This window comes from Corylus avellana, chromosome 2 (genome assembly GCF_965113065.1).
Source record: "Corylus avellana chromosome 2, dhCorAvel1.hap1.2, whole genome shotgun sequence".
NCBI lineage: Eukaryota > Viridiplantae > Streptophyta > Magnoliopsida > Fagales > Betulaceae > Corylus > Corylus avellana.
Window position 1 is genome coordinate 31382874 of NC_142491.1, and position 72089 is coordinate 31454962.

Here is a 72089-nt window from a genome sequence, read left to right on the forward strand (position 1 = left end):
AAGATACAAGAAATACCATTGGTTTTGGGCTTAAAGAACACTTTGAGAAGACCTAGCACATTTCTCATTATTTTGACCATATCATTCTGTAATAGTGGCAGTGGATAGCTAACTCAAAATACTACAAATCATTGTAAAATACAAATTTCCTAATTCGGATGTTTGTTATGCGAAACTCGCCCTGCAAGATAAGAGCGCAAATCGCCATGTTTGTAGGTGGGATCAAGCACAGCTCAGCCCACGTGTGTAGGAGGGCTCGAGCGCACCACAAGTGGGTTCGAACGCACTCATGCTAAAAAGTCCGGAAGAAGCTAAATTCCACCTTGGACAAGGTTTTCAGTCTCCCACTTGGACTAGGAGACTAACCTACGATTTTTCTGGGATTCCGAGGGCTTTTAGGGCTTGTTTGCTCCCTATAAATAGACCACAAACTTCAAGAGAAGGGTATGCTTAGTTTTAGATACAAAATATCTTCTTGGAGGCTTGGATAGTTGAAGAGAAGAGGAACATGGCAGGAGGCCATTCCAGCACTAGGATGAGCAGCTAAATCTGTAATAGGGCGTTGATGTTGCCCTTTCCAAGTAGCAATGGTTTAATTTTATTTTAATTTGAGTTTTTCTATATGCATGATGGTTGTATAATTGTGAGAATTGATCTTAATGTTTATATTCAATCATTATGAATTCTTCTCTTGTCTTAGAAACTTTTAATATTGATTGAACTCAATCCTTCATATTTTCTATGATTATATAAATGATTGTTATACAACGGTTTTAATTGACATATGATCAAGAGGGTTAGATAGGCCATGCCTAGGGAAGACGGATTGCACTACGAATTCGTTCTATTGCGAGTGGTTATTTTTATTATTGATATTTTTCGACACAAAAATATAAACATTAAGATCAATTCTCACAGTTATACAACCATCATGCATATAGAAAAACTCAATTAAAATAAAATTAAACCATTGTTACTTGGAAAGGGCTATGACACGAGTGTGTCCAGTAAGAGTCCATTAACAATTTCCCAAGCTTCAATCCAAATAAGTCCACAAGCCCAACACAATGCCAAGGCCCAAATTGAAGAAACCCTGATGCAGTCTAGAGAGTTCTAGTGAGTTCAAAAACATCATAGTAGTCCATTACTTCATCATTTTGAACACATTCCTAGGTCTAACTTGAAGTTCAGAATCTTATCTTTCTAACTAAAAAGGTTTCAAATCATTTGGACTCGCGAGCCAAAAGTTATGACGGTTTCAAGTGGAGTGGTCAGCCTTCTCGGGAATACGCATTAAGGTGGCTGTTTGTCCCCTTGTCTACTGTCCCACAAATTAATGATTGCTTTATGCCATTATTACTTGTTTAACTTCATTAGATGCTTATCCTATGCTTAGAGGGTTGTTCTAAGCTTATATAATACTTGTGTGTGCAAGTGTAGGTCAGACTAGAGTATTGTGTTTAAAAACCAGCATTTGGCTTTTGAGAGGAGAGTTCTCATTGTATCTTCGTATCTCTTTAGTGTTAGCCTTAGAGTGCTGAGTGTTCTAATTCTGTATCCCTTGTTATAATCCTTTGGGTGGTGATATTCTATATCCATTTGGTGTTATCTCTTGGGTGGTGAACTTCTAGTTGTCATTTGAGTGTGAATTTGTGTACTTGTTTTCCATCTCCATTTCTATCCGGTATTAGGCTATATCAACACCCTAATACGAGTTTAGCTGCTCTTGGTGGTGTTAGAATGGCCTCTTGCAATGTTCATCTTCTCTTCAACTCTTCAAGCCTCCAAGAAGATATTTTCTAAATTTTTGCTCTAAGTAGCAGTGTGATTTTCTTCAATAGTTAGAGGCTTATTTATAGGGAGTATGAGAACCCTAGAAGCCCTAGAAAACCTATAAAAATCGTAGGTTTGTCTCCTAGTCCAAGTAGGGGACTGGAAACCTTGTCCAAGGTGGAATTGGGCTTCTTCCTCATTCTGGAAGGCCCTTTGTGCGCTCGAGCCCCTTGGATGGTGCACTCGAGCGCACGTCCTTCTAGATGGGTACTTCCACCGTTTGGATGGTGGCTTTCATCGTGTGTGCTTGAGCCCCTTGGATGGTGTGCTCGAGCGCATGTCCGTCCGGACGAGTACTTCCACCAGACGGGAACTTGCTCCGTTTGAATGGGATTGCTTGAACTCAGGTGCATTCAAATCTGGAAGCGTTGAGCTCGATCCAAATTTGCTGCCAATGCTCACCGAAGTGTCTTAAGCCCCATAATTAGTGGAATTAATTGTGTTTTTCCTTCGAAACCTGAAAACACTAAAACAAAAGAAAATCAAACAAATAACAACGCTAAGGAATTAATATATGCGAGTTAAGGGGCTTAAATGTGCAACATTTGGCACTTATCAGGTGGTTTGAGTTAATTGGTTTGACAATACGAGTACGAGCTGCTTTCACGTCAGAATCATTCGTGTGTTGATTCAAAAAAAAATTTGTTGTCCCTTCTTACTTTTTACCTACGGTTATGGCTTGTGAGTTTCGTGTGAGGATATGTCAATACTTGAATACTCAGTTTTACTACCCCTTTGCCCTTTATGACAAAAAGGGGGAGAGTTGCTTGGAAAACTATCAATGTAGCTTTGATAACCATCTTGGTTGTTTTTGTTTGGTGATGATAGATGGTTTCAGTTATTGGCTTTGCTTATCTATTGTTATTGAATATGATGTAGTTAATACGTTTTGTGTGAAATGTTTCAGAATCAGGACATTGTGGTCTTGATATTTTGAGTATGGGTTGGGAGAATGATTTAGTGGTACCTTTTTTGGTGTTCAAGATGGGTTGCACACGGGTCGCTCTTTGTGTTTAGGTAGAAATTTTGTTTGTGTAAAGTTTTAAACCTTGTGTTTAGGGTTTTGTCATTGAATGGCCAAAGGGGGAGATTGTTTGGTTTTAGTTTGGCCTATTTCAATGATATTTCGTGTAATGTTTTGTTGTTTAAAACTTTGGGGAATAGAACTTAGGTTTTCAGAGGTTTTGGAAGTGCTTTCTGTTTTTCCGTCATGAAGCTTGTCAGAACGGGATATATAACGGGACTGAGCTAAGAACCTACTATTTCCTCCTCAGGAGTTTCATTAAGATGGAACATGCAACGAGAAGTTACTGTTTCCTTGTCAGGAGTTGTGTTAGGACAGGACATGTAATGGGAAGTTACTGTTTCCTCGTCAGGAGTTGCGTCAAGACGGGGATGTAACGGGATTGAAGCTGAAGCTATTGTTTCCTCGTCAGGAACCTCATCAGGACGGGACATGTAATGGGACTAATGTTGGACTCCCTATTTTCTCGTCAGATGGAGCGTTAGGATGGGACATGTGATGTGGGTGAGATGTTTGTTCTTTTTGTCATAACGGCACCCCTTTCCCGTTAAGATGTGAATTTTTCAGATCTATTATGTTGCTCATCCCGTCTTAACGAGAGATGAGTCCGTTAGGATATGAAGAGTAAAATGCCTCTCCAATAAAAGGATTTTGCTATCAATGTTCATTGTAGACTTTTTGGGAATGTTTTTCTCTGTGTAGTCTCAAAGTTTCTCTTCGAGCGCTATGTCTCGGGACTGTTTGTTCAAGAGAGGACGTGATAAAGCTTTGGGCTGTCCTTTTCTCTTGATTTGGTGTGTTGCCTTGTTCGTTCATCTGCACAAGATCGTTGGTTTGTTTGCTTGAAGAAAGAAGTCTACCGATGGGTTGGTGAGGAAATGCACTTCGTGAAGATGGTCATGATGGAGACAAGCTGGAAAGCTTGTTGTTCTTACTAAGTCTAGGGATTCTTAGGGTTGTGAGTATCAACTAGTTTGTAACTCTGAATCTTTATTGAATGATTTCTTGGGTTTGGATGCCCTGAAGTGATTTTTACTTTTGATGTGTTCAAATGGTTTTCCACTTTGTAAACAAATCTTATGTTGTGTTTGTGAAGTTTGTTTAATTTTGCTGTGCATGTTTTAGTTTATTATATGGCTTAGTTCCATGTTTTGATTATTTGGTGATTAGAGGTAGAACACGATCCAAGTTCTTTTTCACTATTAATAGGCTGATGGGTTTACTCGGACTAGAACTCCTTCTTCGGTCTTATCCAAGTCTTGTAGCTTGATTTGAATTAAGAGTAGCGGTTGTATGCGAACTCTAACACTATCCTCATCATGTTGGATAATCATGAAAGGAGTCCTTAACTCAATGGAAGTCAACCATTGAGTAATGGGAGTTAGTCCTACAATTGGGTTCTTGTATAGGAATAAGACCGAGCCTGAGCAGTCTAGAGATTTGACAGCCTCGGGTGATCGGTCCTTGAGTGACCTGGCCCGGGAGGTGTCTTCTTCTTCGTACTGTCGATTCTAGTGGGCCGGACCTTCATTAATTATGGATTATTCTTATGAGTACTTGTAACATCTCACCCCAATGACACACAATATTGTCCGCTTTTGGCTCCCCCAAACCAGACTTCCCATTTGGTCACCCATCCTGGTACTACTCCAGCAGAAGCACGCTTAACTGCAGAGTTCTGATGGGATTATAACCATCACGACTTTAAAACGCGTTGTTTTCATTAAGGGTGTAATATACATTTAAGCACATCCTCATTTCCATACCCAGGCGATGTGGGAAGTCACAATCACCCCCTCTTAGGACCCAGCGTCCTCACTGGGCACCCTCATGGGATTAGCCCATTCTTGGCGTCCGCCCCAGCGAGCGCCCGCTATTGACCTTCATGGGCTTGTGCACGCTCCCCCCATCTCAGGCTGGGCAATGGCTCTGATACCATATGTAACATCTCACCCCAATGACACACAATATTGTCCGCTTTTGGCTCCCCAAAAACCAAACTTCCCAGTTGGTCACCCATCCTGGTACTACTCCAGCAGAAGCACGCTTAACTGTAGAGTTCTGATGGGATTATAACCATCACGGCTTTAAAACGCGTTGTTGTCATTAATGGTGTAATATACATTTAAGCACATCCTCATCTCCATACTCAGGCAATGTGGGACGTCACAGTACTTGGCACATGGCTTCATCATCGAGCTATAGGCCTTTGACTCACCGGGGCTAGAACGGGAAGTTTATTTTCCCAACAGCAGGTAATTATGAATGTTAAAGATATTTTATTTAAGTTTTTAATAGGCTGTAGCACTAATATCCATGTGCTGCTTCGGTGTTAGATACATTGTAGTGCTCTGTTTTTTTGGCTTAATGTTCCATATGACAACTGTTCTATTGTATCCTCTACTCACCTAAATGGTTCAAATGCGTATGTACTTTTAATTCCTGTCTAATGGTTGCATTCTAATGGTTAGACTTTTCATGCAGATAAATTCATGTATCACATTCACTACAAGAAATTAGGTCTTTAGGGGCGACTTTGGTCCTAAAGTGGACGTTGTTGCCAACAGCGTCGACTTTTCGACCCTAAAGGTGTCGACGCTAATAGTCCGACCCTAATGATCAAATGTTTGATTATCAGGGTTCATTTAAAAGTCGACCCTAATGATCACTTTTAGCATCCACTTTATCGACCCTAAAAGTCACAATGTTTTGACCCTAAAGATGATGTACACGGAAGCGAAAGTCGACCCTAATAGGCAAGCATTAGCGTCCACTTTTAGTTAACCATTAGGGTCCATTTTGTCGACCCTAATGGTCCTTAAAAAAAAAAATAAATAATAACTATCAGCGTCCAAACCAAATTGGACGCTGATAGTTAACCATTAGCGTCCACAAAGTAGACCCTAATGGTCCTCAAAAATTAAAAAAAAAAAAAAAAAAAAAATTAACTATCAGCTTCCAAACCAAAGTGGACGCTGATAGTTAACCATTAGCGTCCACAAAGTGGACCCTAATGGTCCTCAAAAATTAAATAAATAAATAAATAAATAAAATAAAAAAATAAAAAATTAACTATTAGCGTCCAAACCAAAGTGGACGCTAATAGTTAACCATTAGCGTCCACAAAGTGGACCCTAATGGTCCTAAAAAATTTTAAAAAAAAAAATAATCTGCGATCGATCGAACAATCGTGTGCGATCGATCGCAGTACCAGTAGGTTTTCGACATTTTGTGATTGATCGCAGTTGGAGTGCGATCGGTCGCAAAATATAAAAAACCTACTTGAAAACCCTCTGGTACTGCAATCGATCGCACTCCAACTGCGATTGATCGCAGAACCAGGGAACACTGGTATGAGTAACATATATCGGCTAACTCCTAACCACAATACTTCTAACATATATCAATAATAGTCCCACTAATACATGTTAATTATGAGCAAAAGGAGAGGAGCAACATAGCCAGTTGTGTATGTCAAAAGCAAGCTGCCTCCTATAACTGGATCCTGTTATTTATTGAATGTGTCCTAAACAATTTATCTATTAATCATGACAAGAGTAAAAATATTGTACTCTGTTTTGAGTGAAACTAAAGATAAATGTGGCTAAAAAAATTCAAAACATCAATGTACATATAGTCCGTTTAGAGCTTTCTTTCTTTCTTTTTTTTCCTTCTAACATGCTTGTTCACATGAAAGCCTCCTCTTTTATTGAACTCTTTGAATTGATTGACAAATTGTTAAGGTTGGTTGTCTGAAATAGGAAGATTTATCTTCCACAGATTAAGCAACCAAGGAATAACTAACTAGAACAATCGGTTGATGAAATATCTGCAAGGGCATCATGAAAACAAAACTCCAACCAACAATATTATCAAATGTTTGAATGAGCATATTAAATGGATTGCAGGATGGCTTAGATATGTGATCTTGAAGGGTCATGGCACATAGCTCTTGTGTTAGATAGAAGTACTATATATCCTCATAAGGTAAAGAAAGGTAATGTTCTCAGCTTCTCGCCTCCACCTAGTTTTATTACTTTCCTTTTCCAATCCATGTATATAAGTAATACATTATATTTAGAATGTTTTAGCAGAGTTATTTGTAAGAATTCCTTTAGAAGCACTAAAGGAATCCACACTTGACGTAATAGGACCCCAGCTCAAACTTTTATAATTGGCTGGACTAGTAATGTTATTTATGTAACAAATGTCACTCGAAAAGCAAGTGCTGGATAAAGCAGTGGAGCTGGTCTCGTCTTAGATACAGAGAGGACAAAATAAATACACAATGTTACTTACTTCCTGAACCAGTAGCATTGCTATTGACCAAAAACAGAAATGTTCAACCTAGTGTTCTACATATCACAGAAACCATCTCAACTAGAGTAAATCAATAAAGTCCTAGGTGTCACAATATGCATAACCGCAATGATGAAAATTCTGTGAGGTAACAATGAACAAACCGCAGAGTCTTTAACAGAGCCATCTTCATCTATAACTTGCTGTATCAACTTAACTAATGATCAATTTATAACCAATCCCATTATCTGCATGCAACGTCCAGAAGAAGTAAGGGCATGCAAGAATTCAAAAAATATGGAGCAGTAGGTTCTCAGATTCAATCTTAATGCTTTACTTACCTCTTCTGTGAGAGGCATGAAACGTCCGTACCAATCTGCATCTTCCTTAATTGCAGCTTTTAGATTAAGCTGCAAAGTCTCGACTAGCTGTAGCAAAGCTGCAACAGCCATTGCCTCATTCCCATTGACCGCCAAACTTCTCTGGGCTTGTTGGATAGCAGATTTCACCTTCAAGGATAACATAACAAACACTTACAGTGCAAGGCCATGAATAATTTCAAAGTGCAAACATTCAAATAAGTTTTTTAAGAGCAAGACAATGAATCTTCCATGTACAAATGTTGAAGAGTCAATTCCTAGAAGATAAGCAACACACTCAACAACATCCAAAACCATGTGACAGTTTCACAACAAATTACAATGAACCCAATTCTAGATAAGAGCAAATAAGACCGTGCACATGGTGATTAAAGCCTGAAACTACATATATGACTGAATGCCGCAATGAAATCCGTGGGTTCCCAACGCCAAATTAGAATCACCCAATTCAGATTTGAGATACTCAACATAAATCTCCAAACACAAATCAAAGTCAACTACAAAATCTAACCCAACAAAAATGAGAAATAATAAAAATCAAGGTCACACCACTCTTCTCAGCAACCGAAATCCACCTCAAGCAAATTCAATATTATCAAAAACTAATCCAAATCTTCTACAACAACAAGAACACCAGCCACAAAAATTGCAAAAATTTAAAGTTTAAAGAGGTTACCTCGAGGATTTTTCTCCCCTTCTTTTTCTTTTTCTTCTCTGGCTTCCCCGAACGATCCACCCTCTCTCTTTCTTTCTCTCTCCCTCTCTCTCTCTCTCTCTCCCTCTTTCAGCTTCTCAGCAAAGCCTTATGTGAAAGCTTTCATCGGTCAAAGTTTGGGAGAGCAGCGGTAGAGAGATTGAGAGTGAGAGTGATGAGGGAGGTGAGTGAGAGGGGTGTTAGGGAGGATTCTGGTGTTTTGAAGGTTTGGGGAAAAAAAGACGCGGTTTATGAAATTTTTTATCCGAAAATTTCAGATACCCCGCCACTGGATGGCGCTTATTTTTCGCACTCAATAGGGGCGACTAATGAGCCTCAAATTTATTTTTTTTTTTAAAAAAAGAAAAATTATACTTATAATTTTTTAATTTTTATTTATTTTTGTTTTTCTTTATTTTCTCCTGTAATATGTTTTTATTATTATAATATTAACTAATAATTTCCGTTTAATAAATTTTTATAATAAAGATCATTAAGTTGATATTTATCTTATAATTAATTATAAGATCAATACAAAATCCAAATATAATATAACTAATGCACTAAGATCATTAAGTTGATATTTATCATGATAAGATCAATTGTTCGATTGAACCTTCAATTGTATTCAGTTTGATCGATTAATTGATCTTATCATGATAAATCTAACTAATTCATTAGGATCAATCGGATGTTTGATCGATCAATTGATTCTATTACGATCAATCGAACTAATTCACTAGGATCGATTGGATTTTCGATCAGATGTTTGATCTTATCACGATCAATCAAACTAATTCACTAGGATTGATTGGATGTTTGATCGATCGGATTTTCGATCGAACATTTGATTGATCATTTGATTCTATCACGATCAATCGAACTAATTCACTTTGATCGATTGGATTTTCGATCAGATTTTTGATCAGATGTTTGATCCTATCACAATCAATCGAACTAATTCACTATGATCGATCAAATGTTTGATCGATCATTTGATCTTATCACGATCAATCGAACTAATTCACTAGGATCGATCGGATGTTCGATCAAACATTTGATCTTATCACGACCAATCGAACTAATTCATTAGGATCGATCGGATGTTTGATCGATCATTTGATCCTATCACGATCAATCGAATTAATTTAATTTCAATTTCAATTGTTTCAATCATTTGATCTTATCACGATCAATCGAACTAATTCATTATGATTGATCGGATATTCGATCAATCCTTCAATTTCAATTGTTTCAAGTTTGATCGATCATTTGATTCTATCATGATCGATCGAACAAATGCACTAGGACCAAACGGATGTTTGAACGAACCTTTAATTTGTTTGAAGTTTGATCAATCATTTGATCAATCATTTGATCCTATCACGATCGATCGAATATCTAATAATTTATATAAAATAAATAATGACATATTATCGGAGATAAATTTTTGGGAAATAACATTTTATAACTAATACACTAATATAATATAAAATGCTTAGAGTTGAACTGAATGTTCAATCGAACTAATTTTTCATTTTTTATTAGTGTTTAATTTTATAAAAGTTTTAATTTCAAATTAAGAGAAAATTTATAATTTTATAAAAGTTTATTTTTATTTTTTAGAAAATTTATAATTTATAATTTTATAATTTTATAAATTTTATAAAATTTATAATTTATAATTTATAATTTCATTTTTTTTAGACCATTAATTTTATTTTATTTTTATTTTTCTACATACTCTTTAGCGTCCACAAAGTCGACCTTAATACTTAACTGAAAGTCGCCCCTAATACTTAAGTATTAGTGTCCACTTTTAGTGGACGCTATTGCCCACCAATTTTATTTATTTTTATTTTTATTTTTATTTTTCTACCTACTCTTTAGGGTCGACAAAGTCGACCCTAATAATTGGTCTTTAGCGTCCACTTTAATGGACGCTATTGGTCATCAATTTTATTTTTTTATTTTATTTTTTAATTTTTCTATGTACTCTGAAAGTCGACCCTAATGATGAGTCTTTAGCGTCCACTTTTAGTGGACGCTATTGGTGATTAATTTTATTTTTTTTTTAGTTTTTTTACCTACTCTTTAGGGTTGACTTTGTCGACCCTAATACTTAACTATTAGGGTCGACTTTCAAAGTCGACCCTAATGATGAGTCTTTAGCGTCTACTTTTAGTGGACGCTATTGCCCATCAATTTTAATTTTTAATTTTTTTTTTTTAATTTTGTTTACCTACTCTTTAGGGGCGATAAAGTCGCCCCTAATAGTTAAGCATGAAAGTCGACCCTAATGATGCATCTTCAGCGTCCACTTTTAGTGGACGCTATTGCCCATCAATTTTAATTTTTAATTTTTTTTTTAATTTTTTTTACCTACTCTTTGTCGCCCCTAATAGTTAAGCATTGAAAGTCGACCCTAATGATGCGTCTTCAGCGTCCACTTTTAGTGGACGCTATTGCTCATCAATTTTAATTTTTAATTTTTTTTTATTTTTTATTTTTTCTACGTACCCTTTAGGGTCGACTCTCAAAGTTGACCCTATTGATCTTTTATTTGATTTTTTTTCTTTTATTTTTTATTTTTTATTTTTTTTTTAGCTTTTAGTGTCCACTTAAGTGGACGCTATTGGTGTACTATCAGGGTCGACTAATGTGGACACTAAAAGTTTTTTTTTGGCCCCTTAATTTTTTCGCGCCCCTTTAATAATTCCCGCGTGTATATTAGGGTTGACTTATTAGCGTCCATTATAAAGTGGACGCTAATAGTCAACCTTTCGACCTATTAATTATTAGCGTCCACTTTTATGTGGACGCTAATAATTAACTATTAGGGACAACTTTTAAAAGTCGCCCCTAATAGTTGAGTATTAGGGGCGACTATAAAGTCGCTTCTAATAAGTCGCCCTTGATGAGTTAGTTTCTTGTAGTGATTCTTGAAGGCTTTGTAATCTTGAAAGAGAAACTAGATTGCAGGGAACAACATTAGAGCTAAGTTAGAAAACTGCACGAGAACTGAGAAAATGATTAATGGTAGACGTGTGAGGGACTTGGAGATATATTTGTGTACTCTTCAATATCTCTTGTTCTTATGCTTTTCCTTATGCCTGGTTAAAGAACTGGACTAGAACTATGGAAAAATAATGGTCTAATTGTTGGGAAGCTTGTAAATATTTCGAACTCATCTTTCATGAGTTTAGTACTTTGTTAAAATATTATATGGCGTTTGGTTTGTTTTTTATTTTTAATTTTTTTAATTTTTTGTTTTGTTCTTGTTTATGCAGATTAATAAGTCATTTAGATAATAAATAGCAAAAAATTAAAGCAGTAAATGGCCAAAAAAAAAAAAAAAATCATTTGGCACGTTTTTTGTTTTTTTTTTTTTTATTTATTTTTAAAAAAAAAAACAATTTTTATCATTTAGAACTAAGTCGTAGCTAAAGTGTTTAATAGCATTAGTGACAATATTGCTCACTGATGAACAAATTATAAGTGAAGACAAGCCATTTCATGAGAGGTATTTTTAAAGACCACTTCTAACACTTCGAAAATCGTCGCTAATGGTCATTGTCAACGAGAATCGTCGCTAAAGACAATTTTTCTTTTAGTGAATAAAGTTATTTGTATTGTAAGAACAATCAATTAATATAAACAAGATGCAGTCATTTCTTGTGTCTCTCTGTTTCCCTCTCTTAGTTTTGCTCTCCTTTCACATATTTAATTTTATTATAAAATTCCACTCTGATTTTTCAAGATGCGGAGTCTTGGAGTGCAATATATAGAGCCAATGCCTCGAGTACGATTAAACCCTCTCCTGTAGCGTTTAGTCTAGCCTAATCTTTGAATTTGTGACATTCCTTTGCAACCTAAATGAACTCCTCATCAACATTGTCTATATATACGTGGTAGACCATTGATATTGCACACTGTTAAAGGAATTTCCTTCAACCTAATTTATAAAAGTGACATGTGTTCATTTTTTTAATAGCATGTAAGGTACGCGAGTTTTTAATAAAATTTATTCTAATTTTGTCTCTACTATTAAAAAGCATGTGTTTTTCACATGTTCAAGAAACACATGTCACTTTTATAGATTAGATTGAAAGAAATTCCTCCAACCCAGTTTGAAAGAAAACTCTGTCCAATTAATAATTACTTCATCTAACTACTTAGCTCTCATTTCATTTAATTAAAAAAAAAAAAAAGTACATAAACTTCCCACCACAGGTAAAATTTTCTCAATTTTTTTCCCTAAAACTATTTGTATTATCATTATCATGTTATTAGTAAGAAATTAACCTTTCAACCTCTGATCTTAGGTGCAATGGCATACTTGCAGAAGCTATGCTTGTAGAAATTAAAACTCATACTTCATCAGTAATTAAAATTGACTACATACGGTTGCATGAAACCCAACCAACAAGAGAATTCTAGTACAACATTAATACATAATTTCGTCTGGAAAACATTTTTTTTTTGTCAAACGCAAAGCCACAGAAAGAAAGAGAACATCCACAAATGAAAAAGGAACAAATTGAATAAACACGTTAGAGAGAATCTGCCTTGTAGTTACGTGGTGGTACCTTATTGAAGATAGCCCGTATAAGATCAAAATAGAACGGAAACTGCACCATAGTATAAAACGTTATTGGCAGGCACGCCACTGCATACACCGGAATCGCTGCATGTTTCAGCTTATCCCTTAGCATAAGGTAATGTCCCGCACAAAACGAGATCAACATTGCAGCTATGGAAACGAGCAATGACGTTGAGCCTACCAAGAACTTTATCGACGTTGAGCCTACCAAGAACTTTATCGACGTTGAGCCCATATCTTGATTTTGGCATCGTGATTTTAAGATGGCAACCTGGAACGTGACCAAGGCCATGATAGAGAAGCAGAGCGCAACGAGTGATGAGATGGCGAAAAGGTTGAATGCGGGCTCGTTTACTAGCATTGGAGTGCCATTATCCTGGTTGACTCCTCCAGGGACTGTGACAGATGTGGCGAAGGCCACTGTGGCAATGAGTCCAGCGATGACAGAACATGATTCAGAGGTTTTGCTTAGCAACGCATCTCTGTTTTCGACTGCCCCCATGTGGGTTTCTGTGAATAAGTCTTCTGGGGTCTTGCCCTGCCTGTTGTAGCGGCGGAAGAAACTGAGGGGCATGGAGTCCTTGACGAACTACATGAAGCCAAGAATCTAGCATAAATTAAGTACCGCATAGTACTAGACAACGTTTCTCAAGTTTTATCATATATACTAACACCGAAGATAACTTTGTTAAAAAAATAAGCTATTGGTAGATGACACTTTGCCCGCACAAACTATTACCTTTATATTATTTACTACAAAATTTAGTTTAGTGTAACTCCAACCCTGTTTTAACCTTTGGTATTAGTTTGTTCCGTTTGTCCAAATTAATCGCTAAGTTGGACAAAAAAGATCATGAAATGACTAGTATTGAATCGAATGGATTAATTGAAGCTATGATGAATAATGTATAATTTATGTAGCATAGTGATATTAGGAAGTGTACTCTAAAGTTTAAATTGATTTGCATGATATTTTAGTTGTAATAAAATAAAGTTGTGTATTCACTAATTTATTAATGAGTATTGAGAATATATAATTGTTTACATGTATACCATTTATTGCATATTATTCTATCATGTACTTGTACAGTTCTTAAGTCACTTAAATATGACTTTGGTGTGAGTCATGAGATTATCTCACAAAATATTACTACTATATTATTGTTTGTAGTCATAGATGGAACCAGACATTCCATTGGATAAGACTATAACACATCAACCAGGATGACCTATGTTGATAATGTTAAGTAAAGACTTCAGGTTGATGTGTTTAAGCCTATATAATGTGCTGAATGAGCCATGTGAGTCATCATTCTTTTATTAACGCTATCACATAATGATATACACTCATGTCTACTTATAACAGTTACTTTAAATCGTAAGAGGATCGTGAAGGCAGATGTAAAGTGTAAATCACTATGATGCATATGACATGTTATGTCGATTGGTTTTGTGCTCCATCATTTATAACATTTGGCGAAATAGGAATGAACTCCAGCATGATGGGCATCCAAAAACGGAGGAGCAGCTTTTGAAGATCATTGTTTGGGAAGTCCTTTCTAGAATTTGGGGAGGGGTAATTTTCAGAAGAGTAGAGAAAACATTCTTCTTTGTCAAATGTGGAATATTTCTGCTGATTTGCTGGTGTAGGTCTGCTGTGTTGTTGGTATGCTGTATAGAGAGAAGTCTCTATTTAGTTTGCTGAGGTTTGCTTGTTTGGTTTTGTTGTAAAGTTGCTGAGCAACTTGAGGTCCAATGGAGTTTTCTCCTTCAGGTGAAAACTGTGTAATTTCTTTTGTGACATGAAACTTGTTATTCATAAAAATAATAATAATAATTATTATACAAAAAGATTGCTTTCAAGTGGAATAATGAAGATATATTTTACTGTTTAAATTTTATTTTGTTGTATCTAATAGTGTTTATAATATCAAGCAAACTATTTCATAGAAATATCTATTCCATTTTTAGGTTCATTCATGGGTTCCAAACATTGCCCAAGGATTTGAATAATGATAATCCTCTCTTCTCCAGAGACTCGCCTAGGTTTTTTTGAAGGTAGAGTTTTTTCTTGAACTCGACGGGTGGAGAGTGAACAAAGATCTTTTAGTGCTACCAGTGCGATTGCGGTGTGGTGGGAAACATGGCGGAGGAGTTAACGAATCAGTGGGGGAAATTTATGTTGAGAGAGGAAGAGAACCCGGGTATTGTGATCAAGGAACATTCTTTTGCTCCGCTGGTTCAACGGGGACAGGCATGTATGGTGGGGAGGCTTTTGACGGAATGAACCATTAGCAAGGAAATTCTGAAGACACGAATAATTAGAGCATGGAAACCGACGGGACGGGTTTCGTTCAAAACTTTAGGCTTGAATCTTTTTCTTATCGAATTTGAGAATTGGTGGGATAAGGATCGAATCTTGAAGGGTCGTCCATGGACGTTCAATGGGAATCTGCTATCCTTGGTAGACTTTGATGGGCTTACATAGGTAGCAGATCTGGAGTTTGCGAAAGCAGCCTTCTGGGTGAGGATGTATCACTTACCTCTTGCATGCATGTGGAAGGAAGTATGGCTACATGTGGGGTCTACGGTGGGGGAGGAGGAAGATGTTGATGTATTGGATGATGGAGTGGGTTGGGGGGAATTCTTGCGGGTTAAAATACGAATTGACCTCTCAAAATCATATCCAGAGGACCGAGGACGGGTAATCAAGATAAAGGAGAAAGATATCAGGGTTGCTTTCCAGTATGAAAAACTTCCAAGGTTCTGATTCACATGTGGAGTAGTTATGCATGATAGTGGGAGGTGCGGGGATAATTCTGGACGGAAGTCACAGAAGGCGGAGGAGTCAGTGGAGTACGGGCCATGGCTTCGGGCAGCGTCGCCAAAATGGAGATTTGGACAAGTGGATGGTCCAGAGGTGCGAAACAAGAAAATACGCGGGCAGGCAACAACTATGATCAACCGGAGGGCAACCGTTCATGGCGGGAGTTGGACCGGTTCGACGAAGGAGGAAAATGGAGAAACTGTGGCTGTCCGCAGGGACAGATGGGGGCTAGGGCATAAGGAGAGGATAGACTTTTCATACCAGGATCTTTTTCTCCCAATATGGCAATGGACGTTGAAGGCAAGAGAGATGTGGGGGATTTCGGAATCAATGCATGTGCATCAGATGGGGAGACGTTGACTAAACCTATTCATGACGTGCTGAAATCAAGGGATTTTCTCTCAAAAAAAAAAAAAAAAAAAGAAATCAAGGGATTTGCCGACAAGAAAAAAGACAAGGGCAAATAAGGATGGTAATATTTTTGAAACAGCTGTAAATGGCCAAAGATCCAGTGTCTATGTGGGCCAATGGGATTTATTGAAGGAGAAAATGGTGTGGGTATTATGGGAAAAGAGAAGGTAATTCCTTTTACAGCGGGCTCGATAAGCGACTCCACGTCACCCTCCTTGAGTGAGGTGGAAGGAGATTCATCAGCCTTTTTGACAACTAAGAGGAGGTACAGTGGCAACAAAGGGGGAAAAACACAAACAGATACGCAGGGGCCTCTAAGGATTCTGACGCAGGAACAAAACATGGGGGTTGGATCACCCGTACCGGTTTGGAAGAGGAGGAACAGGTCTGAAATTCATGGGGAGGAGGAGAGCATAAAGGAGAAGTCAGTGCTGAGAAAAAGGAAGGTGAATGCAACGGAAGGGGTGGGGGTGGCAGTAATGGAAAGAAGGGACGGAGTGCGCAGTCTGACAGTGACATTGCAACAAACAATAAGGCAGCGGCTGCAATGCAACACCACCGGGAGCAATGAGTGTACTAAGTTGGAACTGTCGGAGGTTCGGGAACCCCGAGACAGTTTGTGTCCTTTGCCAATTGGTGATGGAAAAGAAACCATTTTGGTTTTTCTTATGAAACAAAAATGATTTCTAAAAAAAATGAGTTTTTACTAATAAAGTTGAAGTTTGATCACATGTTTGTAGTGGATAGCATTGGTCAAAGTGGTGGGCTAGCGTTCCTTTGGCTAGACGATTTCCAAGTGGACATCCAAAATTTTAGCCAGCGACATAAATTGCACCATTACCAGAAAAGAAGACGAGGGAGTGTGGAAACTAACGGGGTTCTACGGATATCCCGAAACTGCTAAAAGGCGAGAATCTTGGGCTTTGCTTCATCATCTGGCCACTCTCTCACGGGAATGGTGGTTGTGTATGGGAGATTTTAACAAGGTAATGGAACATGATGAAAAATGGGGTGGTGCAAGGAGAGCTAGATTCTTGATAGAAGATTTCAAAGGCGCTCTAGAAGATTGTCTACTTAGTGACTTGGGAGTGTGTGGACCAAAATTCACTTGGCATAATGGGCGGCATGGACAGAGCAGTGACCAATAAACAGTGGTGTGAATTTTTTCCTTATGCGGGGGTCTCAGTCCTGGCAAACAGAGCATCAGACAACAATCCTCTAATTATGATGTTCAGTGTTAGGGAGGGGGGCGCAAGGCATGTGCAGCGTCCTTTTCGGTATGAAGCCCGGTGGGCTAAATTGGAAGGCTTTAGAGAAGTGGTGAAAAAGGGATGGTGGGTGAAGCATCGTGATAAGGACCCGTGGATAGCTGTAAAGGAGAACTTGCAGTCATGCAGAGGTGTCATCAAACGATGGGTGCGCAAGAAGACCAATAATTCAGAGGCTCTCATTCAATGCAAGGCAAAAAAATTTGAAGAACTACAATGAGCACAGGGGATTCCGAATCTTGATGAGGAGAGGGTGCTAAAATCAAATTTACATAATTTATTGAAGCAAGAAGATTTGAAATGGCGCCAAAGAGCCAAAGTGGAGTGGTTGTGGAATGGGGATCGGAACACAATTTTTCCATGCATGTGCTAGTCAACGCAATCGGAGAAATCACATCAGGCTTATTGTGGGTGGTAATGGTCGTTCCTGCCCTCAACCGGGGGGAAATAGAACAGGCTTTTATGAATTATTTTTAGACCGTCCTCACCACCTCTAATCCGACAGACATAGAGGAGTGTATTTATGGTATCGAAGGAAAGTAATCCGAACTATGAATAATAATCTTCTTGCTGGATTTACGAGTTTGGAGGTGAACACTGCTTTGGATCAGATGGACCCTATGAAGATTCCTGGCTTGGATGGATTCTCAGTAGAGTTTTATCAGCAAAACTAGGAGACGGTGGGTCCCGAGGTATGTAGTGCTGTTTTAAAATTCTTGAATAGTGCACATATGGAGGGGTCTGTTAATTCTACTAATATTGTGCTGATTCCCAAAATAAAAAATCTTGGGAGTGTTTCTGATTTCAAACCAATAAGTTTATGTAATGTGTTTTACAAGTTGATTTCAAAAGTTTTGGCAAATCACCTTAAAGTTGTCCTCCCTCATATCATTTTGTGCAACCAATGTCCCTTTATTCCCGGACGGCTAATCACCGACAACATTTTAGTTGCATATGAGACCTTGCACACAATGCACATTCACATGTAGAATAAGGTGGGTTTTATGGGAGTCAAACTTGATATGAGCAAGGCATATGACCGGGTCGAATGAATTTTTCTAGAGGTTGTAATGACAAAGATGGGTTTTGATCCTAAGTGGGTAACACTGATTATGGAATGTGTAAAATCTGTAATGTATGCAGTGGTGGTCAATGAGAACCCGGTGGGGCATATTATTCCATCGCGAGGCCTTCGACAAGGAGACCCACTCTCTCCATATTTGTTTTTTGTGTGTGCAGAAGCTTTTAGTGCAATGCTGCGAAGGGCCAAAAGTAAAGGGGTCATTACGGGTGTTCCGACATCCAAAAAAAAGCTAAGAGTTAACCAAATTTTCTTCGCAGATGACAACCTGTTACTCTGTAAAGCAAATTTGGTGGAATAGAGAAGGCTTACACGGATTCTGGACAAGTATGAAGGGGCGTCAGAACAAAAAACTCAACAAGGAGAAAACCTCACTTTTCTTCAGTAGGAATACAAGTGAAGAGAGAAAGAGGGAGACTACACAGTTGTCGGGCTTACAAGCTACACAACGTTATGAAAAATATTTGGGGCTTCCACCCTTATTGGCAAGTCTAGGGTTCAGGCTTTCAATGGAATCAAGGACCGGGTTTGGAACTGCATCCATAATTGGAAGGTGAAGTTCTTATCCCAAGCGAGCAAGGAGACTCTTCTAAAATCCATGGCCCAAGCCATCCCAACTATTGCATGACTGTCTTCAAATTACCGGGGCATTTGGTAAAGAAATCAATGGGATGATGCAAAAGTTTTGGTAGGGGCATAAGGCGAATCACTCCAAAATTCATTGGATGAGTTGGGAACGGAAGGGCAACCAAAAGACAATGGAGGTATGGGTTTTCGAGACTTGATGATTTTCAACAAGGCTCTTTTATCCAAACAAATCTGGAGAATTCTCAAAAATCTGGATTCCTTGGTTGCTAGAATTCTAAAGGCCAAGTACTACCCTTACGGATCCATTATGGATGCAAATGTGGGGAGGAGGCTGTCATATGCGTGGCGAAGCATCATCTCGGTCAAATCAGTTATTGAGCATGGGACCATTTGGAGGATTGGAGATGGAGAGGATGTTCGGGTGGAAGGATCGTTGGCTTCCATACCCAACAACCTATTCGGTACAATCACCAATAAACAAACTTTCAGCTGAAGCAATGGTAAGGGATCTAATTGACCAAGATACTAAGGCTTGGAATGCCTCGATAGTGAAAGAAATATTTTGGGAGGAGGCGAAAATCATTCTCAACATTCCTCTGAGCCCGCTTCAACCTTGGGATAGAAGGATTTGTCGATGCACGACAAATGGAGAATTCTTCGTTAGAAGTGTGTACCACATGGAGACGGAACTATCGGCTTTGTCTAGCAGTGGTGGTTCGGGGCATGACCAAAAGGCAACAATATGGAAAACCTGCTGGAAGCTTCGAGTACCAAACGTTGTTAAAATGTTTTTATGGAAGGCCTTTAATAATCTGTTGCCGACCAAGAAAAACCTGTTCAAAAAAAGGGGTGACAAAGGTTAGTATATGTCCTATATGTGGTATGGAAGAGGAGACCGTATCCCATATTCTTTGGGAATGTGGGTCTGCATGGGATGTGTGGGGTGAGAACTCACGTAAATTGCAGAAAGCGGCCTTTCGTGGAAGGGAGTTCATCCGTATTTTTGAAGAAATGGCAGCCAATAGCGATATTAAGGAGCTGGAAATTTTTTCAGTAATTGCAAGACGTATATGGCTAAGGAGGAATCTGGTGGTTCATGAAGACTCTTTTCTACATCCTAAACAGGTGGTAAGAGAGTCTGTTACGTCCCTGGAGGAATATTGGAATGCGAATGATAGGGTAACTGAAGCTACTGATCAGCAAGCAACGTTGACCACAATCCCTTGGCAATTACCTCCAACGATGATGTTGAAGATTAATTGGGATGCGGCTATGGGCAAAAAATGTGGGAGAATCGGCCTGGGTGTCATAGCTAGGGACTGCTGGGGTAGGGTTCTCATAGCGCGGAGTATGACTAAAATGTTAGACGTACACCCGGCAACAGCAGCAGCTCTAGCAGCTGTGAAGGAGTTGGGAGCAAATGGGCTAATAATAGAAGGGGATGCAAAGAAGGTGGTTCAGGCAGTGAATTCTCACCTTCCATGCAATAGCAGTTACAGGCACTTAATGGAAGACATCCAGGCGGGAATGGAGGCTTTTAGCAACTCGAGTTTCAACTTCATTCCTAGGTATGGTAATTTTGCAGCACATGGGTTAGCAAAGGCGGAGCCAGGATTTTGATTGAGGGGGTCAAGTTTTTTTCAATAAAAAAATTTAAGGTTGAACAAAAATTAATTAATAATATTAAAAAATATAATTAACGAAATAAATAAACAATTCAACAAAATTTAGTTATTGTTTAAAACATATAAATGTAGCTTACATTTATTTTGTCACACCTGGATTAAAACGACGCCTTGTTTTTCCCAAAATTGTGTTTGTGAAAAATCATGATTAATAGGTTGATAATCTTCTTTTTGTAAATATGCATTTTGTCTTTTATCATTATGATGTAATCATTCAATTTTTTTCTTAACTATGGATCTTTGGTTAAATTTTCCAAATCTAATGGACACTTTAGAATTTGATTAGAATTTAATTGAATCATTGTTATTCTTCATAATTTTAGATCATTAACTATAATTATATATTTCATATAATTAAAATATATAACAAAAACTATATAGTATTCATAACTAATTAATTTAATATATATATATATAGAGATCAGTAACCGGAATAAAAGAAATAAATAAATAAGATCATACCTCATACCACTTGAATTCCCATTGCAATTTCGCCATTGCACTGCCAATATTATATTTTCCAAGCTTTGCCGCCAGATGCAAGGCACTGTTTCCTTCGTTGTCCACCACCCGAAACGCGGTGTCTTTTAAGATATTTCTTTTTAGCAAGAATTGATATACATGTGATTGCCTGTTTTCCACTGCTAACAACACTATATTCTTATTCTCAGCATCCCTGTCGTGTATGGCAACTGGAAAACGTTCCAGGATTTTATCCACAATTTCAATGATACCGTTTTTAGTAGCAATTAAGATGGGAGTCTCCCGCTTTTCCATTCCATGGTATTTTCCCGTCTCTGCCAATGACACAATGTGAAAAGGGCTTTGATTAAATTGTTTGCAACATTCATTTCCTAAAGTGGCAACTTACATGAACTGATTGATTAAAGCAAACAATTAAATTTGTTTTTCCTTTACCCATCAAAAAATCATATTGCTTCCTGTTCTGCACCGTTAGCAGCATCATATTCTTATTGTCCGGATTCATATCTCGTATTCCAATAGGAAAATATTCCATAATGCTCTTTGCAATTTTGGTGGCTCCATCTTTAGATCTAATTAATATGGTAGTCTCGTTCTTTGCTCCTGGTCAAAAATTAAGGTAAAACTTGTATAAATAATTTTAATGATAATAAAAGCTGTCAGGTTTAGTTGTGTTAATCTTAAGAGGTTAGTCAAATGTTTTATCTAACTCGTGATCTGTAATGGAGTCAAGAGTTCCATCTCCAATTACGAGTCATCAAATCAAATATGTTGGAAAAATATAAGCAGAAGAATAAAAAAATCAGTACTTCTCTTGTACTGTAACTAGGTCTAACTGATGTTGTTTGTGTATTTTCTTCCCCCAGCAGTGTAACACACTCTTAGAGTAATACCCACAATATCCATAGTCCCAAAGAACTCAAAACAAATATTGGTAGAGAAAGAGAGTAACACTTGAAATGTTGGGGGATTGTGCCTTAAATTTTAAATGATTTTGTATCAATGTTATATATTGACATTCAAAGTTTGTAATAAATTTAAGTTGTTATTCACAAATTAAATTATTTGAGTATGGCATATAATAGAAGAAAACTTCTTTTGTCACGGATCAAGGTTATCTTACGACAGGGTTATGTCATTTGAATTGAAGAATGCTGGAACAACAAATTAGAGGCTTGTGAATACTATGTTCAAACACCATATAAGCAAAAAATGTAGAAGTCTACGTTGGTGACATGTTTGTTAAAAGTAGGAGTGGACAAAACCCGTTTATTCCCTCTGTACCCACCCACCCCGCCCAGTTTTCCCTACAAAAAAAACGGATCCGGATTACATTTTAAGATATCCATGCGTAGGGCCCGATTTCGGGTTGAATTTTTTTCAACACCCTGGATACCTGTCCCGGCCCGGCTCACTCTTGAACTTTTCTTCACTGAATCAAAAAAAAAAAAAAAAGTTCCCTTTCTTTTGTCACTTTCTTCTTGCAACCTAGTGCCGCTCACCTCCTCTTCTATGGTCACTCACTCACGTTTTGCGATATCTTTCAAAAACGCTAATTATTTTGCGAAATTGCAATCTCAAACGCACCCTAAATCACAATCAGGTGACCTTCAATTTCTTCTTCGCCCCATATCTTGATTCAGGTCCATCACCACCATTTCTTATCCACCTCGCCCTGTATCTAGATTTAGGTCCATCACCAACATTTCTTATTCACCACGTAAAACTCGAGATCTGGTGAGTACTGTTCAGTATTGCTAGGTCTCGGGTGTAATTTTCAATACCTGGATCATGCGGGTTCAGTATTCGAAAACCCCAATACAAGGTCCAATCCAACCCGTGCCCACCTTTAATTAAAAGCATCAAGGCACAACACTTGTTTGATCTGGAGGAAACATTTAGCATCTTGAGGAAGTATGAGATGAAGTCCAATCCGGCGAAATGCGCACTTGGATTAGTATATAGAAAGTTCATAGGATTCATGATGTTTAGAAGAAGGATCGAAGCAACTTTAGAGAAGATTGCAACACTAGTAGAGATACAACCCCCAAAAAAATGTGAAAGAGCTACAATGGGTGAAAGGAAGAGTGGTTGCCCTGAACAGTTTCATCTCCAGATTCACAGATAAGTGTTTACCTTAAAAGTGCTCTATGTTGTCAGAGGAGTGTGGCAAGGCTTTCCAAGAACTCAAAGAATATTTGAGTGGCCCTCCCATGTTGAATCCACCGTGCCTGCATAAGAACCCTATCTCGTATGGGCAGTTGACCTAACCCATATTAAAGTATTAATTAAATTATTAAATTTACCTTTTTTATCGGTTTAAGTTTTAAGTTTTGTAAGCTAATAAAAAATAACTAATATAATGTTTGAGCTTATATTTGAGAAATAGAGCATTTAAGTTAAAAAACGTTGTCTGATAAAAGCTTGTCAAAAGTGTGTTTTTGCCATTTTTGAACTTTTTGGCCAAATGTGTGTTTTTGTTGGAAGTTGTAGATAAAAAATCAAGTTGGTGAATTTTACAAGAAAATTCAAAGAAAGCATGCAAGTGGGTGGACATGTTTTCTTCTAGCATTTACTATCTTCACTTTTGGTGGCAGCCTTGTTTTTCACTTGAATAGCTTTAGTTGATTTTAATTTTCATTGCTTTAAATGTAGTATTGACAATTGTGTACTTAGGCTTGACTTTTTTGTTGAGAATTCCCTTTATAAGGGATGTATGCTATGTACGTTTGATATGAGCTAAAACCAAGAAGAAAAACTAAGAAGCTCATCCTTTCTCTTCAATAATAAAGTATTGTTTTCCAAATATTTGGTTCATCTTGCTTTACTTATTTCTTCTATTCTTTGAGAGTGTGAAAGGTATTTGTGTGAGAGGTGTGATATAGTTTTTAAACTTATCACCCATTTATGTTGATATTAATTTGTAAACCCGATACCAACAAATTGGTATCAGAGCTAGTTAATTCCTAGCATTGCAGTCATGGCCTCCAATATGGTGCAAATCCAAGTTCCTTTGTTAAAAAAAGAAAATTATGAGAAGTGGTGCATCCAATTCAAAGCATTATTTGGATCACAAGATCTCTGGGAGATTGTCAGTACTGGGTACGTTGAGCCCGCTCCAGAGCAAGAGGCCACCTACACTGCAGATCAGAAAGTCACTCTCAAAGACCATAGAAAGAAGGACAAGAAGGCGTTTTATTTTCTTTATCAAGGATTTGATGATTCAATGTTTGAGAAGGTCGATGAAGCGACAACGAGCAAAGCAGCTTGGGACACCTTGAATAAAATTTTCAAAGGTGTTGATCAAGTAAAGAGAGTTTGCCTTCAATCATTAAGGGCTAAATTTGAATTTGCCCATATGAATGAAGGAGAAAATGTCTCTGACTATTATTCTCGATTACTTGTAATCGTGAATGAATGAAGAGAAATGATGAAAAAATTGAAGATATTCATGTCATGGAAAAGATACTTCGGTCCCTCACACCTAAATTTGAGCACGTGGTGACGGAAATTGAGGAATCAAAACACTTGGAGACTATAAGTGCAGAGGAGCTGTTGGGACCTCTCCGAGTTCATGAACAAACGCATTTTGAAGAATGTAGGCTCCACATCTCTTGAGCAAGTGTTGGAGTCAATATTAAATCTTGACAAACAAAAGGGAGGTCGTGGACAATGGAATTTGAGATGTGGTGGTGCCAACTACCCTGGTCGAGGTCGAGGTCGAGGATGCGGTAATACAAATGACCATGGTCCATCTCAAGAAAGGACAAATTTCTCTAACCGGCGAAAGCAGAATGTCCAGTGTTACAACTACAGAAAATATGGACACTATGCCTCAAAATGTTTGTACAATACTGATGATCATGTCAACCTTGTTGAAGCATCAAACAATGAGAGTAAGAATTCTACTCTCTTATTGGCACAAAATGATTCCAGTGGTCAACATGATGTTTGGTACCTTGATTTTGGTGCAAGCAGTGTGGAAGAAAAGAAATTTTTGTTGAACTCAAAGGAAGAATTCCCAGAAACGTTAGCCCTGGAGATTCTTCAAAATTTGTAGTTGAAGAAAGAGGAAAAGTCCGAATCTTCCAGAAAAATGGCAAGTAAGAATTCATCTCTGATGTAAACTATGCCCCAAGTATGAAAATCAATATCCTAAGTATTGGCTAGCTTCTTGAGAAGGGATATATTATACACATGGAGAATAATTTCCTCTCTCTAAAAGATACAAGTGAAAGGCTCATTACGCGTGTTCAAATAACCAAGAACCGTATGTTCCCTTTGAACCTGAATACGAAGATTGAGAAATGCCTCACTAGACTCATTACAAATGAGTCATGGCAGTGGCATTTACGCTTTGACCATCTTCACTTTAATGGCTTGAAGCTATTATCTTCTGGTAGAATGGTACATGGTCTACAACAGATTGATTCAACAAACCATGTCTGGGAAGGATGTGTACTTGGTAAGCAGTCTCAACTCTCTTTTATAGCATGGAGGGTGAACGCACCACTACAATTGGTGCACACTGATATTTGTGGGCCATTGAAGCTCATATCATTTGGAGGTAACAAGTATTTCATTACCTTCATAGATGATTTCAGTAGAAAATCATGGGTTTATTTTCTCAAGGAGAAATCTCCAGCCTTAGTTGTTTTCAAAAACTTTAATGCGCTCACCGAGGCAGAGTGTAATAGCAAGCTTGTAGCCATTAGATCTGATCGAGGGGGTGAGTACACCTCAACTGCATTTCAATATTTTTGCAGAGAGAAAGGGATTAGACATCAACTCACTACTGCATATACCCCACAACAAAATGGGGTAGCAGAAAGGAAGAATTGCACTATCCTTGACCTGACGAAATCCATGCTAAAAGAGAAAGGATTGCCGAAGTAGTTGTGGGCGAAAGTTGTAGCATGCTCGGTGTATTTGCTATAGCATGCTCGGTGTATTTGCCGAACAAAGAGTGTAAAGAACTTGACACCTCAAGAAGCATGGAGTGGATACAAACCTAGTCTTGAACACTTCAAGAAGCATGTGAAACAGAAGACAATTGAGCTTGTGTATTGTAATACCAAGGAACAAGTGGCTGACATCTTCACTAAGCCACTGCCAATTGAACCCTTCAAAATGTTACGTGAGATGCTTGGCATGAAAGCATTTTGATTTGAGAGGGTGTGTTGGAAGTTTCAAATAAAAATGCAAGTTGGTGGATTTTACAAGAAAAGTCAAAGAAAGCATGCAAGTAGGTGGACGTGTTTTCTTCTAGCATTTACTATCTTCACTTTCAATGGCAGCCTTGTTTTTCACTTTAGTAGCTTTAGTTGATTTTCATTTTCATTTCTTTAAATGTAGTATTGACAATTGTGTACTTAGACTTGACTTTTGTGTTGAGAATTCCCTTTATGAGGGATGTATGCTATGTACATTTGATATGAGTTAGAACCAAGAAGAAAAACTAAGAAGTTCATCCTTTCTCTTCAATAATAAAGTATTGTGTTTCAAATATTTGGTTGATCTTGCTTTACTTCTTTCTTCTATTCTTTGAGAGTGTGAAAAGTATTTGTGTGAGAGGTGTAATATAGTTTTTAAACTTATCACCCATTTATTTTGGTATTAATTTGTAAACCCAATACCAACAGTTTTTGCCATTTTTAGACTTTTTGGATCCTTAAAAGCAATTTCATTTTTTTTACCAAACATATACTTTTTTCTTCAAATTGACTTTTTGAGTATGAAATACACACTCAAACAGGTCCTGAAAGCATGTTTGGGATTGTGTTTGAGAAATAGAGATTTTAAGTCACAAAGTGCTTTCTAACAAAAGCTTCATTTTTAAGCATTTGCCAAAAATGCATTGTGGCCATTTTTAGAATTAAAAAGTCAAAGAAGTACTTTTGAAATTTTTTACAAACATGCCAACTTTTGGTTTGACACAACTTTTTAAGTATTAAAAGTACTTTTTACTATTCATAACGCAATCTCAAATATGCTCTAAAAATAATAGGGTATTTACCTGCTCCACTCTTACCTTCACCCTTGATTGCCATGCTTTTGTCAATGTTACCATAATGGGGCTCCGGCTCTTCGAAGAAATTGGGGCTTTTGGTGATGTTGCCTTCAACAATAGTATAAGGCCGTGTCTCGCCCTCTATAAGCGATGTTCTGAACGCAACGGCCATGCCAGTGTTACCATAATGTTCGTACGAGGAAGAACATTGAAGAAGTTCGTTCATGATCTGAACGGACCATGTGTGCTTCGCTTTCATATTATGTATCTTTCTAATCTGGGTAGATCCTTATTAACATAATATACAAAGGAAGTACAGTAAGTGAGAAACAAATGAATGCACATTGTACACAAGTACTCGACTAGGGGTTGGTCAATTTTTTTTTTTTTTTAAAGAAAAAGGTATTTTTAATATTAATATAAAATATTTTCTATTAAATATAAAATGTTACAAGTATTGTCAATAATATTCTACGAACAATGTAAGCGTTTTAGCAGTATAATACTTAATTGGGTTTTAAAGATTGCAAATACCGAGGATTAAGGTTTTCTCCTCTCTAGCGTTTTCCTAAAAACCTAGAGGAGGAGGAGTCTTTTTCACATACGGTGGGATTGTGAAGTCAACATCGCGAGATTCAAAGCTATGTCACGTTATCTGGTAGGAAGCGTAGATGGGTGGTATGGATGAGGATCTTAGCAATCTTTGGGGAAAGTTCCCATGGTCGCAGGAGGAAAGTATTGGGGTGGAGATGCAGGAGGAAACCTTGGGGGATAATGCTAACAAAGAGAAATCATGCTTGGTAGGGAAACTCAATGCATATCATGTCATTTGAAAAGAAGCTTCAGATTTACGTTAATCCGGGGGTGGAAACCTATTAGGGCATTGTCATTTAAGGTGTTCGCTGAAAACTTGTTCCTATTGGATTTTGAACATTTGCGAGACAAAACACGAGTACGTGAAGGGTGGCCATGGGTTTTGAAGAGAGTCTCTTTTCGGTGGAAGAGTTTAATGCTCTTACCCCACCATGTCAAATGGATTTTGAATTAGCCGCTTTCTAGGTTAGGATATATAACATGCCACTGGCATATATGGGACGAGAAATGGGGTATAAATTGGGAGCCATAGTGGGGATGGTGTAAGAAGTTGACACAGACGAAGAGGGTGTGGGATGGGGGAATTCCTAATAGTCAAGATAAAAGTTAGTGTGTCGAAACCTCTTGCCAGGGGACGACTGATAAAATTGAAGGACCGATCGATATGGATTGCGTTTCACTACGAGAAGATACCAAAGTTCTGTTTTTGGTGTGGAGTTATCTGTCATGGAAGGTGGGGTTGTTTGAAAAGTGGACCACATCAGTTACAGGGGGATGATAACGACACCAAGTTTGGGCCTTGGCTGAGAGCAACCTCACCAAAACGATGGTGGGAAAAGGGATGACCCCTGGTCAGGGAAGCGGCGCAACCGGACCGGTGAAGACAAAAAATCGAGGGAAGATTCTCTTAGTGAAAATGATAGGTTTTCCATGAGTTGTGCACATACACGTGAAGAAAATCTCCATGCATCGCATAACTTCCTTATGTAGGGGGGAATTCGCACCTGACAAGTTCTACTAAAAAGATTATTACTCGATTTTCAGACATTGGATTGGAACGAGCTTGATGGCGTTGGAAAGTTAATTCAAAGATCTACAAAGTCATGTTTCATAAGATTTGACTGATTCCAATGTTTACTAGGTCAAAACGAGCTGTAAACGGAAGATTGAAAAGGAGCTCCCTAGCAATCCTGTCCGAACATCTATGTCCGGACATGGCTTTTGGATGTTTGGACATACTTGTCCAAACATGGCCTCTGGCTGTCCAAACGGGCCTCGTAGAATTACAAATCAAACTTTAGTTCATCTTACTTTTAGGTTTAGGGTTTAGGGGCCTATAATACATGTTTTATAGACCCTAGAACATATCTTTTGATTATATCTAAGTTTTTATCAATAAGAAGTCTCAGAGTTGAGTTTTTTCATTATTTTTCTTCAAACCCTAGATAGGCTCTAGCATTTTAAGAAGATTTCTTAGATCCTTGATAGACTCAAGATCTAGAAATATTTATCTATTCTTCTTGCTGTTATTCTTTCCATCTCACGATATTTATCTGGTGGCTGATGACGTAAATCATGGAGATCGTCTAAGCCCTGAGAAGATTCATGATTTTGAGAGCTATGGAAAGAGAGATCCTCAAGGAGCAGATATGGATGTAATTCCGCCCAAGTAGGATGTTGTTCCTCCTGTGGGGTCTTCGAAAATCATGGAGGATGATATATATGGGAATTCTTGTACCATCCAAGAAGGCATATTTAAGGGTTTTCTTGGTGAGTGTGGGAGGTGCCTTGTATGGGGACCACTTAAGATACACGTGGGACTTCAACCTGATGGGGAGGTGGATGTCGGTTTAGACGGATTGGGTGTGTGGTCCTAAAATAGCTGACATCACAACTTTATTAGAAAAACAGTCGCACATAGAAAACGTAGATAGCCCTAGGGGACAATTTTTGAGCTGGAAGAAATGAACTTGGGGAGGAACAGGGGAGTGTTTTATGGAGGCTCAGGCGAGTGTAAGACAGAGGAGATGGTAGGCTCAAAAAGGCAGTCCAAGCTGCGGAAAAAGGGAAAAGGACAGTAGCAGGAGCTTAGATATGCTTGAATGGTATGGCAGCCCACAATCCCGCCAATCACCATGAGCATTCTGAATTGGAACTTCTGGGGGCTTGGGAACCACTGGACAGTTCATGATCTTTGCCAGTTCGTAAAAGAAAAGATACCCAACATGATTTTCTTAATGGAAACCAACCTACCAACTCACCATTTTGACAGCATCTAGGTTAAAACTGGCTTTGGTAGTGTTTTTGTAGTAGACAATGTTGCACGTAGTTGTGGCCTAACATTGTTGTAAAATGGCAATATTATGGTTGAGATTCAAAACTACAACAGACGTCATATAAATGCAGTTGTGAGAACAGACATCAATGGTCAGTCTTGGAAGTTCACTTGTTTTTACGGGCACCCAGAGGTATAGAAACGCAATGAAGCTTGGAGTCTCCTTCGCCACCTTCGCTTATTTTCAGCAACAACTTGGTTGTGCGTGGGAGACTTCAATGAAATTTGGAGTGGTCTGAGAAATTTGGAAATGGATCAAAACCCAAGTGGCAGATGGAAGTGTTAAAACATACTCTGGTACTGCCAGCTGAATGACCTTGGTTTATGGCGACCAAAGCATACATGGTGCCACAAGAGGGATGGAGCCCAATTTGTAAAGGAAAGATTGAATAAAGTGTTGGGAATAGGATTACAAATCAAATATTTATGCAGTGGAAGGAATCGAATTCTCATGCCAAGAATCCATTATGAAGAACATGCAAAGAAAGGTTGCTATTTAAAATTAAATTTCAAGAACGAAGAACATTTACTTGGATATCAACGGCCACTCTTGGCTTTGGGCGAAAATCTTTTTGTTTTTCCAAGAACACATTCTTTCTTGTTCAAGATCACGAAGAACAATTTCTTCTTTTTCAAGAACACGAAGAACAAATTCTTCTTTCTTCAAGAACACAATAGGTCTAAAGGATGTAGAGACCTATATATCTTCTCACCAATTACTGATAATAACCAAGAGAGTGTGGGCTCTTACTTGACTCTTCAAATCTTAAATTTTTGTTCTTCGTGAGTTAACACAAAGAACTACTCATTCTTAGAGAGTTTTTGATAATTAACTATCAAGAGAACTTGATAAAATGCATTGAGTGATTTGAGAGCTCATGCTCTTCTATATTTATAAGCTTAACAGGGAAGCATAGATTTAGATTTAAGCAATGTGGGACTAGGATTTTCAAAACAATTCCAAGGGTAGCTAGAAGACTAGCATGGACGGCTCCATGTTGCCGTGAGCCTTAGCCTTGGCCGCATGGGCCAGGGAGGATTCTCCCTAAGCGTTCCGATCCTTGGGAACTGGGCCTAGGTTTTACCCCAGACCTTTCTTATTGTCTCCAATACATAGGCCCAGTGAATATTCCCTAGACTTATGTGTTCCACTTATCCTCACTGGGCCTCTAGGTTTTATCTCAAGCCTAATTACACCATATCTCTGTTGCCCATGTTTTAAATAAATAAAACACTTAGCCCAATAAATAAGAAAGCCTTATTATGGTTAAATAACATCAGCTTGGTGAGGACCTAAAGGAAAAAATATTATTGGCTTAAATATGTTAATAATCATGTCTTCCCGACATTCATTACGCAATAAGATTTTAATCATAATTAATTCCACTAAATAATTATGACTCTATTCCAATAAATATTTTTTATTAAACAATTAATCTCTTTGACTTTACTTAATGTTGACTTGTGATTCCTACATGAAATATTCCGTAGCAGAATTAAGGCTAAGTATATTGCCACTTAATTCTCTACCTTTTTATCCTTGACTCATTAATTTTACGTTATTTTCATATATGTGAAAAACACATGTATATATATTGGTATGCGAACCAAAATACTTCGGCTGAAGACTTTGAGAATAATATCCATAAAATCTAAAACAAGAGGAAGCTTCTTATCTCTTTGTTCACCGACAAAGGATTTTGGATTCCGTCTGGGAAAATGCTTTCCCACAATGTTCTATGTGATTACCAAATGCACTAAGGTTAAGTTCGACCGATGATATGTCTCACCTAGTGATACATCAAAGTAATCTACATAAAACATCTGAGTCCACAATTCCCTAAAAATTTAGAATTAAAGTCTACGTAGTCTTTTGAGGAGTTATTGTTTTTCCTTATTATACAGCATCTTTATGAAAAGACAACTCCTCGGTCTGTTTAGTTCTTTAGGATCTCAGCACACTACATATCAACCCCAAAGTCACCGTTTCACTAGATCAAGCTAGATAGCCAAGATTCAACTTGTAATAGTCTTACTCAAAATAGAATGCCCAGTTCCATTTGCTGACTACGAACTTTATACATTTAAGGATACAAGGATTATGGACTAAGATCTAGTGTGATTATCAAACCCATAACCATATTCAATGTAATCCTAGGACCTTTCACATGCATAACAAATATGATGAACTTGGTAATAAGCATGTAAAAGGCATTTTATATGATATATGCTCAAATCATTTAAGAAGGGAGATGACTTGAAGTGAAGACAACAGACTAAGGAACATTGGCTGCAATTGGGGGATGAAAAAAAAAATTCATGCCTTATTAACCAGAGGATTCGTGCAAATCGGATCACAAGCATCTTAGATGAGGATGGGGTCTTATGCACTACAAATGAGGGGATAGAAGGGTCCTTTATAAATTATTTTCAAAAGTTGTTTACTTCTACATCCCTACTAGGGATAGATGAATGCATTACGACTTTACCTAGGAAAGTTTCCAATGAGATGAATGAGCTTTTGATCCAAGAGCTTTCTTTGGAGGAAGTGAGTACCGCTCTTACTCAAATGGCGCCACTCAAATCCTCAAGGCTTGACGGGTTCCCAGCTTGCTTCTACCAGGAGAACTAGGAACTGTTGGGTAAGGAGGTATGTGCCACAGCTCTTAATTTCTTTATGTCGGGGTGGTTTAATTTTACTCATATTGCTATAATTCCAAAAACTACAAATCCCACGAGGGTTACGAAATTTTGGCTGATTAGCCTCTGTAATGTGCTTTATAAAATCTTGTCTAAGGTGTTAACCAATTTTGATGTAGACCAGATGGCTGGGGGATATTTAAGGAAGACACAAATAGATGATGGCGTGAAGACACCCCAAAAGATGGTGACGAGGTCCCAAACTTGCGCAGCAGCAGGGTCCTCTGGAATTGCGATCGAGCACCCAAGTCCTGATATTAAGACTATAGTTCCTGGAACTGCGACCGATCACCTTCTGTGATCGGGATTGATCGCATGAGAGCGCACCTTTCTCTGGTAGTGCGATCGATTGTACCTTTAGTTGGGATCGAGTGCATTTGGGCATATCTGTTCCGCAGATGGACATCAGAGATACTTATCTTAGTTTTAATCTTTTGTTTTAAACTAGGTTTCGTTGTTATTTGTTATTTTATCTTATCTTTCAATTTTTCAGTTCAGATTTGGATTATTATTGAGTTTGTTTAATAAGAATTACTCAGAGTTGAGTTTCTTCTTTGTTTTCCTTAAACTCCTTAGATAGAATCTATTGTTTTTAAGAAGATTTCTTAGATCCTTTGATAGAATCAAGACCTAGAAATACCTATCCGCTGCTTAATGTTGTTATTCACTGCAACCCACTAAGTCACGCTGCATTAGTTGGTATCAGAGCTCCAGTTTTCTTTCCATGAATGGGGAGGAGCGACCATCTGGCAGACATGAACAAGGTGCACGTGCACACCGAAGCAGCACTAAGGAGCAATCGGCGATTCGTTTGTGGCACATGGAGGAGAGATTTGGTGGTCTAACCGTACGGAAGGAGGGGCATGCATGCACCCAACACGGGGTCCTTACCTATCACTTGGTCGACATGGATGGTCCGAGCGTTAGTCGTCGTCAACCAAAACCGAGATAAGCGGGGGCAGAAGACAAATTTATTGTCGAGGGTGAACTTGTCAATCCTTATGCGGGGTGCGGAGTGTGGAAAGAATTTCCAATGGCACAAGCCCATGCTATATCATGGGATGGAGATGTCAAGCTCGACACCCAAAAAGAAAAAGTAGAAAATTCCTACAAAAAAAAGTTGTCTTGGGAGATGGCGGAGGTCAATCATCAATCAGTGTCCCGATACATTGGAGGTATGTATTGACAATTTTAGACTACATGCACCATGGTAGGCAAGGTGGCCAAGCTTGTCATCAATCCAAGGAGTGGTAGGAATGTAGTCTTGGAGGAAGCGGTTCGGAAGCTAGGGCTTGAGACCAAGAGACATCCTACTCCCTATCGGTTGGAATGGCTCACAAAAGGAAACGAGGTAACGGTTTCTAAACGTTGTCTAGTGTCTTTTTCTATTGGAGCTAAATATGTGGATCATGTGTGGTGTGATGTGGTCGACATGGATACATGTCACCTATTGTTGGGAAAGCCATGGAAATATGATAGACCTGCTATCCATGATAAAACAAAGAACGGGTACATCTTCATGTTTGGTAAAACCAAATTGACGTTGCTACATAGCCCATGGGCGAAGCCAAAACCTTCATAAGGAGATGGTCAATACTTTGTAGCCAAGCAAGAGTTGACGGACAAGGAAAACGGCATCAAGGGAGAGGTACCGAGGCTGATAAAGGAGCGGTTGGGGAGATTTAAGGGGCGGGCCAAAATCTCTTGGCTAAGAGGGAATTCATTAAGGAGATGTGTGATTCTAATCAAGTATATGTCCTAGTTGGGAAGGAGTGCACTCCCAAGGAGGAGGGGATCCTGGAAGCATCAAGGGATTGGTGGAGGAGTTTTCAGATGTGTTCCCGGAAGAATTACCCGAAGAGGTACCGCCTCTTCGCGACATTCAACACCAAATTGACTTGGTGCCCGGTTCTAATCTCCCCAACCAACCACACTACCGCATGAGTCCCAAGGAGTCCCAAGGAGCATGAAGAGCTACGCCGACAAGTAGAAGGATTGCTAACCAAGGGACATATTCGGGAAAGCTTGAGCCCATGTGCAGTTCCAGCTTTGCTTACACCTAAGAAAGATGGATCATGAAGAATGTGTGTCGATAGCCGCACCATCAATAAGATCACAGTAAGATGCAGATTTTCTATTCCTCGATTGGATGACTTACTAGATCAATTGAGTGGGGCAACGATATTTACAAAGTTGTACTTGAAAAGTGGGTACCATCAAATTTGGGTACGGGTTGTCAACGAATGGAAGACCGCGTTCAAGACACGTGAAGGACTCTACGAATGGTTTGTGATGCCGTTTGGCTTATCTAATGCCCCTAGTACTTTCATGAGGGTTATGAATCAGGCATTCCACCCATTCATTGGAAAGTTTATAGTCGTCTACTTCGACGATATCCTCATATATAGCTCTACCACTGAGGCGCACATTCAACATGTACGGGAGGTACTAAGTGTCTTGCGCAAAGAGAAATTTTACGCAGCCCTGGCAAAATGCAATTTCATGACGGAATCAGTTCTTTTCCTTGGATATGTGGTGCCTAAAGAGGGGTTGGCAGTGGATGAGTCAAAAATAGCAGCGGTTCGGGATTGGCCTATTCCCACTACACTACATGAGGTACACAGTTTTCATGGGTTAGTATCTTTTTATCGACGCTTTATTCACAACTTTAGCACCATATTAGCATCGATTACGGAGTGTATGAAGGTGAGTAAATTCTCATGGAGTGAAGCAGCCACTACCACCTTCGAGTTAATCAAGGTCAAATTGACCACCGCTCCATTACTAGTCCTTCCAGATTTCAACCTACCTTTCGAGTTGCATTGTGATGCATCAAAAGTAGGCATTAGAGCGGTACTCAGCCAAAAAGGCAAACCAGTGGCCTATTTCAGTGAGAAATTGAAGTGCACCCAACTCAATTATAGCACTTATGATATTGAGTTCTACGCATTAGTACAAGTACTGAAACATTGGAGCTCATACCTCGCCTACAACGACTTCATTTTGTACTCAGACCATGAAGCACTTAAATACCTTAACAGTCAAGATAAATTGTCATCTCAGCATGCTAAATGGGCCGCTTTTGTCCAACAATTCAATTTCACCATCGAGCACAAGTCAGGAGCATTGAACAAAGTGGCAGATGCCCTCAGTCGAAAATCATCACTATTAGTCACCATGAAATCAGAGGTACTAGGTTTTGAATTATTAAAAGATTCTTTGTCTAGTGACCCATTTTTTGGTCCTATTATTGAGGAGGTGTCATCGGGCGAGTGAAGAGACTTCAATTTATATAATGGGTTCCTATTCAAAGGTACTCAATTATGCATTCCCAAAGGTAGTCTAAGGTTAAAAATCATCCATGAGCGGCATAATGAAGATCACATGGGAAGGGATAAAACACTACAACTGGTGGCGGACCAGTTCTATTGGCCGAGTATGCGGAAAGAGGTAGACAAACTTGTGAAGAGCTGCAGAATATGTCAAGTGTCCAAGGGGTCGGCTACTAATGCCGGGTTATATATGCCCCTTCCTATTTCGGATGGGCCATGGACCAACGTGAGCATGGACTTCGTGCTAGGCTTACCGAAAACTCAAAAAGGTAATGATTCCATCTTTGTAGTTGTTGATAGATTCTCAAAAATGGTGCATTTCATTGGGTGCAAAAAGACCGCCGACGCGGTGAATGTCGCACAATTATATTTCAAAGAGGTCTACCATCTCCACGGCCTACCATTGTCTATCGCATCCGACCTCGACACAAGGTTTCTTAGCCACTTTTGGCGATGTTTATGGAGGTTATCACATACAAAGCTCGATTTCAGCAGTGCATATCATCCACAGACGGACGGGCAAACCGAGGTCGTCACCGATCATTGGGAGCCTTACTTCAAAGTTTGGTGGGGGAGCATATCAAGTCATGGGATCAGAAATTGTTCCAAGCCAAGTTCACCTACAAACGTTCCACTAACTGGAGCACCGGCCTTAGTCAATTTACCATCATTTATGGGAGTAATCCTCGTGCCCCATTGGATTTGGTACCTCTTCCAGATTTGAAGCAAACACATGCAACAGCTGAAGATTTAATAGCTCAGATACAAGCCGGTCACAAGTTCACCATCTAGAATTTACTAAAATCTACCACAAAGTATAAAGAGGATGCGGATAAGAAGCGTCGTGCCGTAGAGTTCAAGGAGGGGGATTTTGTATGGGCTATGTTAACTAAAGATAGGTTTTCTGTTGGAGAATGTAACAAGTTGGCTGCCCGCAAGATTGGTCCAGTAGAGATTATAGAGAAGATCAACTCAAATGCCTACCGGTTAAAGCTACCTCGCTATATCAAGACGTCTGATGTTTTCAATGTCAAACACCTTGTTCCATTCATAGGTGATTCAACAGATGAGGATCCGAATTCGAGGTCAAATTATGTCCAACCTGGGGAGGATGATGTAGACCAGATGGCTGGGGGATATTTAAGGAAGACTCGAACAGATGATGGCATGAAGACACCCCAAAAGATGGTGACGAGGTCCTAGACTCGCACAGCAGCAGGGTGCTCTGGAATTGTGATCGATCGCACATTGGTTGCGATCGAGTGCCCAAGTCTTGATATTAAGATGATTGCTCCTGGAACTGCGACTGATCACCTCCTATGATCGGGATCGATCGCACAATCGAGGGCATCCTTCTTTGGTAGTGCGATCGATCGCACCTGTAGTTGCGATCGAGCGCATTCGGGCATATCTGTTCCGTAGATGGACATCAGAGACACTTATCTTAGCATTAATCTTTTGTTTTAAACTAGGCTTCGTTGTTAGTTGTTATTTTATCTTATCTTTCAGTTTTTCAGTTCAGATTTGGATTATTATTGAGTTTGTTTAATAAGAATTACTCAGAGTTGAGTTTCTTCTTTGTTTTCCTTAAACCTTAGATAGAATCTATTGTTTTTAAAAAGATTTCTTAGAGACTTTGATAGAATCAAGATATAGAAATACCTATCCGCTGCTTAATGTTGTTATTCACTGCAGCCCACTAAGTCACGCTGCATCATATTCCCTAAAAATTATTCTCCCTCATATCATCTCAAACACTCAGAGTGCCTTAATTCAGGGTTAGTTGATTTCGGATAATATTTTTGGCGGCTTATGAAACCTTACATTCCATAAATTCTCACATACGTAGCAAGGTGGGATCCATGGCTCTAAAGCTTGATATGTTAATGGCCACCCAGTGAGTAATACTAAACCCTAAAGGGGAACAAGAAAAGGAGATTCATTATCTCCTTATGGTTTTCTTCTTTGTGCGAACGTTTTGAGTTCCCAGCTCCAACTTGTTGAGCACTTAGGGCTGCTTGCAGGAGTTCCTACTTCCCCAGGAGGACTAAGACTAAGCAACTTATTTTTTGCTGACGATAGTTTATTGTTTTGTAAGGCAACTCTGAATGATTGGAAATGTTAGTTAGAGATTTTAGAGGAGTGTGAAAAGGTCTTGGGGAAAAGGCTGAATAAGGAAAAGACTTCGTTATTTTTTAGCAAGAATACTAGCCAGGAGGTCTATGAACAAATTCTTCAGTTGGTAGAGGTCACAACCATTCAATGCTATGACAAATACCTGGGTTTACCCGCTCTTGTGGGCAAATCTCGTGTTCTAGAATTCCAGAACATTATAGATAGAGTCCAGAATAGGAATAAGGATTGGAAGACAAAGTTCTTGTCTCAAACAGGAAAAGAAATCATGTTGAAAGTTGTGATCCAAGCTATACCAACTTACAGTATGGGTGTCTTCTTATTGGCCAAAGAACTATGCAAGGAGCTAAACTCGATCGATAATACAAAAATTCTGGTGGGACAATTAGGAGAATAACAAAAAGATCCACTTGGGAAAAAATGGGGTTTGCAAAGTTCCAAGGAGGAAAGGGATTTAGAGACCTTACTTGCTTCAATAAAGCACTTTTGGCCAACTAGTGTTGGAGGTTGGTTCAATTTTTAGAAAGTTTGGCTGGAAGAATTCTAAAGGCAAAGTATTACCCTAGGCGGTCGTTTTTGGGGCTAAACGTGATAGTAGACCTTGTTGTTACCGTGCACAACAATGATGAATAATATGGAATCAAAAAGGAGAGATATCAAGAGAGAGAGAGTTGAGACACAGATTTACGTTGTTTAGGAATTTGCCTACGTCCACAGGCGAGAGCGGCTATATTTTACTATTCAATAATTTAGGGTGACAACATAACTTATTTATAGGAAAGCCCTAAGTGTAAGTATTTTGGAAAATCCCAAAATACCCCCCACAACTTATTTGTCCCCAAGCCTGCATAAACTAATTACACCCAATGGAACAGTAGTAGAATATAAGCCACTTGTTCCACAATCTCCACCTTGGCGAGTATTCACCTCTTTGAAGATAATCAAGTATTGCGCTTCCACCTAGAACTGATAAGTTTGGGTATGCCACCTCCTCTCCTCTCCTTTCTAGCACCTGAAGACATTTGTCAAGTCCAAGCAATGCTTGAACTTGTCTGTGGTAACAGGCTTCGTCAACATGTCAACTGCATTTTCAGAAGTGTGAATCTTTTCAAGTAACAATTCACCTGTAGCAACCAATTCCCTGATCTTGTGAAACCACACATCAATGTGTTTGGTTTTCACATAATACAACTAGTTCTTTGCCAAGTAAATGGCACTCTAATTGTCACAATACAACGAAACTCCACCTTGCTAAATACCTAGCTCCCTAAGTAACCCTATGAGCTACAAAGCTTCCTTTGTAGCCTCAGCCACCGCCATGTACTCTGCCTCAGTCGTGGACATCGTAATCATGGACTGGATCATAGACCTCCAACATATGGGTCCTCCTGCAAGAGTGAACACATAACATGTGGTCGACCTCCTATCATCCAAATCCCCTGCATAATCCGCATCTACATACCTGACGACTGAAAAATCACTTTTCTGTCTGACAAAAGTGATGCCATACTCTGTAGTACCTTCCAAGTATATGAAAATCCATTTGACTGCATCCCAGTGCTGTCTCCCTGGATTCGCCATGTACTTGCTCATCACACTAATTGCATATGCCAAATCTGGCCTGGTACATACCATAGCATACATTAGACACCCCACTACACTAGCATATGGGACCTTAGACAGGTCTTCAGTTTCTTCAACTGTCTTTGAACACTGTGAGGTAGACAAACGGAAATGATTCGCCAAAAGTGTACTCACCGGTTTTGCATTCTCCATGCTAAACCTCTCCAACACCTTCTTCACATAGCCAGCTTGAGTTAGCCACAATTTCTTGCCATCCCTGTCCCTGCGAATCTCCATCCCAAGAACATTCTTGGCTTTACCCAAATCCTTCATGTCAAATTCTCTACTAAAAAAAACCTTTAGTTTGTTGACCTCTACTATACTTTTAGCTACAATAAGCATATCATCCACATACAGTAAAAGAAAAATAAATGAGCCATCATCAAGGCTCCTCACACACACACAACTATCATATTCACATCTCTTGTAGCCAATTCTGATCATGTAGGAGTCAAACCACTTATACCACTGCCTTGGAGACTGCTTCAACCCATAAAGTGATTTCTTCAATTTATAGACAAAGTGCTCCTGTCCAGGTTGACTAAACCCTTATGGCTGCTCCATGTAAATCTGCTCCTCCAAATCACCATGGAAAAAAGCTATTTTCACATCCATTTGCTCCAATTCCATTTATATTGAGCTACCAACACCAATGCCGCTCTGATGGAAGTATGTCTTACCAAATAGGGAAAATATTTTGTTCGTAATCAACCAATTTCTGCTGTGAATAACCCTTTACTACTAGGTGAGCCTTGAACTTTTCTCCCTCTTTTTCTTATACTGCTTCCTTTTTCCTGAACACCCATTTGCACGCTATCTCCCTCTTCCTCTTTAGAAGCTCCACCAAATCCCACGTTTGGTTTTTACGCTAAGACTTCATCTCTTCCGCCATAGCACCCACCCATCTACTTTTCTCTTGGCTATTGGTAGCCTCTTGAAAAGTAGTAGGATCTCTGTTGTTGATGTCAAGAGCATAAGAAGCCATATCTTCATAACCATACCTAGTTAGTAGCCTGATAGTGCGTCTAGGCTTGTTAGTGGCTATAGTATGATGCTCTTTAACCCCTGAAGTAGAAGTCTCTGTACCCTGAGAAGTGTTCTCCTGCATAGGAATCTCTAACTCCACTTGCACCACCTGCTTATCACTGCTACTGCTTTCTGGCACTTGCTGCTCTTTACCCTGAGTACTCTTCAACATGAAATTTTCATTAAATACCACATCTTTATTGATCACCACCTTATTTGTCTTCAAATCCCAAAACTTGTAACCCTTAACCCCTTTTCCGTATCCGAGAAAGACACATTGTCTAGACTTTGGATCAAGCCTCGATCGTTCTTCACTAGGTATGTTCACATAGGCTGGACAACCAAATACTCTCAAACCAGAGTAATCTACCTCATTATCTATCCACACCTCCTCTGCAACTTTCCTATCTAGTGCTACCCTTGGTGACCTGTTGATCAAGTAGCATGCCATACTCACAGCATCTGCCTAGAAAATCTTTGCAAGTCCAGCATTCAACCTGAGACATCAAGCTCTTTCTGCAATAGACCTATTCATCCTTTCCGCCACACCATTTTGCTGTGGTGTCTTGCGTACTGTGAAATGTCTCTTTATACCATTCTGCTCACAGAAATCTTTGAACATGTCATTTGTGTACTCAGTTCCATTATCTGTCCTGAGGCACTTAACCTTCTTCCCAGTCTGGTTCTCCACTTCAAATTTCCACAACTTGAACTTGGCAAACGTCTCTCATTTGTGCCGCATGAAGTACACCCAAATCTTTTTGGAGAAATAATCAATAAAGATCATGAAATACATATGTCCTCCCTGTGATGTTGTCCTCACTGGTCCCCAAACATCAGAATGAACATAATCCAGAATACTCTCTGTCTTGTGTGTGGCTATCTTGAGTTGTACCCTATTCTGCTTTCCCATAACACAGAACTTACAGAAATCAAGCTTGCACATTTTAACACTCTTCAACAGATTTCTCTTATGAAGCTCCAACATGCCCCGCTCACTCATATGACCCAACTGCATATGCAACAAAATAGTACAATCGAACTCACACTCCACAGAGGCGATTCCACCTACAACTATACTTTTCAACAGTTTATAGATATTCTTTATACTTTTCTGCCATCTCATCACTACCATTACACCCTTAGTCACCTTCATTACTCCACCTTCAGACTTATAACCATAACCGTTTGAGTCTAAGGAACCCAATGAAATCAGATTCTTTTCTACATTTGGTACATGTCTAACATCACATTACGTTCTAACCACACCATCAAACATTTTATTTCTGATATTACCCATGGTAGTAATTTTGCAATGTGCACCATTACCCATAGTAACTATACCAGAATTAACTAACATGTAGGTGTCAAACCAATCTCTGTTGGATGTCACGTGAAACGAACATGCTGAGTCCAGAATCCAAGAATCCATAGGATGCTCTGAATTTGATACAACAGAAAGCATATCACCATCAGCATCGTCTAAATTGTCTTCCACTACATTCATAGATTTTGAGGAACCTTCATTCTCGTCGTCCTTGTTCTTTTTCTGGTTTGGACAGTCTCGCTTTATGTGCCCTTTCTTTCCGCACTTATAGCAATTGATGTCCTTCCTCTTCCTAGACTTTGACTGAGAATTCTTGCCATTCGAGCCATCCTTGTTACTGCTTCTTCCACACTCATAGTTACCCTTAACAACTAACCCTTCTCCTTGAGAATTTTCATCAATATTTTTCTTCCTTTGATGAAAAGCCAACAGGGCTCCTATAATGTCCTCTAACTCCAAGGTCTCCTTTCCCCATGTTAGAGTTGTAACCAAATTCTCATACATAGGAGAAGTTGAGAGTGAATTCAATGGCATCAACGCCTTGTCTTCGTCTTCGAACTTCACATCAACCCCTTTCAAATCGCTGATTACCTAATTGAACACGTTGATGTGTTGGCTCAAATCCGAGCCCTCCACCATCTTCAAGCCGTACAACCACTTCTTTAGATAGAGGTTGTTCATCAACAACTTTGAAATGTACCGACTTTCTAATTTCAACCAAACTGCCATCGGAGATTCTTCGTCCATGACATAATACATCACGTCATCTCCCACACAAAGCTGAATAGTAGCCACCACTTTCGCCTCAAGTTCCTTCCAATCTATGTCCGCCATCCCCTTTGGTTTTGTCCCATATAACGCCTTCACCATCTCTTGTTGCACCAACAAATCCTTGACACGTCTCTGTCATAACCCGAAATTACCAATTCCGTCGAACTTTTTCACGTCGAATTTCGTAGAAAATCTGCCAATCCCATCCATCGTAGAACTAGGCTCTGATACCAATTGTTGTTATCGTGCACAACAATGAGAATGATCAAGATAGAGTTGAGATACAGATTTACGTGGTTTAGCAATTTGCCTATGTCCACAGGAGAGAGCGGCTATATTTTACTATTCAATGATTTAGGGTTACAACATAACATATTTATAGGAAAACCTTAATTGTAAGTATTTTAGAAAACCCCAAAATACCCCCCACATCTTATTTGTCCCCAAGCCCGCATAAACTAATTACACCTAATGGGCCAGTAGTAGAATAAGAGCCACTTGTTCCAACACACCTTCATTTGCATCGCATAGCATTTTGTCGGCAAGGGACTTGCTTCATGAGGGCCTTGTTTGGCGCATTGGGGATGGTAAATCTGCCCATATATGGGAGGACAAATGGCTACCCAGTCCTACGACTTATACTATCCAATCACCTATCACAATGCTAGCCGAAGACGCTACAGTAAGGGAACGCATTGACCCCGACACAGTAGGGTGGAATATTTCCCTAATTCAAGAGATTTTTTGGCAAAATGAAGCTGATATGATTTTTCAATTACCTTTGAGCATATACAGAAACTAATCTGGAAAGCTACATGTTCAGGTGAATTTCCTGTTAGAAGTGCTTATCACTTGGAAAAGAGAGAACTGCTTTGAAATATGGGGAAATATCACACTGCTCAGGGTATGCTACTCTACGGAAAGCTATTTGGAGCTTGCAAATCCCAAATTCAGCAAAAGTCTTTGTGTGGAGGGCATGCAACAATATCCTTCCCACAAAAGACAATATGCTAAAGCGTTGTGTAGTCAAGGAGGATCTCTGTATTTTCTGCAATAGGGGGCAAGAAATAGTTTGACACATCCTTTGGGAATGCCCATCTGCTGCAGATGTGTAAGGAGCTTGTGGTAGGAAAATTCAGAAAAGCCATGGCTAGAGTGCGTCGTTCTTGGATGTCTTGGAGAGAATGATCGAGCGTTGTGGAAAAGAGGATATGAACCTCTTTGCTTTGCTTACCAAGAGGATATGGGCCCGCCGAAACTTAACAGTAAACGGGGGAGAATTTTTTTCACCCAAATCGTGTTGTGCAGGAGGCGAGGGAACTATTACAAACAGTAATCCAGGCATTAGGGGTTATTGCAGATCATGAATCCACTAGTGTAGAGGTGCTTCCTAACAAATGGGCAAGCCCTCTATTCAGGAGATATAAGGTCAACTGGGACGTAGCCCTGGATTCTCATAATAAGCGCATGGGGATTGGCGTTATTGTCAGGGACTACAAGGGGAGAGCGACTGTAGCACAGAGCAAGACTTTTAATACCTTCTACGAACCGGTGGCAGCAGAAGCAACAGCGTGGCGGTGGAATTTAGCTGTGATTTGGGTTTGCAAGATATCATTTTGGAAGGGGATTCGTTGCTAGTTGTTCAGACGATGCAATGGTGGTGTTACGAAGGTTGTGGAGCTGGATGGTACTTCATGTTAAAAGGGAAAGAAATTATGCGGCTCATAGGCTTGCGATGGTGGCAATCGCTACTATTTCTGATAGGATTTGAATAGAGGAAATTCCACGGTGTATTTTGGATATTGTTACCTTAGAGCAATTTGCTTTTTCTGTTTAGAATCAAATGCTATAGACTATTATTCTAACATGGAATGAATAACATCTTTATTAAAGAAAAAACAATGTGAGCGTTTGAAAAAGAATCTAATTTTTTTTATATAATTTAATATTTCAATCAGAGTAATAGTTTCTATTTGTAGAACTTCTTTAATGCTTTTAATTTTGAAAATAAATCTATACCATTCATGTTAAAAATATGTACCATATTTTAGAAAATTAGAAGAATATACCTATATATATTCTATGCCCTTTTATTCCATGCCAAGTAATCTTTTGTAAAAAATAAAAAAATAATTAGGCCTTTCAGCTTAATTCCCTTAGCTTTCGTTTTTTAATTTATTTATTTTTTTTTTGGTAAGCAATAGAGGGCATTTTTTAGGGAGCCATTTTCATACTATGTTGTATTTAAAAAGAAGAAAAAAAAGGTCCGTTGGTTTTATAGTGATCACAAACCTAGTGGTGCAAGAACGACCAGCAGTGCCCTGTATAGACGCTTGACAAAGTCAAAGCAGGTGACGTAATTAGGTGGGAATAATTCAGCCCTCCGAAGTCCTGTACGAGATAGAATAACAAGTTTCAGAAACTCTTGATATATATATGGTGGCTCTAAAAAAGTCCTGTACGAGATAGAATAACAAGTTTCAGAAGCTCTTGGTATATATATGGTGGCTCTAAAAATTATTGTCGTTCAAATTCTTGTATGTTGATGGATCTCTTTTAACTGGAACTGTTTGAGCTCCATTCTCTCCCTTGATATTAACTGGTAATTAATTAACAAAAAATTATTTAGTTCCATCAAGAATATGACGAAGGATCCTAAAATGAATTGGAACGATGCATACACAATCCTCATCTCCTAGCATAAATCTGCCATGATGTGGTATGCCTTCCAAATAACAACTAAGGATAATTAATATTCCATGATAGCTAGATGCCTTCCGATTTTCTTACACCTTTTTCTATTGTTTTATTTTTATTTTTTTTCTAATAAGAGAGGTATAAATCGATTGTTGAATTTGTAAAACTCACATGTAGGTCCTACAAATTTAATAATAATTTTTTTTTTTTTTTTTAAAAAAAAGGTAACAACAAAGACATTAATAATAATGTCATACAAACACAAGAAGTCTAGAAAATGATATTAAATAATAAATAATGACAGACGACGTGCTCCTGGCGTCAATTATATGTGTGTGGTGGGACGCTGGGGTAAAACGTATTTTGTAAAAGAGTTTGCATGATTGCATCATTCTGTTACCTGTATGGATATATTGTAAGAAATAATTTTTCTTATCAAAAATAAAAATATAATTTTAAGTTAAAGTGCCTTTTGTATAAATGTTTTGCAATAAAGGCAAAAATCATAGTTTAAGTTATTTCAATATGTTCTTGAAATGTTAAAATGTTTTCTCTCTCAAAAAAAAAAAAGTGTTATTTCATTATACGGAAAATATGGTATTTATCTTTCTATAAAATTATTTTACTCTATGAATGGCGAGTAATATGTCATGAACATATGGATTGAATTTTTTTTTAAAACCTTAATGCACACATTATCTTTTTTTATTGAGAGGAACCTTAATGCACAAATGGCATCATAGATGGTTCCCACAATACTGTGGAACATAAAACTATGTAAGATAAAATAATATTGATTAACACATAATTTTGTTTTTTCCAAATATAAGTAAGATTTTATTGTGAAACCCTATTGTAATGCCCAAGAAAATTAGATGGAAGGACTATTCATTCTAAATTTGACAAAGTATGAAAAATGAATTTCTCTTTTATTAATATTTTCAAAACAATTTTCACCGATTTTTGTTTCTTATACATTGAATAGCCAAATTTGATTTTATGAGATTTTATTATAAAATGTACATTGATCAATCACTTGTTAATAAATTATCAGAAATCGTATTTTGTGCTAAAACTGGATTTTGATCTATTGGAAATTTAATTTTTTTGTATTTTTTATTGAGCCCGAACATGGGGTATTTTCTTATTTATATTGTGAACTTTAAAGTAAATTGTAAATACATTTTGTTAAATATTTTCAATGGAAATAAGTGTTAGGACACTTTAAAGTTAAGAAGAAAACATAATTTTAGTGTGGTGTCCGGACAAGCTAAGGTGTGTCTAGACACGAGAAGCAGTAGGCTCGTGTTCCCTTGGTGTCCAAACGGATTTGTAGACACGAGAACAAGTAGGTTTGTGTCCCCTTGGTATATATGTGTACAAGGTGCAGACGCATTCCCTATGTATCCGAACAGATTTGCGGACGTGTTCCTTGCGTGTTTAGACATGATGCAGATGCCTCTTCCGTGTCCGGACATGGTGCGAACACCTCTTCCATGTCTGGAAAACTCATTTACTTGTCCAGAAATGGGGGTATATAAATAGTTGAACCGCGATTTTCAACTTATTTTGTCCCCTCTTCTTCCATTTCCACAAAATTTATCTCTTCTCTTTCCTAGGGTTTATACCCAAACCTTAACAAATTTTTTGAGGACTTCTCCAAAGGCAAATCAAACCTCGGGAGTGCTTTTTGGCGTTAGATCATCGTTTCTATAAATTAGTTTGAGGTAAATCCATAAAGCCTAAGTTTTTCTTTGCTTGAGTTAAATTTTTGGGGGGTTGTGCTTAATCTTTTTGCAATTGGTGGTGTTCTAAGCTTGGTTTAAGCTCAGGGTTGAAGTTTCCTAGCTTGAAACCTTGAATCTCATCAAAGATCAAGGTAAGGTACAAAACCGTAGAAATTTCCTAAGTGTTGAAAGTTGGGATTTTGAATGTCTAACCCTAGAAATTCTCTATGGTTAGACATTCCAAATGGAAACCTTGGAATGCTTTGCGTTATCTTTTGGAGTGCGATACTTGTAGTGCTCAATTATCTTTGTATGTTTAAGTTATTTAAGTCTAGAATATAGCCTAAATACGTATTTAACATGTAAATACATAGGTATATTGCAAGTGAGTCAAGGTTCCTCAAGTGTACCAACATGGACATTGTAAGTATTTTTACTTACTGGGCAAAAAGATACGTTTTCAAAATGTGTTCAAAGCAAAATATAGTTATTTCACTTCGAGTCAACATTACTTGAAATTAAAATATGATTTATGATACTTTAATAATTTGATGATGTTTTATGAGATGATTTGATGAACGTTTATGAATGACTTCTATGAACTTTATATGTTGAGATTTATGATGATGAAATATGTTAGTTATGAATAACTTGATAATTTGCATGATTTATGGCACAAACACGTGATTTCATGATATGATATATGATTGGAACATGACCTTCATGATTTGATGACATGATCACAAGCATGAGCATGAACATGACATGAAGATGAGAATGATGAATGGCACTATTATGTTACTAGTACCAATGTAGAAGTATATGGCACTAAATGATGAAGAATGTCACTATACAATGAGGCATGAGCATGCATAGTATAATGTCTTATGATGACAATAATTTCATTTATGAGGGATTTAGCTAGGCGTATTAGTATGTGATATAGATCGGAGTGCTTAAGACTTCATGAGGAAGATTCGGGCAGATGTAAGTGTGAAGGAATCCCAGGGAGTCAAGACAAGATCGCAATGTCCGGACATGACATCCTTAGTGTCCGAACATGGTACTTAAATTGAAGTCCCTTGAAATCCTGTCCGGACATGGCTTCGGGCTGTCTGGACATGCTAGCGAAACTGAAGTCCTTGGAAATCCTATCCAGAGACGGCTTCTGGCCGTTCGGATGCCTCTATATTTCTATTTACGTATTTTTAATTATTCGGTGCTCGTCGAGATGGAGGTATGTTCCGTCCGGACGGCCCGCGTATAATTCCAAAACCGACTTAATCTCTTTTTACTACTAGGGTTAGGACTTTAGGGGCTATAAATACAAGCTTATAGCTTCTAGAAAGTAGCTTTTGAATATATTTTAGTTTTTATCGATAAGAAGCCTCAGAATTGAGTTTCTCCAATATTTCCTAAAAACCCTAGATAGATTCTAGTGTTTCGAGAAGATTTATTAGATTTTTGATAGACTCAAGGTCTAATTAATATTTATCCCTTCTTCTTGTTGTTTATCTTTGCATCGCACGATGTCACTTTGCATTAGTTGGTATCAAAGTCCAGGTTACTTTCCATGGCTCCAATAACAAGGGGAAGGGGCAACCGCTATGCAAACTTTGACGATGTGTAGGGGCGCGAGGAGGCAATTTGCAAAGAACAATCGACGGCTCCTTGGCAGCACATGGAGGAGCAATTGGAGGTCATGAGGGGCCAAATGGAGACCCTCACTAACCAATAACCAACATGGGTGGCCACAACAAACGTCATCATCAACCCCCACCTCAATTTGTGGAGGAGGAAGATGATTATAGCGATGGGAATGAATCCGGCAACCCTTTTGCGGAGCTCCGGGCGCAAGGACGTCATCCCCCTGCGTAGGCTCATGCCAATCATTGGAAGAATGGGTTCAAACTCAACATTCCAGAGTTTCAAGGGTGTTTACAACCCAAATAATTCCTAGATTAGGTGGCGGCTATTGGGGAGGTTCTTGACTTCAAGGGGGTGACTGAGGATACACGGGCCTCTTTGGTCACAACTAAATTCCGGGGAAGAGCTGCTGCGTGGTGGCAGCAATTTAAGCAATCTAAAGTGCAACAAGGCAAAGGAAATATCAACAGTTCGGAGAAACTGTTAAAACACATGAGAGCTGTTTTCTTGCCCCACAACTACACTCGAACCATGTATCAATGGCTGCAGAACCTTGACCCAAATTCTGCAACAAGCATGGGTGCTCATCATGATGGGAGGAATAACATGTATAGCTTCATGGTGGCTCCTACCAAGTCCGGGAGACGAACCAGCCCAATCTCTCTTGGCAAAGCGGGAGTTTATCATGGAGATGCTAGCCTAGAAGATTGTATTTTAGCTGTTGGGAAAGGAGAGCAGCACCACGAGGGAGGTGCCAGAGTTGGTTAGAGGGTTGTTGGAGGAGTTTTCCGATGTATTCCTGGCAAAATTACCTGAGGAGTTGCCACCTTTTCGAGACATTCAACACCAAATTGACTTCGTGCTCGGATCTAGTCTCCCCAATCGACCACACTACCATATGAGTCCCAATGAGCATGAAGAGTTGAGGCGACAAGTGGAGGGATTGTTGGCAAGGGTCATATTCAAGAGAGCTTGAGCCAATGTGCGTTACCAGCTTTGCTCACTCCCAAGGAAGATGGTACGTGGAGGATGTGTGTAGATAGCTGAGCTATCAACAAGATCATGGCGAGGTATCGATTTCCTATTCCTCGGTTAGATGATTTATTGGATCAGTTGAGTGGGGCGACGATATTCACAAAATTTGACTTGAAGAGTGGGTACCATCAAATTCGGGTTTGGCCAAGTGACGAGTGGAAGACCGTGTTCAAGACATGTGAGGGGTTATATGAGTGGTTGGTAATGCCATTCAGGTTGTCTAATGCTCCTAGTGCATTCATGCGGATGACGAATGAGGCGTTTCGCCCTTTCATTGGGAAGTTTGTTGTGGTCTACTTCGATAACATCCTCATCTACATCTCCGATAATGAGGTACACCTTCGACATGTGCAGGAAGTACTTCTCGTGTTGCACAAGTAGAAGTTCTTTGCGGCAGCCGCCAAGTGCTCCTTTATGACAGATTTCATCCTCTTTTTGGGATATGTAGTGTCCAATGATGGGTTGGCGATGGATGAATCGATGGTTGAGGCTGTTAGGCAATGGCCTATTCCCACTACTCTACACGAGGTATGAAGCTTCCATGGGTTGGTGTCATTCTATAGGCGCTTCATTCATGATTTCGGCACCATTATGGCTCCAATTATGAAGTGTATGAAGGCAAGGAAGTTCTCATGGAGCGATACAGCCACTACCGCCTTCGAGTTGATCAAGCTCAAGTTGACCATGGCCCCATTACTTGTCCTTCCAGACTTTGACTTGCCTTTTGAGTTGTATTATGACACATCCAAGATAGGCATTGGAGCAGTACTAAGTCAAGGAGGAAAGCTGGTGGCCTATTTTAGTGAAAAGTTGAGTGGGTCAAGGCTCAACTATAGCACCTATGATGTGGAGTTCTATGCATTTGTGCAATCATTGAAGCATTGGAGCTCTTACCTTGCCTACAACAACATTATCTTGTACTTGGACCATGATGCCTTTAAACATTTAAATAGTCAAGATAAGTTGTCCTCTTAGCATGCCAAGTGGGCCGCGTATGCGGAGTAATTTTCTTTCACCATCAAACATAAGTCAAGAGCTTTGAACAACGTGGCCGACGCCCTCAACCGGAAGAACACACTCTTGACCACAATGAACACATAGGTACTTGGTTTTGAACTTTTAAAAGATTCATTGTTTATTGACCCGTTCTTTGGTCCTATTGTTTGTGATGCAACATCAGGACTGAGTGGAGACTTTGGTCTACATACTGGGTTCCTCTTCAAGGGGACTCAACTATGCATTCCCAAAGGCAGCTTGCGGTCGAGGATTATCCAAAAGCGTCACAATGAAGGTCACATGGCATAGGATTAGATGCTCCAACTAGTGGTGGAACAGTTCTATTGGCCAAGTATGAGGAAGGAGGTGGAGAAGTTTGTGAGGAGCTGCCGGATACGTCAAGTATCCAAAGAACGGCTACTAACATTGGATTGTATATGCCACTTCCTATTCAGGAAGGGCCATTGACCATTGTGAGCATGGACTTCGTGTTGGGTTTGCAAAGGACCCAAAAAGGTAATGATTGTATCTTTGTGGTAGTTAACAGATTCTCTAAGATGGTTCACTTCATTGCTTGCAAGAAGATCTCCGATGCCGTGAATGTGTCACAATTGTACTTCTGAGAGGTCTATCGACTCCACGGGTTGCCATTGTCCATAGTCTCTGACCGTGACACACGGTTCCTTAGTCACTTTTGGTTGTGTTTGTGGCAGTTGTCTCATACGAGACTTGACTTCAGCAACGCCTATCACCAGCAAATGGATGGACAAACGGGGGTCTTCAATCATTCATTGAGGGCCTTACTTTGAAGCTTGGTGGGGGAGCATATCAAGTCATAGGATTAGAAGTTGTACTAGGCCGAGTTCGCCTTTAACCGATCAACTAACCGGAGTACCGGCCTTAGCCCCTTCACCATCATTTACGGGAGTAATCCTCATGCGCCATTGGATTTGGCAGCAATTCTTGACTTGAAGAGAACACATGCTAAAGCCGAGGACTTGATTGCCCAAATACAAGAAGGCCACAAGGTGACCATCAAGAATTTACAAGAGTCAACGGTGAAGTATAAGGCGGATGCGGACAAGAAGCAGCGTGCTCTAGAGTTTGAGGAGGGGGATTTTGTGTGGGCTATCTTAACTAAAGACAAATTCCCTGATGATGAGTACAACAAGCTGGTTGCCCGCAAGATTGGTCGGGTTGAGATTGTTGAGAAGATCAATCTGAATGCCTATCGGTTGAAGCTGCCTAGCCACATTAAGACGTTTGATGTCTTTAATGTCAAGCACCTCGGTCTGTTTACAAGAGATTCTTTAGATGAGAATACGAATTCGAGGGCGAATTCTCTCCAACCTCGGGAGGATGATGTAGATCGGAGTGCTTGGGACATCATGAGGAAGACTTGGGCAAATGTAAGTGTGAAGGGACCCAAGGGAGTCAAGATGAAATCACAATGTCCGAACATGACATCCTCCGTGTCTGAACATGGTACCTAAATCGAAGTCCCTATAAATCCTATCCGGACATGCCAGCGAAAGTGAAGTCCCTGGAAATCCCGTCCGAACACGGCTTCTAGCCGTTCGGACCCCTTTATGTTTCAGTTTGTGTATTTTTAATTATTTGGTACCCATCCGGACAGCCGCGTAAAATTCCAAAACCGACTTAATCGTTTTTTTACTACTAGGGTTAGGACTTTATGGGCTACAAATACAAGCTTATAGGCTCCAGAACATAGCTTATGAATATATTTTAGTTTTTATCAATAAGAAGCCTCATAGTTGAGTTTCTTCAATATTTTCCTTGAAACCCTAAATAGACTCTAGTGTTTTTAGAAGATTTCTTAGATCTTTGATAGACTCAAAGTCTAATTAATATCTATCACTTTTTCTTGTTGTTTATCTTCGTATCCCACGACATCACACTACATCAGTATGCATATGTGAAGGGAATGTAACCGAGCATATGGTTATTGTTCCGAATGGTTTTGCATTTGCTGTTTTATGATTATTTACATGATGGTTTTATGCTAAATGTATCAATATGCACATCTGGCGGGAAATGAAACCAAGCATATGTATAGTGTTATAGCTAGAATGAATAGGATGGCTTTAATATATGTTTTATTACTTAGTTGTACTTATAGCCCGAAATAGTGATCACATGCTTGTGGGTATAATTAAGTTATATAATATGCAAGTACCTATAAATTAGATGGGTTTGTATGTGTATGTTTCAAGTGGAAGATTGGAGCCTACTTATACATCCCCAGCTAATGAGTATGTTTTCAAATAACTCCCAAGATTACGCTGTTTAGTTTATCGGCTATGCCTAAGTAATTGTTATTGTAAACTTATGTAGTAGTGGAAGGTTGGCTCAATAGAAAAGTCAGTAATTTCTATACTTACTGAGACTATGGACTCATACATTCGTTGCGTGGTCGTGACTTGCTTCGCGAACACGTAGATGACATTGTTGATGTAGGTGAAAAGACCCTAGATGAGGACCTAGTGACTATGTATCTGTGTCACTACGATGATAGAGGCAATGATGTGCCGGAGATCTTTTGTTGGACTACTTGTTAGTCCTCTTTTGTAGAGTATTCATGTATCTGCCTAGAGAGTTGATATTTTGTACATAGCTCGTGTCCCTTGTGACACTTTTGTACAACCATTATTTTGTATGTAAATACTATTCACTTAGATGTACATGTCATCTATGTTAGTGTTATATTATCTCTTTATATGATTAGTTTCCGCTACAATGATATCGACTTTGATGGATCATAGTTATGATTCAAGTATTACTAAGACTTATTTATAATGTCAATCAGGTTAATTCATGTGTTCATGGCATACTGCGGTATCGCCATGCCACTATGACAACTCGATTCTTCCATAAAATGTTTTCAAAAACCAAAAAAAAAAAAAAAAAAAGATAGTAATGTTGATTTAAGCGGGTTGTCACACCTACTCCTATGGAGTAGAACCATCACTAGAAGAAAGCACAAGAGGGAAAAAAAACTTAGTTAATCCAAATTGATCTCTCTCTATCAAAAATACGCATTTTGATTTTTGGTTAGTTGCTTTATTTCGGTTAATTCATTGTGTTTTCTTTTGGGGTTGTGCATGTCTATACATTCGTTAGGGATTCATGTTTTCATTGAGCATCGATGCTTCAATCTGATAAGAGCAAAATTTGTCAATGCTAAATAACAAAGTTTCAAAAGTTCTCACTAGTTCACACCAATGTAACCTCAGTTATTAAAGATTAAATCATGTCACTAGGACCTCTGTAATACCTCGGTCCCACATTGGGAATAGCAGTTGTGTCTACATAGACTAGGTGGTTTATTAAAAGACACTCATTGGTACTAAGTCTCACATTGTTTACTTATTTGGTGAAACTGGACTTTATAAGTTATTATAGAAAAGCTCAAGATTGACTAGCTATTTTGGACTGATAGCGTAAATATAGCTAGCACTTTTTCCTAGATCGTTATGAGTGTCTTTTTATAAATCAGCAACTCTGTTTGAGCAACTCATAAAACCGGGATGTTACAACATCATCGATTCAACAATATCTTTGTCGGTACAAAAAATTGGCTTACAACAAGATATTAAGCTTCGCTCCATTTTTTACGAAATCTACCTATGTAAGATTAATTCGGCAATTATAGCTAGACACGGACAATTTTTTATTTTTGGTCAAACCTAGCCTGCAATGATATGGTATTCATTGATAAACCTTTTGCTTCAAATGTTGTGATATCCGGATTGTGAAAATTAAGTTCTAATAGATTATGAAAGTGTGTATCAAACCTCGTATCCGTTGTATACTAGGTGAGACTGAATTATATAGATAATTCTATGAAACTCCAATTATAATTTCAATTGACGTGGCTAATAGTTAATCTAGTTTCATGACAAATGTGACACATTACTCACCTGAATGTCCTGTCCTTGGTCTTTCAATGTCTTCATAATCTATTTGAACTCCATTCTTTTCTTTCAAACCGAATACTGGTAATTAAGAAAAAATAGATTGGTCATCCGTACATAGCAAATGAATAATATATAACTACAAAAATTTGCACTACGTCGGTGTGGTTTTGTGTATGCACGTCTTTTTTGGTATTTAAGAATGAATATTGGAAAATATTATATCTATTTTTTTTTTTTTTGGTGTTTTATGCAATATAAAATAATATTCAATGGAAAATATTTTTGATTTTACTATTTTTTTTTAATTTCTGTAAAATGGGTTCTCTTTTTTAAAACCATAAACCATTTTTCAAGTTGGAGATTCTTTTTATCAAATCGTTGAACGACAGCCAAAACTTCATCGGAACTCAAATTTTTAGGTTAATATTAATGGTTTTGTATTGCAAATAAAAATTGATTTTTCTATTTTAATATAATTGAATGCAAATATAAAAAATGCTTATAAATTTTCATACGTTCCAAATATCAGAAAATGTTTTCAGCAAAAACGACCCATAAACAGAAATCATTCCTAGCTAGCACTGATATATAGGGGATCTGCCACGATATGCATGTCATTGCCTTATGAATTGTAAGATATTTTACTTGTTAAAATTAAAATACAAGTTCATAATTCACATACCAACTGAAACCGCTTTTCGTACCAATCCGAAGAAGTTGGCGCATGTATTGTAGTTCTCCGGATAGCACGGATCCTTTGTGTCATTGGGATACTTTCTTGATACAATTGGTTGACAATTCGATACTTCCACCTTTAGCTCATCAACAAGTATGCCTTCCAAATAAAAACAAAGGAGAGTATATAATCGTGATAGACACCACTAAATATAAATTATATGAGAAAAAAAAAATTAGTATCACATATAAAAACAAAGCAATCGTAAAAAACATATTACATGGATAATGACGGACAACATGTTTCTCGTGTGAAATATATGGAGTGGGACGATGTGTATAAAACACTAGCATCAGCTTCTCTAAATTTCATTCTCTCTTCTATATGTAAGAAAAACTTCTAAAAAATTATGGGTAATTATCTTTTGCCCCCATAAACTACATTGCTTTGACACTTTCGCCTCATGAACTACCAACTATGACACCTAACCCCATCAAACTACTATCTTATGATAAAAAGTTCACTTCCGTCAGTCAATGGGGTTAAAATTGATGGTCAACGGTTATATGCAAGTCATGTACCATTTTAAATTTTTTTCTTCCACTTTTGCCCTCATTTTAAATTTGTTAGATTAGGGTTTAGGAGGGTATAAGCGTCATTTTCTCGGTCTGAAGTGAGGGCAAAAGTGGAAGAAAAAAAATTTAAAATGGCACTTGACTTGCACATGACCGTTGACCATTAATTTTAACCCCTTTGACTGATGGAATATGATTTTTTGTCATAAGATGGTAGTTTGATGGGGTTATGTACGTGTCATAGTTAGTAGTTCATGGAGAGAAAGTGTCAAGGTGGTATAGTTCATAAGGGCAAAAGGTAATTTCCCCCAAAAATTATTAGAATCATACTCTCTTGCCCTTCCCTAAACCAAGGAACACCAAGGAAAAAAAAAAACTACCCTAAATTTAGGGTAGAACTTTTTGTTCCCTTATTGTTATTTTAATATAAAATTGTTTTTTTTTTTCCTCTTTCCTCTCTCTTTCTTCTAACATTTATTTTAAACAATATTTAAATGGTTTTTCTTTCATCTCTCCTTCTCCTTGCATTTAATTTAAAAAATATTGGGAAAACTTCACTTTGAACCCTTGAATTACCACTTCTTTTGACATGCACATCCAAACTTCAAAACCTCTTACTTTGGACTCCTGAACTTTCAATTTTTATCATTTTGAACGTCTCCGTCAATTTTTAACCGTTAAAAGTTAGAAAATGACATTTATACCTTTGACATTTTTTAAAAAAATTTCAAATTTATCCTTAATTTAATTTAATTTTTTTTTTTTTAAAAAAAAACCTTATTATTAAAAAAAAATAAAAACATATTATAAAAAAAATAATCACAAGGTGTCCTACGGTTGGGCCACCTTGTGACCATTTTTTCTTTATTTTTTTAAATTTTTTTCTTTTTCATAAAAAGAAAATTTAAGGGTAATTTTGTCTTTTTAAAATTTTTAACGGCTAAAATTGACCGAAGGGTTCAAAATGATAGAAATTGAAAATTTAAGGGTCCAAAGTGAGAGATTTTAAAGTTTGGGAGCATGTTAAAAAGGGCGGTAGTCCAAAGTTAAGTTTTCCCAAAATATTTGAATGGTATAGAAAAATGATTGTGATGCCCAGAGATTTTAAACTGTAATAAGAGCTTATTGCTTTTCTTAAAATATTCTCTTGAAATCAAAAAGCGTCAAAGCATTTTCTTAAGAAAAGCCTTTTTATTTAAAAGGAGTACTACCCAAGCTTAGCTTTCAGCCTCTGGCCGAATGTTTATTGAGGGACCACCGAACGTTCGAGCCTAGCCTTCAGAGCGAACGTTTGATAAAAGGCTATCCGAACGTTCATTGACCTATTTGAGAACCCTTGAGTATTGACTAAATGTTCGACCAGCAACTTTTTTGTTTCTTTTCAACGCATGCAATAGTTTAGAGATACTTACAGTGATAAATGATTCTGTGATGTAGTCCAAGGTGGATACCACTTCTGAAAGCGGAAGGCTTGGCCGCTAGTAGATGGAGAGGGGTGAATCCATGCTGATTGACAGAGTATACTAGGTTCTCAAACAAGCATATTATTCTAAATGCCAATTCTGTCAAAGCAAAATGAAGCCTGTTTTTAGCACGCATTTATCGAATTTACTCATTTTATTTAAATATAAAATAATGCTCACCAAAATACTCTCCAGCTACGGCAACATGAAGAATAGTCTCCCCATCATTCCTCCTGGAATAACCTTCACAATTAATATCCTTGCTCTCACAGGCTCCAAGAAGACAAAGGAAGGCTTCTTTTTTACCATGGAGCGCAGCCAAGAAAAATGGGGTCTCGCCGTCTTCGTTTCGAACACTCACCAATGATATTGGATCCACTTGTGCAATGCATTGACACATACTCACACTCCCCATTGATGCAGCTACATGAAGAGGAGTATTCCCTTGCTCGTTTTTAATTTTAAGAGCATCTATGCCTTCTGATCCACTGGAAGTTATTTCTGTAATAAGTTTTTGGACTATATCTTCATTGTCATCGGAGACAGCTATGTGTAATGCGGTGTCCCCTGACTTGGTGATCTTCGCCTTGTGAGCCCTTTGTTCGTAACTATATACCTTGACAACTTCATCCCATGCGCCTTTCATGGCCATTCTGAACAACGCGATCTTGAACAGCGTGGAATCCATTCTCTCTTCCTCCCCTTCTATACCAGCCATTACTAGGGAAAAGGAAGACAAAATAACTAGAGTTTTAGGTTTAGGGTTTTGTAGCAGCTGGTGAGACTGGGATTAGCGTATAGATTTATATTAGAAACTTGAGTCCTGAATTTGCTATTAATGGCACACTAGAGCACACACCCACAATGCCAAAAGGAAAGCCCTATTCGGCTATTCCACATGCTCAAATGTTTAATTAATAGCGTATATATATGTGTACGCGCGTAGTTTGGAGACTAAAAGTACCTCGTCTCCAATACATTAAAAACACTTTTTATCTCCCGTCAATCCGAAACATAATAAAGAGAAAAGTAAAAAGAATGTCATGTTGAATAAGCTAAGAGGTTAGGCTCTCTAGAATGGATTCCACAAGACCTGGGACTCAAGCAAGGTATGTTCCTTATCAGTATTGAGGATGAATTTTCCCTTTTTTTTTTTATACAACATAATTTAACCTTCTCTTTTTTGAACAAAATAATTCCATTCTCACTGTCTTTAAATTAAGGAGAAAACAAAAAAAGAAAAAAATGGTTATTAAAGCAAAAGGTGGTCAATTATTTCTTTAGCTACTTTAATTACAGTTCTTAAGCTTTTGTTTGTTATATATTTAATTTTTGTTTGTTTTTTTTTGGTGTAGTTCTTAATTAACCATTCATGCCCCGGTTGAATTCTTTTCCTCCTTGTTCTTGCAAGAAAAAAAAAATGGAAAACTTCACTTAACTCCTTGAATTATCGCTGCTTTTGCAATTACCCTCCTAAGTTTAGTGTATCCATCTTTCAATATTTTTCAAATTTCACTCATCCCTTATGATTTTCCGTTAAATCCTATCAAAATGTCCAAAATATCCCTATTTTTAAAAAAATATATATCAATTTTTTTTCAAAGATTCGAGCATGAATATTCTTACGAACTCCGTTAAATCCTGACCAATGCCTAAATTTTTGCAATTATTTTCTTTTTTTTCCTAAAACAAAAGAAGGGGTACTATTTTGATATATCTCCGTTAGGATTTAACGGAAAATCCTAGCGGAGGAGTGAAAGATTGAAAAAAAAAAATTGAAAGATTAATACATTAAATTAAGAGTTTTTAAAATTTAGGAGGCTAATTGCAAATGTAATAAAAGTTCAGGGGTTAAGTAAAGCTTCTTCAAATAAAAATTAGTTCTTCTAAAAAAAATACTACAATAATTTTTTTTTTTGGAAATCTACCAAAAAGAAGAGAAAAAAATCTAGTCTGAAATTTTAATAAAATGAGAATCAACTTGATTAAATTCTTCTTTATGTAGTATTTTATTTTTCTTTTGGGAAACTTCAGTTTTTGGAATCATCCCTTAAACTTCAAAAACTCTCAATTTATAAATAGTAGGAGATGTGCCAAATGCAAATGCAAAAAAAAAAAAAAAAAAAAAAAAAAAAAACAAATGCAAATATATAAGTAGTAGGAGACGTGCCAAACAAATGGCGCGGTCCTATATATCTATAGCCTATAGGGCCACCCAAAGTGATTACTAGCACAAAAAAAAAATGTTTTCTATAGGAAAAACACGGTTAACCAACGGTCCTTATACTTATTGTAAATGATTTTTTTATCAATAATAATAATAATAATAATAATAAGTATAACTATAAGTATAAGTATACGAATCTCGACCCACTATGCTAGATCTTGCATGATGCCTTCCCCTTCGAAAAGAAAATGTCAAGAAGAAAAGCATCATCTAAGTCTATTAGGATTGCGGGGTCTTGTCATACAATGTATATAAAGAAAACTTATGCCTTCCCTTTTAAAAAGAAAATGTCAGGAAGAAAAGCATCTGTTGTGTTTGTTAGTGTGTAATGGTGAGTGTTTTGTATTTTAGTTTGAAAAAAATGTTACGATGCGATGCAAAGATAAAAACTGTTTTTTGAAGTCCACATTTGAAAAAAAAAAAAATGTTTTCTATAGGAAAAACACTGTCAACCAACGGTCCCTATACTTATTGTAAATAATTTTTTTATCAATAATAATAATAATAATAATAATAATAATAATAAGTATAACTATAAGTATAAGTATACGAATCTCGACCCACTATGCCAGATCTTGCATGATGCCTTCCCCTTCAAAAAGAAAATGTCAAGAAGAAAAGCATCATCTAAGTCTATTAGGATTTGGGGGTCTTGTCATACAATGTATGTAAAGAAAACTTATGCCTTCCCTTTTAAAAAGAAAATGTCAGGAAGAAAAGCATTTGTTGTGTTTGTTAGTGTGTAATGGCGAGTGTTTTGTATTTTAGTTTGAAAAAAATGTTACGATGCGATGCAAAGATAAAAACTGTTACTTGAAGTCCACACTTGAAAAAAAAAAAATGTTTTCTATAGGAAAAACACTGTCAACCAAAGGTCCCTATACTTATTGTAAATAATTTTTTTATCAATAATAATAATAATAATAATAATAAGTATAACTATAAGTATAAGTATACGAATCTCGACCCACTATGCTAGATCTTGCATGATGCCTTCCCCTTCAAAAAGAAAATGTCAAGAAGAAAAGCATCATCTAAGTCTATTAGGATTGCGGGGTCTTGTCATACAATGTATATAAAGAAAACTTATGCCTTCCCTTTTAAAAAGAAAATGTCAGGAAGAAAAGCATCTGTTGTGTTTGTTAGTGTGTAATGGCGAGTGTTTTGTATTTTAGTTTGAAAAAAATGTTACGATGCGATGCAAAGATAAAAACTGTTTTTTGAAGTCCACATTTGAAAAAAAAAAAATGTTTTCTATAGGAAAAACACTGTCAACCAACGGTCCCTATACTTATTGTAAATAATTTTTTTTTATCAATAATAATAATAATAACAATAATAAGTATAACTATAAGTATAAGTATACGAATCTCGACCCACTATGCTAGATCTTGCATGATGCCTTCCCCTTCAAAAAGAAAATGTCAAGTAGAAAAGCATCATCTAAGTCTATTAGGATTGCGAGGTCTTGTCATACAATGTATGTAAAGAAAACTTATGCCTTCCCTTTTAAAAAGAAAATGTCAGGAAGAAAAGCATCTCTTGTGTTTGTTAGTGTGTAATGGCGAGTGTTTTGTATTTTAGTTTGAAAAAAATGTTACGATGCGATGCAAAGATAAAAACTGTTTTTTGAAGTCCACATATAAAAAAAAAAATGGTTTTTAAGAAGCCCAAATATATGAAGAGCCTTACTTGTAAAAAAATTATAAAGGAGAAAGAGAAAAGAGGTTCGCTAGGTGGCCACCCTAATTTCTTTTTTAAAAAAATGTAAAATTAAAATAATAAGTTAGCTCTTACCCCTGTAATAGTTAATTAAGCACATGTTTTGTTAAGAAATTCTTACAATAAGGAAATAATAAAGATTTATAAAAAGTGTATTGTCTTTTTAGTAGTTTAATTTGTTAATGTATTTGTTTTGAAAATAAAATAAAATAAAAACATTGGCAAACATAACCATCATCTGAGTCTATTTGGACTGTGGCGTCTTGTCACAATGTAAGTAAAGCAGAAGTAAAAGAAGAGTTCAAAATAAAAATAATAGATAAATGATTCATGTTAATATTTTTTTCATTTTTTTTTATCTCATTTTACAAATTAACTAATAGATTTATACACTTATGGTGAACCCTACAAATCTAATGATTGATCTATTGAATTTATAGGATGATATAGAAAAAATGTAGTAAAAATATTGACCTGAATCATTTCTCTAATTAGAATAACCTTTAGATGCAAATAAAAAAATTACATTTATGAATTGAATGAAAATTTTTTGCCTCACCAAAAAAACTAATCCAAAATGCTAAGAAGGCTTAAAATCACTCTTTATCCACCTCAACAATTTGTTAAAAGTTTTGCTGATCATGTGAAACCAAATGGGAATAGAAGAAAACGGGTTCAAATTCCGATTCAAATGGAATTTTGATCCCTATTTTTTTGGGATTTCTTATTGGATCCAAAGTTGTCGCCGTCGCGGTCGCCGAGGATATGGAAGGCTTAAAACTAAATACAAAACAATAATGTCTTGTCCTCGTTATTCATAGTACATGTTACACGTATTTTGTGGGACCCAAGCCCAAGGGCCCAAGTCATGGAGGAACAAGGATATGGGCCCACACATCATTAGAAGCCCATAACTTTTAGGAGGAATCGGCCTCATCAACAGCTTATACTATCTCGGGAAAGCTTTGTCTCGGGAAATCATAGCTCACGGGTACAAGAAGTGGGAAATATAGAGTGACTGCCACTGCCCGGGACCAGTTCATTTCCGAGTCAGTGACGGCGACCGGGCCAACATAGTCGGGAGCACCTGGATCATTATTCATGAAGGATGGTTACGAGCCATTCAAGGGATACACATTGATCACCTGGATGGTTAAAAATCATTCCGGGACATGCATTCATGATCGACGAAGCGGTTACGATTCGCTCATGATGATCAACGAATTGAATCATTAATTCATCCGTCAATCTCTCCCGGATCTCGGATTTCCAGCTCCTTTGTTTCTAACGCTCGACGCCCTGGTTTATAAATAAGCATACACTTTGAAGCCTAAGGTACACACTGTATGCTGTGTCCACTGTGTTGACTTTAGAATCAAGAAAGAAATTAGTTGACTTTAACATCAACAAATTATTGACATTGCAATTTGACACGTCAAACTATTTTCTTGACGTGATAGTTCTGACACATCAAAAAAATTTCTGATGTACTACTCCTACCACGTCAAAAAAATTTCTAATGTGGCATTTTCTGGCACGTCAAAATTTTTTTGACGTATCAGAAAATGACATGTCAAATATTTTCTGACGTGTCAAATGTTATGACACGTCACTAAATTGTGACGTGTCATAACTTGACATGTCAAAAAAAAAATGGTAATTTTTAAATTTTGTTTTTTTACCTCCCCCTATATATTTTTTGAATTTTTTGGGGGTTCTATCCGAATTTTGGATTTAACCTGATATACAATTTACATATGTACTACAACAGAACTATTCATCGATCCATGCAAATAACATAATATATATTAATCAACGTCGATCACAAACATATAAGTTCTATGTACATCTAACTATCAACAAAACCAGCTTCAAGATACAATAAAACAATCTCTATTATCACAAATAAAGACATATATATATAACTATATATCTAACTACATCAAGAAAACTATCACAAATACAATTACATCAACAAAATAACTTATGTACACCAAGTGCAAATGACCAACCATTTGTTCAATCCAAGTCATCATTGATATCAGTAGCATCCTCTCCATAGCCACTAGCTGTAAATGATAAAACAAACAATCACTAAAGAATATTCTAGAATCTTATCAAGTCTTAATCATTGAGCAACGTCACTATGTAAACAAAGGTCATCATATTCATCACCCCAACATATTTTTGTGATCAAATCAAATGGGCATCACATTCTACAAGGACCATAGTGGTCCATCTCACGATGCCAAACACTTCAAATGCAAAGCTTTAACCCACATCCACCACCAAACCAACCAAGATATAAAGGAAATTCAATAGGATTTGCAACATCATTAATGACAATCATTACAACATATCCAAACTCTAAATTTAAAAGTGGACATTTATATAGGGACAGTTCTAAAACCACATTGACCATTAAAAAATGTCATTACCTGATCCACTATTGATCCACGATCTCACAATCGCAAAGGGTGGGGAAGCTCTGTTTGGCGCTTCCTTATATTGAATCACCTCGGGCGTGGAGTTCGATTGCATCATTTCCTCGAGTTGGCGAAAATGGGCCTCAAACATTGCTGTCATCTAAGCTTCCTTTTCCGCAAGATGCGCCACCATTTGAGCCTCTTTTCAGCCAACTACGAATCTTTCGCAGCCACCTATTTGCCACCTGCCAAGCTGCCCATGCATCTGTCTGCTCCCGCTCTACGGCCAACAGCGCATCTATCTGTGCCTTGTGCTATGCCCTCTCAGCCTCAAGTGCTCTGTCAAGTAGTTCTTGTGAGACCGCGGATTGCCTGGGGTTCTGTGACTGTGCCTATAACAGTTTATAGTAATAGAATATTTGGTCCAACCTGTCGAATCCTACCAGTGTACTCAGGCTTATTTCCAATTGCCTGGGCGTATGCGTCATTCAGTGCCCACCGTACCGTCCCCTCTGTCATGCTCGACGATGCTACAAGATCAGTGGATATTAGCTCATCTATCCTCTCCTGTATGTTACATTAATTATTTGTGCGTCATACAACTGTTAATCGTAAATAAATTATCACACACATATATAAGCAAAACAACATATGAGAGGTGAGTAGCATACACATCTCTCCTTGATTATGTCATTCGGATATCGACCATCCTTCTTCTTGTGTGTCTTGATTTAAGACTGTGCTCGTGTAGGAGGAGTGCCCACAGTTACGGCCTGGCGAAAAAATAGAACATACAGAGATGTTTATATATATATATATATATATATATATATATATATATATATTCAAATGTTTACATGTATAAGTATAGGGTAAATTATACACATACCTCCTCATGTGTCACCCTAACGAAGTTCTTCGACCCGGTCCAATGGGGCGTATTGTTCAATGCTCGCAATCTCTTTATATGCGTAGCATACACCTACACAATTAACATTCTTAATATGTGAGCACTAACACAATTACAATTAATGAAACTACACAAAATTGTAGTATAACTCAGGACCTACCTGGTTCTGCTTGCTATACCATTTATCCAACAAGATCTCCAACTCGAAGGGGTCGTACTCGTCGAGCTTTTCTTGCCCCATTCTCGCCCGTACGGTGTTCGGAGTATCGTCCGGCTGAATGGCAAGATCGAATTTTAATTGGTGCCTCTAAGTCCTTAGCTTGGTGCCCATATCTCGGAACGCGTCCTTTACTACAACCATATTGCACTCGAGCGGGACGTAAAAGTCCACCTGCACAAGTTAAAAATTGATAAATTAAAAAAAAAAAAAAATGTGTATATGTATACACATATAAACACATATATATGTACAACTTAGAGTGTATATATACATGCATTAGGAGTGTTTGACATAATAAAATACACATGCTATCATATAATATCTAGTTAAAACATAACATCAAGGCGTCCCATATATCCTCCTTCGTACGCTCCAATACCTTCATCCAATCGTCCCATATTCAAACATAATTTCCACTCCTTATGATCTTACCAGTCATCCGTCTAAACACCATAGCGCTAAATCCTATGGGCTGCCATGAACTATTGTACTCGAGTACGATCCTTTTCCCGGTGGGGACCACCAGCAACTTGTGCGAGTCGGTAATGGTGAACACCCCTAAATAGGTGCTTCCATTTCGATTGATACCTAACACATTAATAATTATCGATGTTAGTTATTTTGAATTGAATACTAACTACAAATAATAAAGACGTATATGTTTGTATTTTGGGCATATATACTTACTTATCGTCCAGACCTAGCGAGGGCCTAACACGGTTGGAGCAGTGTCATCGGGCTGCGAGTCATCCGTGGCACCTGTCCCACCAAGCAGGTCATCCGAGGCCTGTCTCACTGTCGTCCGTACCTGTTCTAGGTTGGCCGTAGAGCCGCTCCACATGGCCATGAGAACACAGCCTTAACTCTTTGCACGACGGCAGATGAGGTGGATGAAAGGATGCATCTATGTCTTATGGAGACGGCTCATGCATCTATGCATAGATGCATAGATGCATCTATGCATCTATGTCTCCCCTTCCACATCACCTAGAAGTAATGGTCTAAGTTCGGCCTGCTGCCTCATAAGCTGAGCAACGTCTTGTTGCTCACTGTCATTAGGATGGTCCGATGGAGACCCATGCGCCATAGACTGCTGAACTGAAGATGGGGGTCTCCGTGCTCTTGTCTTCCCCCTAGTACTCATAGCAACCTGCGAAAGACAGCACACACCCAATTAATTACGTATATAATGAAATATTCACTACCATATGTAAATGATTCACATATTAAAAATAAGATATATACCAAATTTTACCCAATGCACAAATTAATTAATTGTGTTGATGTAATAATTAGTGAACAACTACCAATCAATATATATATATATATTCAACTTTTATTCAATCACATACGCTTGGTTTGGATCTCAGTCGGGTGTGACATATACGATATGATCCTGCGGATCGTGATCATTATTACTAGTCAATAGGAGCGACTCACACTCATAGTAGTTGGCACATGCATCATGTGCCCCTTCACCCTGACCAATGTCATATATGTTTCTAGGTTTAGTCCTTACAGCATATGCCCAATCTGGGTCCCTATCATCTTGGACGTAAAATACCTAGTCAACTTGTGAAGTTAGTACATGCGGCTCATTAGTAATCCGCTCTCCCCACAAGGACAAGGTTTTTGAAGTTGACAAGCATGATGCCATACTCGTCCACCTTATACCCCTTGCCCATCGTATTGTCTGACCATTCACACCTGAACATAACGTACTTAGTCTTGTCGTAGTACTCAATCTCAAGTACTTCTGTTAATTTCCCGTAGCACATTTCGCTATCAACAGTCGGCACACACATGCCGCTATTCTGAGTTCTCTTTTCGGCATCATATGCAAGAGTGCGAAATAGCTTGCCATTAACCACATATCTATTGTATCTGACAGCTGACTCCCACGGCCCTCTACAATGCATTACCAATTTGTCACCAAGTTCCTTTCTGCATCGATTGACATGTGAGTATATTACGTACAATGAAAAATGCAAAGTTAGTTTGTTTAGTTGATATGAACCAGAAGCAAATATACTCCGATAGTTCTTTTGTTAAACATCACATTAGTCTTATGTAGTCACGGTACCAATCGCAGAACTGCTCATAATGGTGGGTTTCCAATTGATCTTTTGTCATTCGCCCCCTATTGTAAGATCGACTAAATGTATCAATGTGCATCCTACAATTCAAAATTAGTTTCATTATAATTCAAAACTAATGGTACAAGTTGATTGAGCATACATATGTCAGTGAAGGACCTCGACTTACGCCTGCAGTTGAAGGAACTCATCCGAGTTAAGCATAATATACTGATGAATCTGTGTTAATGTGATACGGTCGAGTCTGACTCGTGTTCCATGTCCCTTTGACCCATTCGGATTTCTTTGTATCATATTGTGAAATGTTGGTGTGTTATCTAAATACCTCGAATAGAATGTCACCAACTCAGTTGCTATGTAACCCTCCGCAATGCAGCCCTCAAAAGCCGCTTTGTTGTGCACATTAGATTTGAAAACTCCAAGGCTCCTGCATATGAACATTGATCAGTCAATCAGTTCATTTAGTAATTGTCTTGTATTGGAGTGAAAAATAAAAATCAGGAATATTCGTAAACAAATTTTACCTCTCTCCTGGATATATCCACTTATACTATACCAGTCCACCGAGTCGGCATTTACGGACAAGATGCACGACTACGTGAAGCATGCTGGTAAAAAGGCTAGGGAGAATACTTGTTCCATCTTGCACAAAGTGATACAAACATCACCCTGTAGTCGGCCCATATCCTCTTGTGTCAATGTTGTTGAATATAGGCCCCTGACGAATGCAGACATCTCAACAAGAGGTCTAACCACGTTGCTTGGAAGTGATCTACGCAATGCAATAGGTAGAAGCTGTTGCATCAGTACGTGACTGCCATGACTCTTTAAACCCGATATCGTGCGTTCCTTCAGTCGTACACAACGGGAAATGTTCGAGGCATATCTGTCAGGCACCCTTACATTTCATAGCACTTTCAAAAAATGTGTTTTATCATCCTTGGACATCGTGTGAGAATCTTGTCGCATATAGGTCTTACCATCCTCGCCAGTGTAAGGATGAAGTGTATGTCTTTTCTTGCAAGTTTGTGCGGGCTTGGAGGTTGTCCTTCATTTTCCTTAAAATGTCCAGTATTGTGCCAAGTATGTTGTCTATCACATTTTTCTCTATGTGCATGACATCAAGGTTGTGCCGCAATAGATTATCTTTCCAATATAGCAACCTAAAGAAAATACTTTTCTTCTTCCACACTACACTATCAGTATTTTTCTTTCGCTTCTTTCCTCTTTCTTTATCATCCGGCTTTGCCTTACCGGCATTCTCATCCCCAAACACCATCCCTTCTAATTGTCTCAGGATTTCATCTCTACTTGGCACATCAGGGGCACATTGTAGTTCTTGGGTGCCATCAAATGTTCTTTTGTTCTGCTTCCATGGATGATCCATGGGCAAGTATCGCCTGTGCCCAATAAAACACCATTTATGGTTGTGTTTTAACCATTTGGACCTTGTCGAGTGCATACAGCAAGGACATGCCTTCTCACCCTTGGTAAGCCATCCGGACAAATATGCGTATGCTGTGAAGTCATTAATTGTCCACATCAACTGCACTCGCAGCACAAAATTATTTTTCTTTGAGACATCAAATGTGCGTACCCCTACATTCCGTAATTCCTGTAACTCCTCAATTAATGGTTGAAGGTCGACATCTATATCCATTCTAGGTGAACTTAGGCCAGGGATAATCAAGGATAGTATGAATCACATCTGTTTCATGCACATCCAAGGAGGCAAGTTGTACGGTACAAGCATTACAAGCCAAGTGCTGTGGGATGTGCTCATGTTCCCAAATGGATTAAATCCATTAGAGGTTAGTCCAAGCCTTATGTTCCTGCTGTCCGTTGAAAACTCCGAATATAAATTGTCGAATGGCTTCCATGCTTCACCGTCGGCCGGATGCCTCAACACGCCATCCTTAGTGCGGCCTTCTGCATGCCACCTCATATAGGGTGCAATATGCTCTGATATAAACAGCCTCTGTAGTCGTGGTATGAATGGAAACCACCGCAACACCTTCACCGGACATTTCTTACTCGACGATATGGGTTGACCATCCTCATCTAAATCAATTGCATCCTTCCATTTAGATTTTTCACAGACAATACATGAATCCAACTCCTTATTTCCCTTCCAAAATAATATACAGTCATTACGACATGCTGGAATCTTCTCATACCCGAGTCTCATGTCCCGTAGAAACTTTTTCGCCTCATATGTATTAACTGGCAAAGTTTCATCACTCGTAGGTAGCAACTGATTGATGAATTCAAGGAAAGACGAGAATATCGCGTTACTAAGTCCGCAACGTACTTCAAGTTGTACAAGTGTACAGTTGCACTCAGTTTGCTATGTTTGGTCCTAGCATGAAGTGGTTTCTCCGCCTTTTTAAGAAGGTTGTAATACTTTAGTGCGTCACCTTCAACGGCTTCTTGGTTCACAATTTCTTCACCCCTTGCACCACGACCTGAGGCTCACAATTGTCTTCCTTGACTTCGTGCATGCCGAATAAATCACGCAACACGGCATGCATGTCTCCACCCTGATTTGCGCTTGCACCTGCATCTGCGGTCGGGCGATTCGAATTAGAGCCCGTAGCAGGACCCTACACATGCTTCTCACCGTGATAATACCAGAGTGTGTATGTAGTCATTATTCCTTTACCCCCTGCCAAGTGGTTGAATACGAAACCAAGCGGGTGGCGCTGGTTATTTCGACAAGTTTTACAAGGGCAATAGATGAATCCATCAGGGGTTCTACAATTACTAACTGCAAAGTCCACGAACAATCTACACCCGTCTTTGTATTCCCTTGTACCCCTAGACTTTGTCATCCAAGTCTTGTCCATTTTTCCTTACGTACATTGGGAACAAATATATAATACTTAAAAATAACAAACAAACACATACGCTTAATATAAATACAAACCAATAAATATAGTACAAATTTAAATGATATATGGCATATTGGGGATTTCCAATAAAATAAATCTAGCTAGGTTTTTTTTTTTTTCTTTTTCTTTTTTTTTTAACATTTAATTTACATGATGTAAAGTGTAAAACATAAACAACAAACAAACTAGCATTAAGTATACAAAACATACAAAACATGTACGTACTATACCTACCGTATGTTCAAAAAACATATGGTATAAATTGCTTCTCACATGTATCAAGAAGTGCTTGGGGTATAAATTGAAATGGGTGTGAGTACCAAGATCGGATATGGTAAAATCCCCATCCCCCCCCCCCCCTCTCTCTCTCTCTCTCTCTACTTTAAATTTTAATTTCTTTTTTTTTTGTTCAAATTTTAATTTTAATCTCTAACTTTATTTTATTTCTCCTTAGAAATAATAAAGTGCTCACTAGACACCGTACAAGTACATTCTATCCCGTTCAAACACTCGGCTCTGTACTTGTTCTTTTTTAGCAGTTTCTTCAAGATCCTTCAATTGTAGACAACAAGAAAGGTCAATTACATGCTACCCAAATCTTCAAAACATAAATTAATGTTTTGGAAACCGAATGAGTCAGTTACAAAACCTAACAACAAGAAGGGTATTCCCTTCAAAAAAAAAAAAAAAAAAAAAGAAGGGTATTTGATCCAATTTTATTAGGTGTTAAGCTTTAGTTATGTTTTAAGCTTGATAGGCCAAGTTGGCTAAGTGTTGTATGCTAGTTTAGGTCAATTAAGTATGTTATGGGCCTAATTAGATGGTAAACTTAATCAGAACAAGGTCGGAATGGGATATTTCTAATTAACCCAAGTCCCTGGCCATAGACCAAAACTAGCATAGATTTAAGATTTTTAAAAAGGAAAGCTAGATCATTTCCTAAGTAAAATTTCAAGCCCAACTTTACTTTTATTACATTGTTTTAAAATTTCATGAAAATTTAGAATAGAATAAAATAAAATGATTATGAAAATAAAATAAATACAATATATATATACAGATATATATACAATATAAAACATATAAACCATATATATATACCCAATCGGCGGTGAAGCTGCAGCCGGAGATGGAGACATTGAGGCCGGAGAATTGCCGGAGACGAAGACAGTGACGGCAATAGCGAATGGAGACAGCGTCTGGCCGTTAGAGAGAGAGAGAGAGCGAGCTAGAGTGGATGAGAGAGTGAGTTTGAGATGGAGCGGGGGAGCTGTGCGGCGACGGCAGAGGAATGGGTGGCTGGCAGTGAAAAAAACGGAGAGAAGAGGCCCTGTGCGAGAGTTGTGCGCAGGAGGAGGAATAAAGGAGGGAAAAGGAAAGAGAAGGAGCTGGCATGGGGATTCGTGGCCAGATCTAAATTCTTGACGTGGCACATGTGACACATCAAGAAATTCTATGTGGCACGTCAAAAAGGGGCTGATTAATTAATTAACTAAGTTAGCATAATTATAACCTAACTTAATTACCATAAATAGCTATGTTTTTAACCTAGCTAATTATGATAAGTTACTATATTATGGTAAGCTAATTATTTAGTTAACTTACCATAATTAGGTAGGTTCTTAATTATAGTAATTACCATAATTAAAACGCAGCTAATTATGGTAAGTTAATTTTTTAATTGATAGTTAAGTTTTATAATACCTAGCTACTAATTAACTATTTAATTTTTAAAAATAAATAAATAAATAAAAAGTGGCTCTTAAATTACTTGATTTTTTGATAGTCTATGAAAGGTATATATATATATATACCT

The 72089-nt window shown here is 38.0% G+C and overlaps 1 protein-coding gene and 1 long non-coding RNA gene across 2 annotated transcripts; both read right to left on the reverse strand.

Annotated features, from left to right (window-relative positions):
• Window positions 1–7089: 7089 nt before the first annotated feature.
• On the reverse strand, window positions 7090–8507 carry LOC132185792 (uncharacterized). The gene is made up of 3 exons (XR_015911597.1): window positions 8213–8507; window positions 7498–7665; window positions 7090–7404 (listed from the first exon to the last, which is right to left on the reverse strand). It is a non-coding gene; the product is annotated as an uncharacterized LOC132185792 (long non-coding RNA).
• A 4276-nt stretch (window positions 8508–12783) lies between these two features.
• LOC148587621 (uncharacterized) lies at window positions 12784–58499 on the reverse strand. Its single transcript, XM_088512726.1, has 9 exons — window positions 57962–58499; window positions 57731–57880; window positions 55750–55902; window positions 55071–55145; window positions 45320–45418; window positions 27208–27474; window positions 21612–21776; window positions 21156–21490; window positions 12784–13422 (listed from the first exon to the last, which is right to left on the reverse strand). Exons 1-9 carry the CDS (start codon window positions 58497–58499, stop codon window positions 12784–12786), a joined length of 2421 nt encoding a protein of 806 aa, XP_088368852.1.
• Window positions 58500–72089: the final 13590 nt, after the last annotated feature.

Excerpts from the sequence above, each read along its gene's own strand:
- LOC148587621 (XM_088512726.1), bottom strand. The coding sequence starts at position 58,499 with ATGGCTGGTATAGAAGGGGAGGAAGAGAGAATGGATTCCACGCTGTTC. Across the intron at positions 55,903-57,730 it reads TCACAGAATCATTTATCACT|GCATACTTGTTGATGAGCTA; the intron begins GTAAGTATCTCT and ends TTTATTTGGAAG. Across the intron at positions 21,491-21,611 it reads GCAATATGATTTTTTGATGG|AGACGGGAAAATACCATGGA; the intron begins GTAAAGGAAAAA and ends TGTCATTGGCAG.